The sequence below is a fragment of the Alexandromys fortis genome, unplaced genomic scaffold (genome assembly GCF_014885135.2).
Source record: "Alexandromys fortis isolate MF-2015 unplaced genomic scaffold, M_Fortis_MF-2015_v1.1 scaffold_109, whole genome shotgun sequence".
NCBI lineage: Eukaryota > Metazoa > Chordata > Mammalia > Rodentia > Cricetidae > Alexandromys > Alexandromys fortis.
Window position 1 is genome coordinate 808,638 of NW_026068005.1, and position 66,714 is coordinate 875,351.

General features: G+C 48.8%; 2 protein-coding genes across 2 annotated transcripts in view; one reads left to right on the plus strand and one right to left on the minus strand.

Annotated features, from left to right (window-relative positions):
- Tmem163 (transmembrane protein 163) overlaps window positions 1-22,971 on the plus strand; it is a 181,475-nt gene extending 158,504 nt beyond the window's left edge. The window contains exons 6-8 of the mRNA XM_050161476.1: window positions 12,353-12,464; window positions 18,704-18,845; window positions 22,179-22,971. Coding sequence (XP_050017433.1) covers window positions 12,353-12,464; window positions 18,704-18,845; window positions 22,179-22,239 — 315 coding nt within the window. The 3' untranslated portion in view covers window positions 22,240-22,971. The remainder of the gene's footprint in view (window positions 1-12,352; window positions 12,465-18,703; window positions 18,846-22,178) is intronic.
- Window positions 22,972-30,324: 7,353 nt separating this feature from the next.
- Window positions 30,325-54,812, minus strand: LOC126513227 (alpha-1,6-mannosylglycoprotein 6-beta-N-acetylglucosaminyltransferase A-like). Its single transcript, XM_050161489.1, has 6 exons — window positions 54,714-54,812; window positions 53,772-53,918; window positions 44,868-44,984; window positions 42,582-42,656; window positions 32,722-32,879; window positions 30,325-30,808 (listed from the first exon to the last, which is right to left on the minus strand). The coding sequence occupies exons 1-6, from the start codon at window positions 54,810-54,812 to the stop codon at window positions 30,610-30,612; spliced, it is 795 nt and encodes a 264-aa protein (XP_050017446.1). The 3' UTR covers window positions 30,325-30,609.
- Between the last annotated feature and the right edge of the window lie 11,902 nt (window positions 54,813-66,714).

The window sequence follows — 66,714 nt, forward strand, 5'->3', positions numbered from 1 at the left end:
TTACAACAAAGAGAAGGCTCAAGGGAGAGAGCCACAGACTCTGAATGGAGATGTAAATGATACACAGTCTTAGAGGCAGTGAGTGGACCCACGTTTCCTGACAACTGATCAGAGGCTCTCCCTGAGGACTGAGGGTTGCAAAGCCAGGCTCCACAGAGAGCTTCTAAAGATGGCTGTGTGAGAGACGCAGTCCGGAGACCCCAGCCCCACATAAGACTCAGTCAGTTCCAAGTCTAGGATCCTTCCCATTTTTAATGACGGGAAACAACCCCTACCCCGCCCCAGCAGCTTTGGAGATTTTTAACTTGATTAGCATCATGAAGACCCATCTTGTGGGAGTGCAGTAACAAAAAAGGAAAGATAGGTTCATTTCTTTCCTGGTGCCAGTGTTCTGCCCCCTCCTATCCAAGGCAGATCTGTGTATTTAAGGGTGCTGATGATGTGGTTTGAGCTCTTGCGTAGTGTGTGTCAGGTCCTGGGGTCCATCCCTGCAGCTCCCCCCCCCTCTGCTTCTCTCTCTGTTCCTATGGAGACATTCACAGATACACATAAAGAAATGAAACAAATCTTAGAGAACAAAGACAAGAGAAAACAAAGCAGAACAGTACTTCACTATTTCAACGAATCTTCCCTTGGGCAACTCTAACCTCTTGGAACTTGTTTTTCTAACTGACTAACTAATTAACCAACTTAGTTAATGCTTGTTTCTCTATGAGGTTTTCATTTGGAGAAAGGAACAAACATAATTTCAAAAGCCGTTTGGTGCCGTAGTATAGATAGTATAAATCCTCCCTTCGCTTCCCTACACACCCCTCGGCCGAGGGACCTTTCTGCATTTGGGACTGTTGTTTAGCCAGCGGTGAGGCTCATACTGAACGCTTGTTTTATTTCTTAAGCTCACACTAGAATGCCTGTTTATACGGTGCACACAGTAAGTCCCAGCACAGCAAAGCAGTGGAAAGGGAGTTCTTGTAGAAATGAGAGCCCTTACTGTGAACTTCTTGTGCTCGGTCCTCATGTCACGTGAGAAGTGCTGTTTAGAATATTCCGCCTATGGCCAAAATACAAGTATTTGCTCACAAAACCACACATCATGTAACCATGTTGTTGGGGGAACATTGGATATTTTTCTGGGATATAGGTTTGGGGACACTGGGTTGCCGGAGAGCCTGTGTCCCTCCCTGCTTCCCCTCTCCCTCAAAATGAGCTCTTTGACCTTTGACCATCTCAGATCAAAATGGTTGAAGACAGGCTCTTTCCCCTAAAGAATTTTCCAAGGAGAGACAAAAAGGAAACTGGAGTGGCTGTGGGAGCTAGACCTCCCCCCTGTGTGGTGTGTGTGTGTGTGTGTGTTTAGGGTCGTTAGAAGAAACCGCTGCTAAGAGCTGCAGGCCTCCACAGTCTTCCTCAGTGACGGCAGCTGTGTCCTGAGTTCTGCCCACCAGCTGTCTGTCTTTACCAACTCTGTCTTCATTAGCAATTCTCAAACACTACTAGCCCCAGTCTAGGTGTATTTTAATGACATTTATTTATTTATTTATTTATTTATTTATTTTTTGATTTTTCGAGACAGGGTTTCTCTGTGGCTTTGGAGCCTGTCCTGGAACTAGCTCTGTAGACCAGGCTGGTCTCGAACTCACAGAGATCCGCCTGCCTCTGCCTCCCGAGTGCTGGGATTTTAATGACTTTTAGGTAGTCCAGGCTGGCCTTGAACTCCTTAGGTAGATAAGGATAACCTCTTTCCCCTACTTCCCTATTGCCGAGATTACAGGCGTGTGCTACCATGCATGGCTGATGCTCTTCTGGGCACTGAACTCAGGACTCTGTTTGCCAGGCAAACACTCCATTAACCGAGCTACATCTCCAACCAGGTTTCAGCTGATACCCATGTCCCCAAAACAGCCTGTCCTCATGCTGATGTGTGAAGTAACTGTTACCACACTGCAGTAGAACTCTGGAACTTTTTTGGTTGTTATTTGTGGTGGTTATTTCCCATATCTTGGAGTTTACACCAAGAGAGAGAGGCCTTTGGGAACTTGGACTTGCTGCCTCCCAAGGAAAAGCTGAGTGCTTGTTGACTGAACAAAATCAGGTATGTCCAAGGCTGGTCTAGGTTAGGCCAGGACTGCGGTTAGGAAGATCAACAACCAATGGGATCTTGTCTTTCAGGGAATCAGGAAGGTTGCCAGGGAGCCCTTGGCAGACTCTTCAGTGTCTGTAGAGAAGCACAATAGACTGGCAAAGAAGGGTGTGTCTCAGACTGCTCCCCACATTCAAGGCTTTGACTGATCCATGGTGAATATGAGTGGGTTTGGGGGTCTGCACATTCGTTTTTCCTTTGGAATCTCAGCTGTTAGTATTTATTCAGTTGTTACTCATGAGTACATGAGCGTGTCTGAGTGAATGTGTACTGCGTGAGCACAATCCAGAAGAGGGTGTTGGATCCCCTGGAGCTGGAGTTCAGGTGGTTGGGAGCCATTCAGTGTGTGGGCTCAGAACTGAGCTCAGGGCCTCTGGATGAGCAACAAGCACTCTTAGCTGCTGAGTTAGCCAGCCAGCTCCAGCTAGGAGCATTTAATATTTTTTCTGTTTTGTCCTCTGATGTGGGAGTGTCATATATCAATCTGTTGATTTCATTGGTTAAGTAATAAACACACTGCTTGGCCTCATAGGTTAAAGCATTGGTGGGAGGAAAACAGAATAGAATTCTGGGCAGAAGAGGAAGTGAGGTCAGACTCTGCTCTGCTCCCGGACAGCATGGATGGAGGCTAGAATCTTCCCGGTAAGCGCACCTTGGGGTGCTTACACAGATGATTAGAAATGGGCTAGTCCAGGTGAGAGAATTAGCCTGTAAGGGCTAGAGTTCTTGGGCCAAGCAGTTCTTAAATGAATAAGTTTGTGTGTTGTTATTTCGGGCATGAGCTAGCCAAGCGGCCAGGGTGTTGGGGACGCAGCCCTGCCGCCGCTCATATTTCAACAGTCCTCAAATGACAAGGGCCGTGAAATGCTCACCTGTGGGAGGAGCTGGCCGAGGTAATTTGCATAGAGGCCCGTTTTCTGCTTCTCACTTTTCCTCTTCTGGGTCTCCTAGGTATGTGGTGGTTTTAGTTTCTGAGATTCTTGACGGTAACTCTTGGGGGACCAGCTCATTTGCAGGCTGCGAGGATGAATGTGTGGTGTGTGAGGCTCCCTCCAGTGGCCTAGACCTTGTCGTGAAATCTGCTGGCTGTGGCGCGGAATATGTACATATTGAGTGTCAATCACCCAGTGAACCCACTGCATTTGGTTGAAGACCCTAAAGACTGAGGCCAGGTCTCCCTGAGGAAAGAGGGGGTCATTCCGGCTATGGGCGTTAGCGTCTGTTCTGACCACCCTGCTGCTTGGCCTTGCGGGCTTCTAACTGCAGACTCACCAGAACCACCTCAGCTGATGCCTCTCAGTAGCTGTCTGCCGTTAGCTGACTTTCTCAGGCTGGACTCTGACCGAGACAGCCGCAATTACTATCCTGAAATATTCTCCTTAAATGTCTAAGATGACAGCTGGGGAGTGCCTCACTATGGTAGACCAAGGTGGACTGGAATATATAATTCTTCTGCCTCAACCTTTCAAAGGCTGAGATTATGGGTGTGGGCCACCAGGATGGGCTTATTACTTGTTTTTCTCCAACTTAGACACACACACCCCCTAAGTTGTTTTACAAGGTTCATTATTTAAAAAAAAACACTTAACCTCTTCCCTAGAGACAACATTTATAATTTTTAGACATCTCCACATCACTTTTATATTTTATTTTAGTTTTTATTATTAGAGTATACTTAAAAATATTAATTATGTGTCAGTATAATTGGTTTTCTTTGTTAGCTCACTCTAGAAACTTCCTCACAAACATGTTCAGAGGTGTGTCTCCCAGGTGATTCCAGAGCCCAGCAGGCCGACCATCAAGATTAACTGCCACAGGTTATGTATGTGATGGAATGTTTTTAGGAACCCCGAGAAGCCTCTTCATTTAAATGTCATGATCATCCGGGGAGGAGGGTGTAGCCAGGTAGTCACCAGCGAAGGAAAGCATGGGCCCAGCCAGGTGGTTCATCTCTGCAACCATGGCAACACCCAGATATTGGAATACTCGGTTTCAGAGATTTACATTCTCATATGAGAAAGCAGCAGTGTGTCTGATGCCTCATGGAGCAGAAGCCAGGATGCACCAGGGGGTGTCAGCCAGCCTCTCAGAAGGTCCTGCTGGACCCCTGGACAATCATAGTGCCTTTGCTGGCAAGGCTGTGGCTTCCTTCCATGGTTCCTATGACCCTCACATCCGTCTCAGCTCCGTGGACCCCAGGAAGCTGGCACCTACTCTGCTCACTACCTGGCAGACCCTCACCTGTCAGTCTGTCAGGGCTGGGGTGGCCCAGTCTGTTTCAAGCCCATAAATATCCCCAATGCTCCCTGTTTATCACACCACCCATCCAAACATCAGTGTTCGACATCCTGACTTCCGAATGGCCTGATGCTACCTTACAAATTCCCAAGCCTTCCAACGAGAACACGGGGTAATTTGTCAATATGATTTAATCACCAGCAGGGAGTGAGGCTTGTGCTTGGTGCTATTTCCCCACCTCTGAGGGGGGCGGGGGAGGGTGGTGACGAAAAGTTCTGAAGATGAGAGCGACTGTGTTAATTTCACCTGGGGCCGTAAATCGATTCTCATGCATTATTCAGCAGGCACTAGCATTGCCCTGGTGGCGCTCTGACAACATGCAGTGTCAGACTGGTTTGAAATCTGTCCTCATTAGGAAGGCAAAGGGCGCCTTTTTGCAGGCATAAGCAGGCGAGCCTCCAGAGTCCTTTCTTACCCCCTCATTGCCTATGAACAGGAAAGTGGGGGTCACCAGGGGAAGGCTGGATTGACTTTGCAGATCCGGCCTCTGTCTGACATTATCAGGGACAATGCATCGTGTCCTGGACTTGCAACTGTTACTGTCACCGCCCATAAAGAATAAACCACACACAGGAGGTGACAACTGGCACACACTATTGAAGAAATTTCATTTTGACACAAGGATTTCCTGTGAGCAATGGCATGAATACAAATGCTCTGAGATGCAGCTGTCTCGGGAAGATGGGAGTGGTGCCTGGGAGGGCAGAGAAACCCGGTCACATCGTGTTAGAAACTGCGGCAGGCAGGTGTAGGGTCCTGCAGACCATGGGACACCTGTGTCCCAGGATAGCTGCGAATGTGGCCCAACACAAAACTCAGATGACACATAGTGTTGCATGTTGGCCGTCCTTGACTATGTATGGAAACATGTGAAGAAGATGAGAATCATGGAGAAGATGCGATCAGATGTCCTTACTCTGTGCTGATGGGCGGGATATTGGGTGAGCGTGGCATGGTGAGAGAGGGTAAGTTCCATGTTGTACATCAGGTTGGAAGAGGTGGAGTTGCGTGGAGATATCCTGACGGCCAAGGTCATTAGACCGACTAAGAGCCTGTTGTCGCTCCTGCAGGAGGCAGTACAGTCAAGCCTCCACCTCTGCTCATTTCTCTCTGGCGTTTGCTTCTGGTCTCCTAAATAGGGAACAGCGTTAGATCCCATGAGGGTTAATCTTGGTTGTCAGATTGATTGTATCTGGAATTGATCTTTGGGCAGCACTGTGAGGGAGTCTCCAAGAAGAGTTAATAGAGACGGAAGGCCCTCTCTCGGAATGGGTGGTCACCTCCTTGCCTTCACTTGTTGCTGTTAGGTGCCTTTGTCCCATCGTCACTGCTGCCCCTGTCCTTCCCCACTATCAGAACTCAGCTTCTTCAGCTTCCCAAAGTAGACCGAAGACAGGCTGCTTTTAGGAGTCTTCCAGGCCTTCAACACCAGATCGGGACTGCTGGGGCATGGACTGAGCAGCTGCTGGGTTCTCAGTCTTACACGTGAATATCAGGTGCATATGGCCACTGCTGGCCTGGCCACTGCCAATTTAATTTATATACATGTGTGTATATGTATATATAGTGTAAATTATATACATGTGTGTATATACATATATGTATGTAATTTATATGTATATATATATGCATGTGTGTGTATATATAATCATTTCTCTTCCTCTGGAGAACCTACAGACCCTATGAGCTGTCCTCCTATTTGTTAGCTCCTTGTAGTAACAATTTTTCCACTGGGAACATAATGGAAAACTGCTTTACGCATGAGGAGCCTGGGTGGAATTACTAAAACAAAAAATAAAACAAAACAAAAATGAAAAAAAAAAAAACATTTTGTGGCAAGAGCTGAGACCAGTAGATTGAGTATCAGGACCACACAAGACAAGACACTGAAACCTGCAACCTCGTGCAGGAATCTCAAAACCACACTGATAAAAGAATTTAGAGCCAGGCAGTGGTGGCCCATACCTTTAGCCCCAGCACTCAGGAGGCAGAGGCAGGCGGATGTCTGTGAGTTCGAGGCCAGCCTGGTCTACAGGGCAAGTTCTAGGACAGCCAGGTTACACAAAGAAACCCTGTCTTGAAAAATCAAAAAGAAAAAGAAAAAATAATTCAGACTGAAACTTGCTTACTGTGTGGCCAACTGTATAAAATCCAAGATCAGGAGAAATTAATATATAGGCTTGAAATCATAAAGCAATTATAATTGCTCCCAGGGACTGAGTTGGGGACATGAGGGAACTCTCTGGGTGTTGTGGTGAGGTTTATTTGTATTTTACCACTGACACAATCAGATTCAATCTCCAAAATCTTTATATTAAAGTGTTTTATTATACTTTGATTTATTTAGTGCAGGGTGGGGTATGTGTGCCACAGAGAGAACATGGAGTTCAGGAATGTCTTGAGGGAGTCCTTTCCTCTTATGGGTCTGGAATTGAATTCGGAGAGGGTCAGACTTGACACCAAGTGCCTTTACTTGCAAGAGACCAAAACAGGGTGATCCCTGTGAGTTCCAAGCTAGCCTGGGCTACATAGTGAGTTCTTGGCCAACCTGAGCTATATTAGTGTAATTTCCAGAGCAGCCTGGCTACACCCTGAGACCCTGTATTGTTTACTTTTCTTGTTGTGACAACACGTGTTATAAGAAGCAGCTTAAGGAAGGAAGGGCTTTTTCTGGCTCACGGTTCAAGAGGAACGCAGACCACCACAGTAGTGAAGGCGTGGTGGCAGGAGTGGGAGGTGACTGGTCACAGTGTAGCTGCAGTCAGGAAGCAGAGTGAAGACAGAAAAGTAGGACCATGCCAGAAAACCTGAAGGCCGCCCCCTGGTGACCCATTTCCTCCAGCAAGGACTGGTGTCAAAGATTCCAACAATGTCCCAAACAGCACCACCAGCCAGGGACCAATATGCTCAAATGCACGACCCTATGGGGGGCTATTTCCACTTGACAGCAAAACCATCCGAAGATAAGAAGGATTGCATTCAGGACCACCTGGTTGAGGAGGTGTTGTTTTCAGAGAGAAGGGTGACGATGGAAGGGCATAAAGACACACCGAGCTTCCAGGCAGGCAGAGGAGCCTATACAAAGATGGGATAGGAACACACAGTATCCATACTGAGGGACCAGAAGGAGGTCAGCATGACTCCGGCAGAATTAAAATAGCAGGTGAAGGCCGAGGGGTCAGCTCCATCCGGTAGCTTTGGCTGGCCTGGGATCCTCTGATCTGTTGTGGAAATAGAGAATTCTATCTCATGGGGACTTTGATTTATCAGCCCACATGCTGTTAGCTGATGCAATGCTGGGGCCTGGCATCTCCCAGGAGAAAAACTCACTGGAGAACCTGGTCTGACTGGCAAGGTCCTTAACCTCGCACGCACACAATGACAGATGTCACACGTCAGCACTAGAATCCTCACCTAGCTCAGGTTTTACAGCTCCTCTCTAATTGCCTTTGAGTCTTAAAAAAAAAAAAGAGCTGTAATTTTCTCCACCTTCTAGTCTGGGCCAAAAAATCGAAGGGGTAGGTAGCTTTTGTTAGACTGTGAGGGAGAGCCAGTGGATGTGAACTTGGAGTACAGGTCTTAGCCAGTGGGTTGAGGTCACCCCCACCCCACCCCTGCTCTCCAAGCCTGTTTCCTTAGTGCAGCATGAAGTGGCTTCTCCCTAGGGCTGGGTCCAACTCTGCTGCTGTGTGAGGTCATGGATCCCTCTTCACCGCAGGAGGGAGGCTTTCTCCTCTGGTGTGGTCACATGTGGAACTCAGACTGTTTCCCTGATTCATTCTGCTAGGTGAGATGGGGTTAATCTTGACCTAGATTGGAGTGTAGGATTCAAAGCTTTGTATGGATGTGTCTGTGTGCATGTTTGTGTGTGTGCAGGTATATGTCTGTGGTGTGTGCCTTTGTGTGTATACAAGTAGAAGACGGAACAACTGTCTACCTTATTTTTTGAGGCAGAGTTTCTCACTGAACCTGTAACTCACCCATTAGGCTAGGTTGTTTGGCCCATGAGTCCTAGGGACCCACCTGTCTCTATCCACTTCCTTGGCACTGGGATTGTGAGGGCATGCCACAATGCCAGCTTTTTCATGCAGATTCTGAGGGTGGAAACCAGGTCCTCATGCTTGCAAGGGGAACACACCACAGACTGGGCTACCACCTAGCCGAAACATGCGTTCAGCATCTAGAATCTTCCAAGTTCTTGGATTCCTCCACCAGCTGTTGGTCCTGCCAAGCTAAGGTGTTGTTTTTCACAGTTTGGGACCAGTAAAATTGGAAAATTAGAGTCTGTCCATTATTAGCTCTTCACAAAGACATGCCACTCACGTGGACTGATCAACAGCCACTGTCACATGCAGTCTGAAAGACAAGAGGCATTTGAGGGCAGATGAGGTGGCTTCTTGTAAGATGTCCTTCAGCATGGGTCAGGCACTGCCCTAGTTTGGTTTCTGATGCTCTGATAAAACACCTTGACCAAAAGTAATTTAGGGGAGAAAGGGTCTCTTGGCTTGACATTCTGGGTCATATCACAGTCCACCACTGAGGGAAGTCAAGAGAAGAACTCAAGCAGGAATCATACATAGAAGAAGGCTCTCTTGGTTATCTTGCTTCTTTCTCTTCCCCGCCATCTCCATCTCTTTCTATTCCCTGTCTCCCTACCCATGAGCACACACACACACACACACACACACACACACACACACACTTTCTCAGTTGAGGTTCCCTCTTGTGGCTCTAGGTTGTATCAAGTTGAGAATAAATTGAGTACACACAGAGGCTAGAGAAACGGTTTGGTGGCTGATAGCATGGATGGCCCCCACAGGACGTGGGTTCAGTCCCCTTGCACCTGTGTAGTGACTTACAGCTACCTATAACTCCAGTTCCGGGGGATCCAATGCCTTCTCAGGCCTCTGCAGACACTAGGCACAGGCGTACATATGCAGAGAGCAAAACCAAACCAAACCAAAACCAAAACAGCAAACAGTTGAGGGGCACAGATACTATCTCAGACCATTTGGGCTACTGCCACAGAGTGCCATGGACTAGGGTTCCGTCTGCAAGCAATGCTTGCTTAGTACAGTCCTGGAGGTAGGGAAGGCAAGATGCCAGCCTTGTCTTCTTGCCTTGTCCCCACTCAAGGGGGTTTTCTGAGGTCTCTTTGTAAGAGGGCCACTACTCCTGTATGTGGTGGTAATACTGATTGTCACCATGGCAGTATCTACAACAGTGGTTCTCAACTTTCCTAACGCTATGGCCACTTAACACAGTTCCTCATGCCGTGGTGACCCCCAGCCATAAAATTTCCTAGCTACTTCATAATTATAATTTTTCTATTGTTATGAATCATAATGCAAATATCTGTTTTCTGATGGTCTTAGGTGACCCCTGTGAAAGGGTCATTCAGCCCCAAAGCAGTCATGCCCCACAGGCTGAGAAACACTGATATACACTCACATTAGAGAGAAGCCTCTAGGCACACCTGTGAGGGATTATTTAGATTTTTTTTTTTTTTTTTTGCCCTTCATGAGGGATTCTCATGACTAGACTCCTCTTTCTGAGGCAGACCGTTGATGGAGCCACTCATGTGCAGGTGACCACAGCTCCTGAGAGTGCTGTGTGGGTCCTGACTAGGGAGTCTCAGCCTGTGACCAAGCATCCTAGGTTGCTTACCAATAATGGAGATTTACTACTCATGCTTCTGGGATTGGAAATCCAAGGATCAAGGTACCGATTCTTTGGCATCTTGTGATGACTTGCTTCCTGGTTCAAAGATGGCTGACTTTTCTGTGTCCTCATGTGGACAAGAATTAGAGGTCACAGTTCCGTGAGATGGATTATTTGAAGATAATTATAAATCTGAAAATGTTTTAGCTCAGTGTTTCATGTTTGTAGATGTAGGTTTGTATGTGTATGCATTCATATGTGTGCAAGTGTACGTGGTGTGTGTGTGTGTGTGTGTGTGTATTGGTCTGGGCCTGTTGATTAGATCGATCCTTCTGGCCAGTGAGCCCCAGAGATCCAGCTGTCTCTGCCTCCCCAGGTCTGGGATTGCATTGTACCTGGCTTGTTTTTTGTTGGTTCTGAAGATCAAACTCAGACCATCCACTTGAGGGGATAACACTTCAAGCAACACCCCCCACCTGTGGACACTTCAGAGCCATGAAGAATCTGTGTGCAGAGGGTTCATGTTCCCCACGTGTCCCCGTATTATCATCTCACAACCCCAGTGTGTCCTCCCCACGATGGGCTCATAACGCTACAGACAAAGTCATGGATGCAGTTTTAATGTCCCAGTTTTTCCACTGATGCTTTTAGTCCCTGAACCTACCTCAAATGCCATGCTAGATTTAATTACCAAACCTCCCAGTGTTCAGTCGGTGACAGGTTCCAGATGTACCTTTGATATGTGGGAAATGAAGGTCAGGTGTTTTCTAAGCGATAATTTAGTTTAGGGTTGCTTGATAGTCTTCGCATTAAATGGAGGCCATGGTTTTGGGGTGAGTCACGGCAGAGGCACAGTCCCATCTCCTCATAGGATGTGTGGTATCACGACTCATGTTAGTCTCCATTACTCGTCCGGGCAGAGTCTGGTGAGTTAAAGCCCGCTAGTGCTACCATCCCCCATTTCTTTCATTTTTTATTACATTTTAAACTTAGAGTGTGTGCGCGCGCGTGCATGCACTTGAGTGTGCATGTATGTGCCACAGCATGGGTGGAAGACCACGGACAACTTGGGCAGCCAGTTCTCCTTTTACCACATGGGCCCCAGGGATTGAGCTCATGCCAGCAGGCCTGGCAGCAAGCATCCTCACCCACCAAGCCATCTCAGCTGCCTCCGTTTCCCTTCCCTGTGTTGGAACTGCTAGTCTTGAGGCTCTAAGTCCAGCCCAGGTTCCAGGAGAGCTGGTGATGCTGGGGTCGTTGGTCTTCCTAGGAGGACGAGTAGATAAGAATTTGTGAGCGCATACAGTTGGAGCTGCTGCTGTCAATGGTGGGCGATTGCGGGACGGGGGCGGAGATGCTTTCACGTTGTATAGAAACCCCAAGTCCAGAGAGATAATTTTTTTAAAAAAATTATTTAGTTTAGTTTCAGTCCTGGCAAGGCAAGCTGTCTCCTTTGTCCCTGCGTCTGTCACTAGGATAGCGATTTTATTAATAAACTGCTAAAGGGTGATCCTATTTCTCTCTAAATATCCACTCCCGTGTTGAATTTCTGCTGGCAGTTGCATTTTAATCCCGGAGAACCTGGAGGCTGTGTCTCAGGGGAGCAACGCGTGGGAGCTCAAAGGGGATCTCGAGGGGCCTGATGTCAGGACATAGCAATGAAGACGCCAGCCTTGAACATGTGACTCACCGTTTGCTTGCAAAAGTTAATGCCGCACCTACAGGAAGTGTGAAAATCACGTCAACAGTGGACTATTTTTAGGCACCATTTTTTCCCACCTTGAAGATTATCTTTGAAATCTCAATTGTGTGAATGAAAAAAAAAAACCACATAGGGTTTTAAGCATCTCTAGAGAGAAAGGATCCTGTGGCTAAACCAGTTTGTTCTGTGAGGAAGGGTTCTTGGGCAGTGACGTGGTCCCCAAATTCTCAGTTGCCTGCTTTGTGAATTCTCTAGAGAATACTACTTAGACATCATTCTTGGCATTATAACCAATCCTGTAACAATCAATGATTGCTGTGTGTTTTAGCAGAACTGCAGGCAGGGGGAATACATAATGGCTTTGTAAATATTAGTCTGGCTATTTTTAATAATCCTTTCTCAACTCCAGGCGCACAGGTGACCACCTGCAGTATACTGCCACCTGGCGGCAGCGTGTCTGACCCATCCTTTATACTTTACACAGTGCTGGTGGGAAAGATGATTGCGCTAGCGAGAGATGACTTGTCAAAATCTGGAATGCTCTCTTCTAGGATGACTTCCTGTTCAGTGTCTCCATTTTAAGTGGGATCCTCTGCAGCGTCCTGGCTGTGCTGAAGTTTATGCTGGGGAAGGTCTTGACAAGCAGAGCTCTCATCACAGATGGTGAGTCGTGCAGGCGTTTCTTGTCTGAGGGCTGAGCTCTGAGCCAGGGCAGGTGCCTCTGGATGCTGGTAGATGCTGGTCTTGCATGTGAACTCGACAACACGGGGAACCATTTACCACCAGCTCTATTTTCCAAACTTCTTACTTTGTGATTCTTGGAGCTCTCACGCCAAAGCAGGCGTCTACCACCCTAAGTTTAATCATATAAAACAGAGCAGGAATGACTGGGTTTCTTTTTTTGGTTTTTCCAGACAGGGTTTCTCTGTAGCTTTGGAGCCTGTCCTGGAACTAGCTCTTGTAGACCAGGCTGGTCTCGAACTCACAGAGATCCGCCCGCCTCTGCCTCCCGAGTGCTGGGATTAAAGGTGTGTGCCATCACCGCCCGGCACGACTGGGTTTCTTTTGTATGGAGCTCAGGCTGGCCTTGGACTTTCCTTTCTCCTATTTAGCCTCCCATGTATGGGGATTACAGATGTGTCCCACTAGGCCTGGCCCTTTATTGTCTTAAGGAAAGAACTAGAGCTAGGGACATAACCAGTTCATAGAGTGCTTGCCTAGCACGCACAAGCCTTGGGGGTTCAAGACTCAGTAGAGTATTGTCTGGGTATAGTGGTGCACACCTGCCATCCAGCACTAGAGACGTGGAGGTAGGAAGGCCATAAGTTCAAGGTTACCCTTGTCTTCATAGTAAGTTCAAGGCCAGCACAGGCTACATGAAACCTTGCCTCACAACGCAAACAAGACATCGGTCAAATTTATTTAAACTGAAGGATTGTAGGCTGAGACTGTTTTTCTCTGAGGATGTATTTGTGGCCCGGGTTCTTCAAGCAGAAGATAACAGAGCCTGGTGGGGCCTTGGTCTCTCTAAGCTGTGGATTCTGTGTCTCCCCAATCTGTGTTTCACCACCTGGTGCCTGGGGTGGGGGTGGGCCCCAGAGTAGTCAGAAGGGCCTGCTAGGCTCCTAGGATGGGGACAGCCCAGGCACTCCCACTATCATTTCCAAGGTAGACCTATCAGTCCCCAGGCTCTGCTGGCTTGCAGAGGCCTGGGGTCTGTATGCCTTCTGCTGCCCCCACCTCCGCTGCGATGAAGCCTGAAGCCTGAGCATGAACTCAGTGGTCAGAGCCACCCCCAGACCTGTCCATGATCACAAAGACCACCTATGGCTGTGACAAGACACCCCAACCAATCCAACTTAGGGGGAAAGAGTTTATTTGGCTCATACTCCCAGGGCTCATCCCATCATTTCAGGTAATCAGGAAAGGGATTTGAAGGAGTTCAACATATCCACAGTCAAGGGCAGAGAGAATGAACGTGTGCTTGCTTGTTAGTGATTGGCTAGCTTTTCCACTCAGCTACAGCCCGGTGCCCAAATCCAGAGGCCGGTGCTGCCCCCTTCAGGTGTTATTCCCACAGCAATTAAGTCAATAGGGACAATTCTCCAAACCCACAGGCCAACCTGACCTAGGCAATCCCTCATTGAGACTCTCTCGCCCCTTGATGCTTGACTGTGTCAAGTTGACAACGACCATCGTTAGAGTATGACCTCATCTCTCTGGACTGATGGGCCCCGCGCCTGTGTATGTGGTTTTCCTTTATCCTCAGAGCTGCTCCATACTCAGATCTGTGATTAGGCTTCCCTGAACTTGCGACTTCCCACCACTGTACTGAGTGTCCCGCTGTGTTGCACATACACGGAGAGGCCGAAGGACAGTCGTGGTCATTGTTCCTCAGTCACTGTCCTCCTTGGCTTGTGACTTGGTCTCTCATCAAGTAGACCAGACAAGCTGGTTAGTGAGCCCAGAATCCACCTCTCTCTCCCTCCCCAGAGCTGGGATTACACATGCATGCCACGATGCCTGGCTCTTTGGTTTGTTTTGTTTTACATCGATTCTGGGGAATAGAACTCAAGTCTCCATTTACAGGCCGAGCTATCTCCTCTGCTCCCTCTGAGCTTGATTTCCTACCTAAGCGGATGTGTCCATCATGCTCAAACTGGAAGGAAACTCCAAAGAAAAGTCAGTATGTGGAGCGAAAGTATTCGATCTCAAGCAGATGACTGCTGATTGGCTTCCTCCAGGAAAAGGGGTTCCTACCAGCTGGAAAAGGGCTCTGGAAGTTAGTGGGGGCAGATCCCAGGGAATGAATGTTCCCCGGACAGAAAGACAGAAACATGGCTATTTTATCAAATATTTAAGTAGTTGGGAGACATGACTAATGCATTCTGAAGGCCCTTCTGGGTGTCTTGAGTGGGGAGCAGAAGGGAGGGAAGTGGCCACTGAAGTGGGGACAGGGTTCTGGGGAGGCAAGGAGGTGGCCGCAAGAAATGGTTCGAGAGAATGACCCGCCATGAATAATGGCAGCAGACCCCTTCTTCTACAAGGGGGTGTCTCTGGCAGATGGAGCTATAGTAATTACAGCCATCTCCTCATTGTGCAGTCCAGAATCTGGGCTCCAGTTGTTCATTAGGTTTAGGGAGCTACCTGCAACCCTTTCTTCTCTCTTTGGAAGCAGAGTGGGGTCAGGATTGAGGATCCCTGGCTATTCTTATTGTTGGGGGTCCATTTTTTCAGTTATGAGAAGACAATATACTGCTCCATTCTGCCACCCTCAGTAGCCTGAGGCATTTTCTTAGACTTTTAGGGACTTTAGTCCCGGCCACTTGGGATTGATGGCTTTGATGCTGGAAAGAATTTCAGAAGTAGCTGCTGTAGTAAAGTGGACTTGGTTGGCTTATTAAAAATATTTTAATATAGGCTTCCAAGAAGGTGCTCAGAAGACAGTAGACACAGCCACACGAGGAGAGGGTGCCTCTCAGGGGAGAATATGGGAAGTAAGATGTACCCCAGTGTGGGTGTGAAGTCCTCAGGGCACAGCAAGTGATTAGCTGTCATAGCATTGGCCATTAGACCCTTCTGGTGTCTCTCAAGTTCCATTTCAAAGGTTGCTAAGAACTCTCTCTCTCTCTCTCTCTCTCTCTCTCTCTCTCTCTCTCTCCCTCCCTCCCTCCCTCCCTCCCTCCCTCTCTCTCTCTCTCTCTCTCTCTCTCTCTCTCTCTCTCTCTCGCGCGCGCGCACACACACACACACACACACACACACATTTTCCTTCTCTTTTCCAACCTTCTGGAGATCCCTTGGATGGGACAATATCTTGATAAGGGGAAGCTAGGAGCCATGAGGTGACACAGAGGGTTAGTACGTGCTCTTTCCCTGAAATGGGCTTTCTGGTGAGATTCCCAGAAAATTTTAGCCTTGTGACTAAGATGGGAGAGAAACCTTAAGTAGCTGTCAGTTACTAGGAGATTCTTGCTTGTCTGCTGGTGAGTGGACTTAGCTAGATGCCTGGGGAGGGGCTTCTTTCTCTTTTTGTCCTCCCTCCCCCGCTAAACTTTACCTACATTTCTATCTTGCCTCACTTTGGTGCATGCCCTGTGGCTGTTCCTCTGGTTGAGGCAGAGCCAAAAATCTTCTCTCCCAACAGAGACCAGAAGTGACATTCTAGACCCTTATCCTATGAGCTAGAAAGCCCCTGACTTGTTCCCATGATGTCAATGCATCCTGGACTGGAGCTCTGTGGGAGCTGGGCCCCGCTGGCTCAGCCGGCTGGGTCCTTGGTGTGTGTGTTGCATGGGGGACAAGTGTCTTGGCATTCAAGAAGCAGGTCTTCAGGGGAAAGTGACAGCAGCTAGTGGGGGGTGGAGGCAGGGGGTGGGGGAAACGGCCGGCATCTTCTTCGTGCACCTTGGAGGCTCTTGGTCCAGCTGGTTGGTTGCTGTAGACATCCAGTAAGCATGTAAACATGCCCTCAGACAGAAGCCAGGAATGTAGCTCTGTTAGTAGGAGTGCTCACCTGAATGAGTAGAGATCTGGATTCCATTCCCAGTACCTACTAAATCACCTACTAAACCGGGCATGGTGGTATAAGCCTGTAATCCCAGCGCTCAGGAGGAGGGCCGGAGGATGGGCAGTTCAGGCTCATTCTCGGTGAGTGTGAGGCCATTCTGGACTGCAAGACTAAAATAGCCCTGAGCACAAATGAGTAATCAAAGTAAGACAACTATGCAAGAGGCCACCTTGTGGAAGTTTCCAGTAAGGGCTGGCAGTCTGAAGGAATCAGGGAACCCCCTGAGAAGAGCGGCCAGATGTCTCATTCCTTTCCAACTTGAAAACACTTGGAACCTCTGTGAAAATCCTTATCAGACTGTTCGGCATGGAATTAAAGATTACACAGACCAATTAGTTACACAGATTCTAATCTAGTCGAGAAAGTCAGGTCAATGGCATCTCCAGTCAGCATGGCCCCCACTCTTCTGTGCTGTCAAGCCAGCCACAGGGTTTATTCTGTAGAACATCTCTGAGGTTAGAAGTGAGGACACAAACCTGGGTCTGGTGAGTGACTGCCAGAGACTGGTGTGTGTGTGTGTGGGCACTTGAGAACTTTCAGGACCCTGTGATCGCAGTCTTGGCAGCCGGGGCAGAAGCAGAGGCAGGGACAGGGACAGAGGCAGGGGCAGAGGCAGAGGCAGAGGCAGTGGCAAAGGCAGGAACAGGGGCAGGGACAGAGGCAGAAGCAAGAGCAGAAGCAGAGGCAGGGGCAGAGGTAGAGGCAAGCTAGGCAGCCCAGCTAGCTCCAGGTTCAGTGACTGTCTTGAAAAACAGGATAGAATGTGATATGAGAATGACTGCTGAGGGTGACCTCTTCTCTCTCTCTCTCTCTCTCTCTCTCTCTCTCTCTCACACACACACACACACACACACACACACACACACACACACGGGGCAGAGGGCTGTGAGACAGTCTGGAATCAGTCCCTAGTCCCTGTCTGTGAAAGAGAAGACACTAAGAGTCAGGCTATGTCACAAGCAGAGGACACCCCCCCCCCCCCCAAGCCTCAAGCTGAGTTGGCCTCAGCGGCTCACCAGGGAGGCTTTGGACAGCTGTCCGTGGTGCTGACTGATGTGGGCTGGATCAGTGGAACTATGTGGACATCTAGTGGCTGCCTGGGGAACTTCTTCTCCTCTCCTTTTATGAGCAGTGCAGCAAGGCTGTCCTCCCCGCAACACACACACTACAGGGACAGCTGAGGTCACACCACACACCCTCCTTTCCTCTCCCCAGTCTTGTGGCCAGTCACTAATTATTACAGCACCATCAGCACCCTGTTCTGGGATATGAGAGACGGCAAGGAATGGGACAGAACTTCTGCCTCCCAGCTTAGTTTTCTAGTGGGAGATGGCAAAATACAAACGTCAGAAATACCACGCTAGGGAGGAAAGAACCATGAGAGAAACAAACTGAGGACAAGGAGGCAGGTGGGGCAGTCTGTAGAGAGAAGGAGTGTGGGCACTGCGCCCCCTGCTGGGAGTGGAGGGAAGCAACAGGCATGGGAAGGCCCAAACAAGGAGCTCTTCCACTAAATTCAAGACCCCATGGAGGAGGTGGAATGGTTGGCAGTGGGGTGTGACTAGAAATAGAGGTGTCTTTCTGCTTTATATTTTTTGTTACCACACCCCACCCAAGTGTGTGTAGACACACATACATATTATTATGTGTGAGTGTTTGTGTGTGCCAGGGCATGCCTGTAGAGGTCAGAGGACAACATTAGGTGTTGGTTCTCACCTCTCACCTTGTTTGAGACAGTGTCTCTTGTTTGCCACTGGCCAGCGAGCTTCCAGGATGAGTCAGCTGTCACTGTGTCCCATCTTGCCACAGGAATGCTCACAGACTCACAGACCCATGCCAGTGTGTCTGGCTGGTCATCTCTGCTGGGGGTGCACACCATCTGAGCCACCTCCCTAGCCCGCGGAAATAAGTCTTTAAACTGTTGTTCAGACAGCCTGCAGCCTGAGAAGACAGTGGCTTCACAGCCCAGAGGTGTGCCTCCCATCTCATCTCCAGCGGGCAAGCTATACAGGGAGAGGAAGCAAAGGCAGCCAGGCATTCATTCCGTGGAGTCTCGCCCACTGGGCTCTGTTTCTCCTTCATCATTTTTCCTCTCTCTGTGTAGCGTGGAGGAAACCTCCCCACTAAGAGCCTTGGATTCCTCCTGAGCCAGCTGTTTGGATGGCATCCAGATTGGAGGTTAACTCAGAACAAACAATCCATTAGCAGTGTGTATGTGCAGGTTCCTTCTACAGAATGAAGCCTGTTATGTTCGTCTGTAGTCTGTAGACTTGATCGCCTAGATTGTGAAATGTCCACTTCACATTGGTATGTGATCTGTCTTCTTTTGCAGGGTTCAACTCCCTTGTCGGGGGAGTGATGGGCTTCTCCATCCTCCTGAGTGCCGAAGTGTTCAAACACAACGCCAAAGTCTGGTACCTGGATGGCAGCATCGGTGTCCTGATCGGCCTCACCATCTTTGCCTATGGGGTCAAGTACGGCTCTGCTTTTAATCTTTGATCACCCAGGGGGCGGGGATGCTCTGAAAACCCTTCTTTCCCCCATCCCTTTTCCAGCCAGGAGATGAAGGAAGGGTCTGATGTTTTATTCCTTTGTGCCTCGGGCATGAGTGCTGTGTTTGCTATTCCTGGGGAAATGTGAGCAAACATCTCCCCACCCCAAACAGGGCACCAGAATTGGACCGAAGTGCCGGTCCCATCCATGTCTCGCTTGGTGCAGGTTCTTGGGCTTATTCACAGGAGCACGGATGAGGAGCTACTTAGAGGCATGCAGGTTTTCTAGTTGACTTTCTAGTGCTGTGATCCACACCATGACCAAAAGCAGCTTGGGGAGGGAAGGGTTTATTTATTTATTTTTTAAGTTTTTCTTTTTCTTTCTTCCTTTTTTTTTTTTTTTTTTTCTTTTTGTATTTTTTCGAGACAGGGTTTCTCCGTAGCTTTTGGTTCCTGTCCTGGAACTAGCTCTTGTAGACCAGGCTGGCCTCGAACTCACAGAGATCTCTGCCTCTGCCTCCCGAGTGCTGGGATTAAAGGTGTGTGCCACCACTGCCCGGCTCTCTTTTTTTTTTTTTTTAAAAAAAAAGATTTATTTGTTAAGCATAAAATGTACTGCTGGCAAGGTGGTTGTGAGCCCCCATGTGGTTGCTGGGAATTGAACTTGGGACCTCTGGAAGAGCAGCCAGTGCTCTTACCCTCTGAGTCATCTCTCCAGCCCAGAAGGGTTTATTTAATCTTGTACTTCTGCATCACAGCAATCAATGGGGGCGATCAGGGCAGGGACTCAAAGCAGAAACCTGGAGGCAGGAGCTGAAGCAGAGGCCATGGGGGGTGCTGCTTACTGGCTTGCTCCAACATGGCTTTCTCAGCTTGCTTTCTTACAGAACCTAAGACAACCTGCCCAGGGTGGATGGCATGCCTACAAAGGGCCGGGCCATCCCATATTAATCATTAATCTAGAAAATACCCCTACACACTTCCCTACAGGTCAACCTGAGGGAGGCATTTTCTTAACTCAGTCTCCCTCTTCATGGATGACCCCAAATTGTGTCAAATTGACCAAGAAAATGAAACGCAGCACAGCTAACCAGCTCAGTGGGTGACCTTCAGCCAGTGCCACCAATGGAATGCCTCACCCTAGTGAGCTCCTCATAACTGCATATATGCAATAGCCTGCAGATAACATTCCTAGTCCATGTACTCCATTATATCCCATGAGGCCATGGAAGCAGCTGGGGTAGAATATGCGCAGCTGGGAGGAAGGTGTGGGGCAGGCTAGTGTGAAGGCTGGGATCTCAGGTGAGAGTCTGATGACCCATCCTGCCCCATCCTTCTCTAAGGGATGTCGACAGGCCAGCCCTTGAGGGTCGCCTGTGGGTCAGTGTCGCTGCCTTGAGTACAAAGGCGGTGGCTGTCATGCCCAGAGGACAGGGCTGCACAGCACTGACCTTTCTCACGAGATTGGAAAAGGCCTCATGGGATACAGCCTTCCCTGTTGGGTGGTCTTCTACGAGTGAAATGGGAACTCTTGGAAGAGAGAAGCCTTTTACACTTCAGACACTCATTTTCTTCTTCCTTGTTCTTTTTGTATTTATTTATTTATTATGTATACAATATTCTATCTCTGTGTGTGTCTGCAGGCCAGAAGAGGGCACCAGACCTCATTACAGATGGTTGTGAGCCACCATGTGGTTGCTGGGAACTGAACTCAGGACCTTTGGAAGAGCAGGCAATGCTCTTAACTGCTGAGCCATCTCTCCAGCCCCCTTCCTTCTTCTTTTATGCACTAAATGGCCCCCTTTCTTCCTCTACACTGTGGGTTCAGAATTATTATTACTATTATTATTGTTGTTTATTTTTAAGACAATATGTCAGGTAGTCCAGGCTGCCTCAGAGTCACTATGTAGCCAAGGATGGCTTTGAACTTCTGATCCTCTTGCCTTCATCTCCAGAATGCTATAATAAGGGTCTCCGTGATGCCCAGGTGAAGGTCATCTGAGCATCCTTCCTGTCACTTGATGCCATGTGTACTGCAGAGAATCAGAGGAGGCCAGGCAGAGGCAGCCCTAGGCTTAGCAAGGCTTTACAAAAGGGACCACTCCTGGGGCTGAAAAGATGGTTCCGTGGATAAAGGTGTTTGTAGCCAACACTGATGATCTGGGTTCAATCCCCAGGACCCATATGATTAAAGGTAGGAGAGAACTGACCTCCACAGTTGCCCTGTGGTGTGTGTGCAAATAATACACACACACACACACACACTAAAATGTAAAAAGAAAATTAAGATGGGTCTACTCCATGCAAAGGGTCACCCTGGATGGAGGCAAAGCCATCTTAGCATAGGGTCCACTTACTGAAAAAGTAGCCCAATGCCAGTCCCTGGATATGGCCTCTAAGGCTTGTCTTGTCCTTAGGGAGAATTGTTCCTGTCGAGGTGCTGTATTTTTTTTTAAAAGTTAACTGATTCCTGGCATCCACTAGGGTACTGTCCATATTTTGAGGACCTGACAAGTTCTTTTCCAAAGCAGCACCACTGTGTACATTCCCAGCAGCCATGTCTGAGGCGGTCCTTGCCAACACTTGTAACTATCTCTGGGTTTGAGGACTCAGGCATCAAAGTGAAAGAAGTGTCCCCAACACCTTACAGTGTGGACGAACTAACATGCCAGATGAACATGAAGGCCATATACTTTTGATCTGCAACTTCCAGAATAGATCCACTTGAAGAGCCGCAGAGTAGATCATTGATTGTTTGGGAAGAGATGTGGAAGACGAAGCAGGGGTGACCATTAGTGTGCACAGAGGATAAGAAGAATGTTCTGGAATTAAGACAGTGTAGATGAACACACAGCCTCACATGGGTGCAGGAAACCACTGAGCTGTCTGCTTTGAAAGGGACAGTGGCGTGGCATGCAGCAGAATTAATAACAGCTAGACTCGGGGGCGGAGGCAGCTCAGGTGGGGAAGCACAGCTATGTGAATTTGATCCCTGTGACCCACATTAAAAAGGAGAGCCAGCTGAGGTGGAGCAAGCCTGTAATTCCAGACAGGAAGAACATCGCCCAGCCACCCCGCCTAGCCTGTTTGGTGAGCTCCAGGTAAAGATGAGAGACCCTGCCGGGGAAAATCAAAGTGGACAAAAGGACAAGGTTATCTGACTTTCACAGCCCCCCCCCTCCCACGCCATGCATAAGCACACACCACCCACGCACCTGAACACACAGGAAAGGACACAGACGCACACATACACAACCTCCGTTTCCCCAAGCTCTCCTGGTATCGAGGTGACCCTGCCTGTCTTCGTTTCTGCAGGCTCCTCATCGACATGGTGCCCAGAGTGAGACAGACGCGTCACTACGAAATGTTTGAGTGAAGACGGCTGGAGGGGCGGCAGGGACGGCCCCGGGGAAGAGCGTCACCATGGCGACGAGAGGTTTCCACGAAGGCAGTTGGTGCCAATATTTAACTGCACATCCAGTTTCATTTGGGGAAGTTTTCGTTCATAGAGTCTGTCATCACGGGATGAGGTCGGCCTGGAGGCTGTGCCTGCCCTACATCCTCACCCTGTTGCCCACTGTCAAACACGTTAGGACGCTGCTGACCACGGGAAGGGCTGCCGCGCTTCCCAATCTTGAGCCGGAAGTGACGTGTTCTATTTCCTGGGGTCAAACAGTTCTTGAAAGCAGGCTTGGGTCTCTGCTTGATAAGAAGCCACCTGTGGCATTTACTGTCAGCCAAAACCAGATAGTAACTGACCGAGTCACCGCCAACCAGATAGTAGCTGACCGAGTCACCTCCCACACACGGCCAAGGCGCCTCCAGGGTCACACTCCTTTCTCCTTGCAGCAAATCCCCTCCTAACGTGAATCAACCCATTTCATACACTTTTACTAATCTTGACACTAAGCAGATTTGTTCAGAGGGAGGCCATTCTATTTTTTAAAGTATTTAGTGGCAGATGAATGAGCTTTGCATGGACAGGCTACGTAAGCACACAGCCCTTTATTCAACATCCAGATCCTGCCCATTCATGAAAACCCAGGAACCATTTTTGAGAGATGTGAAACTCTATACATTTATTTGTAATAAATAATTATAATCATTACCTGCATTCGCATATCTCTGTATGTTGTGCTAAGTGGTCCCGCTGCCTCACGGTCTGCGAGAAGTAGGTCCCTCGTCCAGAAGGGACGAGATATCCCCAGCTTACGGAACGTGAGGTGTAAGTGCTGCAGACATGTCCCCCATGCCACTGTGTTCTGTAGCTGCCACAGCCCTGCCCAGTGGAGCAGCCATGTCAGGCCAATAAAAACCTTTACAATTTGTATGGTATGGGGAGGTTGTGTGAGTGAGCTATTAGTGTTTGTGCCAACATGTAGGTAGTAAACATTGTGAGCAGGCTCTCTCTCATGCTCTCTCTCTCTGTGGAGTGTGTGTGTGTACGTGTGTGTGTGTGTGTGTGTGTGTGTGTGTGCCTTCCTCTATCACTCTTATTCCCCAGGAACCAGATCTCTCCCTGAATCTGGAGCTAGGCTGGTGTCTAGAAAGCCCCAGAGGTTCTCCTGGCTCAGCCTCCCCCAGTTCTAGGCTCACAGGCAGATGCGGTTATGCCCTGCTTGGATGTTGGAGATTTGAACACAGATCCTCATGTTTGCAAAGCAAGTGTTTCTAGCTGCTGAGCCATTCCCCAAGCTCTCGGAAACATTTCTGACCTAAGAACTTTGAATAGGTGACATGCAATTGTGGCCCCATCTGAATGAATTCCCCAGTGGACACCAAGGGGTCTCCCTCTTTGCTCGTTCCCCTAGAGTGTGCAAGCGTGCCTGGGGAATGCAGATTCCAGAAATGTGTCCACACCCTTCCTGGTAGTCAACAGACATGGAGTTCAGGGAGTTGAGCCTCACATGATGGTGAATTCCACGGTGTCTTTTTATTGTGAGAATTACCCAGGAGGGCCCCTAGTTTCAGAGAGTGCCTTGAGAATCCCAATCCTCCTGCCTCTGCTTCCTGAGTGCTGGGATTGCGGGTGTGCACCACGTCCTGAGTGCTAGAATTGCGGGTGTGCACCGCTAAGTCAGTTTGTATGCTGTTGGAATTCAAACCTGGGGCTTTGTGTGTGTCTTAGCCAGCTGTCCGCTGACTGAGAACCCCGGCAACGCTCCTGGCCCACGGATGCCCGGCTCCAGGCTGCTTCCTCTCTTTCAGGTGAATGGAGGCGCTCTGCCTTTTACCACCCCACTCGGACAAAGTTTTAAATGCACCCCGCAGTCAGAACTATTTCTGAAGGAAAAAAAAAAAAAGTCTAGCAGTTCATTTTCCAGTTCAGCTCCTTCAGTGAGAGTGGAAGACGGAAAGAATGCTTCCCATTCAGTATTGCGGTGGAAGTAAGGTTAGAGTATGTAGTGGGGAAGCCCTTCCCCTATTTGTGCGTGCGTGCGTGCGCGTGCACGCCAGACGTCAATTTCATGCACGGTACCACAGGATGCTGTCCATCTTGTTCTATGAGACAGCGTCTTTAACTGGCCTGGAACTTGCTGGTTTGCTAGGCTGACTGAGTAGCAAGCCCCAAGGATACACCTGTTTTTGCACCTCCAGAACTGGGATTACAAGTGTGTAGCACACTTGGCTTTTTTCGTGGCTTCTAGGGATCAAACTCCGGTTCTTGTGCATCCCTCCCAAGGGCTTCCCCACGCAGCCATTTATTTCCCTGGCCCCAGATCATAGGTTTTCTATGCATGCTAACCATGTTGTGTCTTCCAGAACTGGGGTTTCAAGCATGTGCCATCATGCCTGCCTTTTTAAAAAGTGGATTTTGAGGCTTGGAGCCAGGCTCTCACACGTGCATAGCAAGTGTTTTCTGAACCCAGCTATCATACACTCAGCTACCGAACTTCTCGGTCCCCATCTATCCGCTGCTTGACCTTTGACAGTGTGTTGGCACCAGGAGACACAGCTTTAGCGCCCCGCCCCAATCACTACCACCTGTCACACAAGAAAAGTTTATTGAAAAATAAAGCTCTCCCTAGTTTTTCTACAGCACAGGAAAACAAAGCAGTATTCGGTTTGCCTGGCACAGCAAGCAGGGGGCAGTGACACCTCACTGACAGCATCCTGTGGCTGAGCCCCAGGAGTGACAGTAGGAAATAGTGTACCGGGATCCATCTGGAGACACAGACACAAATGGCCATGACAGCAACTACAGTGGAAGGGACGTCACCGTGTCCTACGGCATTGTGGTTGCGTTATTTTCTTTAATACTTGGACAGGGTTCAAGGTGGGGAGAATGATGTGCCCCATGTCTGCTGTGTTCCAGCTTCCATGGGCTGCTGTGTTTGCTGTGCACCCACCACACCTGCGTGTGTCCCAGCTGCAACCCACATCTGCATGTGTGTCCCTGCTGCAGGGGTGGGGGTGGGGTGAAGGCAGCCTTGTGAGCCTCAAAACCTGGGGCAGAATGAAGCTCTGAAAAAGAAAAATTCAATCATTTCATCCCTTAAACGTAAAATCATTGACTGCCCGAGAAGAACTGGAAAAACACCCTGGATTCCAGGGAATTCTCCTCCCCCTTTTGTACCTGCAATCCACCCAGATGTGTGTTGGGCCAGGGAAGAGGCTAAATCCGCAAAACATAAACAGCAACGTGGTATTCAAGTCACCTCCGCGTCCAGTTGTGAAAGAAGTCAAAAATCCCTCATGTGGCTCATTTGGGGGTAGTGGTGGATTTTTTTGGGGGTGGGGGGTGGGGACCAGGTCATGGGATTACTCTTAGGGTGGGAATGAGGCAGAGATAACCAACCTGCTGGAAGCCACCCTGTCCAGCAGGGGGCAGCAAAGGGTTTCCCGGGAACTGTAAATTCAGTTCATTCTTTCCCTTAAACAAATTGGTTCTATTATCGCATTATAGAGGAATAAAAATTAAACTCTAATTCAAGGAGTGCAACTTGCGAGAGAACTTTTAATTTTGAGCTCAAAAAGTTCCCCAAAGAAACCCCTGGAATGTTCCAGAACATATTGGTGGATTCAACTTCCTTTAATAAATTCTTTCAGTCTTGTTTCACGGAGTGCTGAAGACTGACATATTTCCCAATCAGCACATTCAAGAAAAACGGTATAATTCCAGTGAGCAGAGTAGGCACAGAGCTGAAACATTTGGAACAACAAATTCCTATACCACTGATTGACTCAACAAGATTTTTGTGTAGCCATCATGTTTGAATCAACAGATAGGGGGTGAGCGCAGGTCTTTATTTCTCAAGTTTTATGATAAACTACTAATATCAATATTGAACATTAGCCAGGCTTCCTATGAGCCAGGCACTGTGCTATGGGATCCCCACAGAACCCTAAATGCTAGGAGAGCTAGATTAATTCTTATTTTCTGTATCCAAGACTATACAGCTAATTTGGTCTTTTGCTATATGTAAAAAAAAACAAAATCCAAACCAAAAAAACTTGACTTTGCACTTTCTGTCGAAGGCAACGAGAACGAAACGAACTCCTCAGCTCCAAGCCGCTGGCTTCCCAAACGACTCGAAATCTATTTCTGCCACCCGTCTACTCTAACGAAGACATACCCTGAAGCCACACAGGGACAGATGGGCTAAGAAGAAAGCCAACGGGGAAAGAAAGGAAAATAGTTTTAAATAAATAAAAGAGTCCAGGCTTGGAATAATAACACACGTAGCCGAGCCTGTCGTTAGCAAAATCCTTGGCTTTTCTTTTTCAGTCAAGAAGTTTGGGAGAGGGTGGCGGTGTCTAATCACACACAACCTAGGTGACCCACCCTGGTCTGAAGCATAACACACACTCACTTATAGACAACATACAGTTTCAGTGCAACCCAACTCGCTGATCGGTCATTACCATGAGCAGTCCTGCAGCAACACCCTCGGCCATTCACCAAGGGGGAGAAGAAAGGGGGGGTGGACACGGGTCACCTCCATCATGCTAACTAGTTGAAGTGTTTGGGGGTTACTCCTTCCACATAGACCACCTCAAAGCTAATCTCCTGCCTCAGCAACATGTCAGCCAGGGCCGGGGTGACAGAAATGAGGCCCTTCACTACCGTGGTCACTATGAGGTCCTGAGGATGCCAGCTAAGGGATTCCTGGCTCCCTCAGCCCTATTCTGGGGGTGTGTGTGTGTGTGTGTGTGTGTGTGTGTGTGTATACAGACACCCCACACTGGGAACATATACAAGCACACACATACACACTAAATGTTTCTGTCTTGTGCGCATACATACACTGGGAACATAACTAGCCACATGTGTGCACACATACTGTGGATATATGTAGTTATCCCAGGCTGGAACAATTTGCTGTCAGCCTTCAAATTCCAACCCCAAAGAGAAATGAAGACATGTCAGGAAGACATGAACCACCAAACACACACACACACACACCACCACCACCACCACAACAACAAAAAACAACAAAAAAGGCAAATATTTACAAACACTCACCAGGCACCTAAAACAAGTGATTCATCTCAGAAACAAAAGTCTAAAACAGACAAAGCAAAAACTTCACAACATTTCCTTTTGGAGAGGAAATCAGAGCGCATACAGAAATGCCCGAGCTGCGGACTAGGGTCCAAGCACTGGCCCTCTCAGGAGTTCTCGCTCTGCCAAGGCCATCACCCTCTGAAGAGAAGCATTCTCTCTCTTAGTGAGTTACAGAAAGGTTTTCCCCTAGATGAAGAGCCTAACATTACACAGGGGAAAGAACTCCAAAGACCGGTCAAGATCTGACGGCAGTGCCAGAAAACACAAGTCCTGATTTCAGGTTTCTCCCCTGCGGAAGGTTCGATCACACACAGGCCGAGGTTTCTCCAGGATCATCAATGCTTTGTCAGTGCGATGGGCTCCCGGCCAAGGCTGTGAGTTCCTTCTTTGCTGATGTCCACACCCGACAGGCAGAATACCCCCCCCCCCACACACACACACTGTCAGGTTCTCCTGGAGGATCACTTGGCCACACCTTGCTAACTCTGGGCCCTGGGAGCTGGTATATATTAAGGGGACACCCCACCTGTTGATAATGCCCTTCACAACTAGAGTGCAGCTGGTTAGCCTCAAGAGCTGGAGCCCACCAGGGAAAGTGAGGCTTGCTTCTGGCTAAAACCGGAAGAAGAATTTATTCCATGGGAGAAAGAATGTGACTTGGGTTCTGAGCTGGAGAGCAATAGGAAGGTGGAGAGAGCCTGAGCTCAGGCCCAGGCAGCTTCTGCAGGTGGGGGCAAGGCTACCTACCCTCTCCAAGATCCTTTACAGCCATCTACAGCATGGGGAGCATTTCAGCGTGGGCCACCCCCTGCTGGCTGAATGTCAGCACTGTCACCCATAGCGTGGTGGACTCAAGTGGAGAGGCCTAGGAATCGCTGGTCTGCAAACTAGCAGATTCCCACAGATCTGGTGTGCAGCCAAGAGGATGGCTCTCAGGGAAAGCCCTTCCTCACAAGGAGACGGCCGGGTTTCTTCCATCCTGCAGCGGGAAACCACTTTTGCAAGGCTTAATAGACAGGTTTCATAGCTAGGCTTTTAAACTTTCGCCTGTCTGGTGGCTCAACCTGGGCAGAGATGATTCTAGCCAGGTCTTGGAGAACCCATCAGTCTTAGGATAGGATCCCCTGGCATTCCCCCTCCCCACTCCACTTCTTTCTCTAGGACTGAAGCTCAGCCCCTTAGTTGCCTATCTCAGGGCCTAAGGGGGGGGGGGAGGCTGGGCCTAAGGAAAAAACAAAAAGGCTGGAGATGTAGTTGGTGTGACATTTGCACCCAGGTAGACATTAAGAGCCAGGCAGATCAGATTTCCCAGACCTCAAAGTCCCATGCCCCACCGCTCCCCACCTTGGTCAAGTCACCACAAAGCTGAATCCTCCTTCCTGCTGCTTCTGGACAGCTCAGCTAGTTTTGAGCCTTGCTAGGTAGGCTTCTCAGTTAGGCAGAGGCTCCACCTGACCACTAGGAGGCACTAGGTAGCACGAGCAGGCCAGGAAGTCTACTCCAACAGGACAAGGCTAAGAGCGAGAGGTAGAAGAGGGTTGGTTCATTTGCCAGCATGAGAAGTGTGGGAGGTACATTCACAAATGTACAGAGCACAGAAGCAACGCTTCAGCAGGGACGGACACGCACAAAAGGGCTCCGGGTGTGAAGGGCGGGGATCCCAGCATGTATGACTAGGCCAGCCCGCTGCCCAAACTCCTTGGAATAGTGCTTCAAGTAAAACCCACCTCCAGTCTCGGGCCCTCTGTAAGCCATGTCCACTGGGGAGCAGCCAGGAAAATACCTAGTGTTCATTCCAAACTGTCCTCACATCCCCAGAAACCATCAAGGTCCTGGGAAGCCATCTTCCCTGGAATTCAGCAATAGGGGACATTGATGGGGACACAGTACGAACTCCTCATGCCGCTACCTCATTCTAACCCAAACTTTAGCTGTTCTGAGGCTGGAGACCTCCCACGCCACACACACAAACACACACACACACACGCACACGCACACGCACACACACACACACAAAGTTCAAGGGCAGCTCTTGGGGTCTTCAGTTTCCACCTTCCTCCTTAGAGCGAGGCAGGGCCAGTTTACCACAAAGAAGAATTACACAATCCCGTGTTTCTGCAACAGAGGAATTCTAACCAGAAATTAGGGCCAAGCTGTGAAGGTGGGTGGGAAGGGGACACACAGGAAAGCAGCCTCTCTTGTTCACAGCCCAGCCTGTCTTTGGCACTTGGCAGAGCCCTCAGGACACACAGGCACAAGTCCCCACCAAGGCTATCTGCCTTTTAGCTGCCACCTGCCAAGCAACACACAGGATCATCAGCTCTAGGACACTGCTCTGACAGGGGCTGGCTGTGTTTGCAAAGCAAAAACAAAAACAAAAACAAACAAAACAAAACAACAACAACAAAAAAACAACTGTTTTCTGAGACAGGATCTCTCGTAGCCTAGGCTGGCCTTGACTTTGTTAAGTAGACAAGGCTAACCTTGAATGTTTGATCCTCCAGCCTCCACTCTTTACCTGTGATTACAGGTGTTCACCTGGTTTTATGTAGTGCAGGGGATGGATCCCAGGGCTCCATGCATGCTAAGCAAGCACTCCGCAAACCGAGTCACATCCCTACTCACAATGATAATTTTCTTTTCTGTGCTGCCACCTGCTGTCAGGAGCCAGGCTCCCACGGCTGCCACCCAGCACGCCACCAGCCCCTCTGCATCCTGCGTGAGGCCAGCAGAACAAGAAGATCCTGAAGATGGGTGATTAACAGTGTGGGGACAAAAAGGAAACTGGTCAACCCCTTTCCTCCCTCCCTCCCAACCCAACCCCCACCCTCCCAAATAAATAAATTAATGGGTTTAGGAATGTCCCCAAATTTCTTTCCAATAGGCTCAATTCCTCTTCCTGTTCTGTTTTCAGTTGGATGCGTCTCCAGACTTTTAGCCTTCCTTTTTAAAAAAAAAAATAATAATAATAACCCCGGAGCAGCTGCCTGGACACTTTCCGGGACAGAGAGGACATTCGTTGCACCAGGGAGAAGCCAGGACCCTGGTCCGACCTCTGTTCTCTTGCGGTTTTGGTGTAAACTCCTGGGATGCACTGACTGCAAGCTGGAGAAGTACCAAATCCAAGCCCTGGACCAAAGAGTTTGGGCTCCGGTCAGAGTCCCTGAATGACTTTGGCCCCCCTGGCCCTGCCCAGCAGAGCCACCTCTGCCATCTGAATGAACCGGGGTGGCTATGCTATAAGCAGTCTTTGCAGAGGGCCACTTGGCCCTTGATGAAGTCCCGGCAGGGGCAGATCCTCTGGTGTGTGGGGTGGGCCCCGGCACAACTGAAGAGCAGGAGATCCCCTTGGAACACACAGTGCTTGCTCTTGGGATGGAAGGATGGCACCAGGATGTCCTTATACAGTTCTGAGCTTTGGCAGGTCACCCTATACCTAAGGGGAAGAGAAAGGTACATGAGACAGAGGGGCTGGGGCAGGACCTGTCCACCCCACATTGCTGGATTGTCCGCTTTGTGATGTTGGGGCATATCCCATTGCCCTGCTTCAGAGACGGTATCCTCCGCCTGACTCTGAAGTTCTCCACATCTAGGGAGCTCAGCCATGCAAAGAAAAGCACGCGTGCAGGGGACCAGCTCTGAGGCTGGGCGTTTTCTGTCATGGAGAAAAGCTGAGAGCAGCCTGCACACTTGAACAGGGGATGAGCATGCTGTGCTTTGGGACTCTGTGCAGCTGCTGGAAAAACAATGGAGAAGAAATGTGTGTCCCATCCCATCCAACGTCTGGGAGGAGGCAGGAAGAGCAGGGTGAGAGGTGGGGTGAACGTGGTGGGTGAAAGCCAAACGGGGCTGGAGAAGATGGTTCAAGCCACCAAAGTGAGGGCTGTGCAAGCATGAGGACCGGAGTTCCATGCCTAGGACCCAAGATAAACAGAAAAAGCCAGTCGGGCGGCATGCACTGGTAATCCCAGGGCTGGAGGCCACTGGGACTTTGATAATTAATTAGCCAGCCTAGCCCACTTGGTGAGCCCCAGGAAAACGGGAGACCCTGTCCCCAGAAGCAAGGCGGATGGCGCCTGAGGAATGGTAGCTGAGGTCTTCATACGCATATGGATATTAGTGTACCTACACAAACATATGTACACACACACAAACACACATACACACCCCCTAGATCTATACACCGATGTGCAAGCAATGGCCACTTCTGAGAAGACCAGGACAAAGCAACGTACTATTGAACTAGTTTTAGATGTACACTTAATATTTAGCTGGGAATGGTGGCTTATACTGGCAATCCCAGTTGAGTACAGGGTCAAACTGGGCTACATAGTGACTTCTAGGCCAGCATCTGCTACAGAGTGAGACACTGTCTCAAAGCAAAGCAAACCCCAAGGAAGAGATCGCAAGGTGGTTCACGGTGGTCTATTATCCTAGCATTTGGGAAGTGCAAGCAGTAGGGCCAGCAGTTCATGGTCATCACCAGTTGCACAGAGAGCTCAAGGCCAGCCTGGGCTACATGTGACCCTGTCTTAAAATAAGTAGAAGAAAGGGGGAGAGGAGAAAGAGGAAAGTGAGAATAAAGAGGAGGCAGAGGAGGAAAGAATGTCTACTTTCACTCCTAACTGAGCTCTACACAGTTAGGACCCTTACTCTGGGTTGGCCAATTGGGGTACCCTTTGAAGAACCTGGGAGCCTACGTTTGTCACTTGTGGTGTTGTGATGACAAAAAAAGACTGACCAGAGTCACTTAAAGTTTCAAGTCTGGCTCAGATGCTTTGCTAGTTGTGCCAGAGCCAAGAAGTAATTCAGTGCACCCAAGAATATTCTTGTCCTGCAGGTAAGAGAACAGAAGTGGCAGACAGCCAATCCCAGACCCACGAGAAGCTGGGTGTGGCGGTGTGGCCTGTAACCTCAGCCCTTCTACTTCCAGATGGGAGGCAGACACAGGACATTGCCTGGGAGCTCACAGGCCAGCACTGGAGAAAACCAAGAGCCTGTTTCAAACAAGGTGGAAGGTGGGGAACAGCTGCGGTTGTACTCTGACCTCCACATGCAAGTCATTGTCCATGCAGACCCACAATGACATACATAAATGCATGCATGTCCACATACATCATAGAAACAGACATCATGCACACACATATCACACAAATCCAGGTCATACACATATCATATGTGTACGTGTGAGTGTGAGAGTTGAGCTCTTTCTGGGCTGCAGGCTGCTCCCCCTTTTGTCTCCCTGAAGCCCACAGTTGGGAGAGCAAATCCAGGCACCTCTCGACCGGACTCTAAGGCAGAAGCACAGAGACGGCAGGCCCTGGGTCCTCCCACCGCTGAGGAACTTACTTCAGCAAGTCCTTTTCCTTGTTGAGGTGCTGGAAGAAGGACGGCTCACAGATGAGCTGGTTCTCCTGGCACACTTGCTTGCAGGACTGCCCGGGCTCAGCCAGCTTCACCTGCAAGGCGCTCAGGGGCGGCCACATCACCTGGCCATGGCAGAAGTCCTAGAAATGACAGGGACACCATCATCAGCTAGGGGACCAAGGACACAATGGGACAGCTTCAGTCTCCCAACCAACCACAGGAGGCACCACGCTCAGAAATGATAAAAAGGACACAACCTTGGGACAGGTTTCCAGGCCAAGGATGTGGCTCAGTAGGAAGAATGGCTTTCCAGCTTCATGAAGCTCTGGTTCTATCCCCTGCACTAGATAAACCAGGATACATACATAGCTGTAATCCTGCTCTTGGGAGGCAGAGGTGAGAGGATTTTTAGCTACAAAATGAGTTTGAGAACAGCCTGGGCTAGAGGCACACTTCCTCATTCTCTATGAGGACCATCTTTGGGACCATTCCCACTAGCTCTGACTCCTCCTTTTGGATTTTCCAAATACTACACACAGTTCGTGCCTACACTAAGCCATGGGTAGCACAGTCCTGTGGGTCTGGATGCTGTTACTAAGGGAACAGCATGACTGTGCAGACTCACAGTACGTTAAATGGAAGTGCAGTCTATACTAATGGCCACTGTTCTTTGCCATTATAGTGTGTAGAAAGCTTGCATATGACAGCTGCCCATCCATCAGAATAGCTGTCAGACAGAACCAACAGTCGAGAGACGCACCAGGATCTGGAAAAGCTTACAGTGTGTTCTTGCTGGCTAACGTAAGCATCTTTACTTAGGTGCTCAGGAGTGAATGGGTACCTCTCACAGCCCTTAAAGACTGTAATGGAGAGAGTTTTGATCCAGCATACACGGAGTTTCCTAGGTGACTAGACAGCAGGGGAGGAGTACCAGCTATCATACTTGTCTCCTTGCTGTGACAAAATGCCTGCCAAAAGTGACTTCAGGGAGAAAGAGCTTGTTCTGGCTCACCTGATGGGACAGTCATCACGGTCAGGAAGCAGAGCGAGAAGAGCGCTGGTGCTCGGCTTGCCTCCTCCCTTTTACCCAGGTTATGGGACAGGGCCACCTATATTCAGAATGGCTCTTCCCTCTTCAGCAAGCTCTTTCTGGAAACACCCAGAGGTCTGTTTCCATGTGATTGTCAGTCCAGACAAGTTCACAAGTAGATAACAACAGGCAATCCACAAGGACCCCTAGACCAGAATGTACCCGAACCAGAGGCAAGTGAGAATTTCTCGGCCTCTTAAATTTGGTGACTAGAGTTTGACTTTTAATATCCTTAAAGGGCCATGAACTGAAAGCTTTGTCTCCAGTGAGGCACTCCTGGGAGATGTTGGAGTCTTTGGGAGGCTTAGAGCCTTCAGGACATTGTGAGCTTGCCTCTGAAGGGATGTTGGAGTCCCTTCCCCTTCTTCCCAGTCATGAGCTAGGCATGTTTTTGCTGTTGTTATTTGTTTGTTTAGATTGATCTTATTTTTAGTGCACGTATGCATATGTGTGTGTGTTTGTGTGTGTTGTGTGCCAGCGCGTGCATGTGTGTGTGCATGTGGGGTCCACAAGAAGGTAGTGGATTCACTGGAGCTGTAGTTAGATACAGGCAGTTATAAGCAGCCTCTTGTGGGTTTGGGGAACTGAACTCGGATCTTCTGCAAAAGCAGCAGGTATTCTTAGCCACCACGTCTTCACTGAGTCCCTAGCTGAGCAGTTTTGCTTTGGGACATGCTTGGCTATGATGTACTGCTTCACGACAAACCCACGGCAATGAGGCCCAGTCACGGATAGAACCCTAAACTGCACTGACAGAAAGCGTCCCAGTTCTGAGTTCATCATCTTAGGTGTGTACAATGGCTACGGAGGGCTCAGTAGCAAACCTAACTTACAGCAGCCTGGGGAGATGCGAAGCCTACCAAGGCTAAATGTTCAGGTTCTGGCTTTTACGACTTTGGTCTCTTCTCCTCGGACGGTCCCTGGGCTGGTGTTTCAGAACGTCAGAGTTTCCTTTCTCATTCATTCTTACCCTCCTACAAAGCTAAATCTGAAGCTAGCAGACCAGATGGGCCAGATCTGAAGCCTGAGCCCAGGACACTGGCTCTGGGCACAGGCCCCGGTCCAGCTCCGGGCTCATCTGTACTGTGGAGGATCTAGTAGAAGAAGAACGTGGCTCAGGGGAGATGGCAAAGGGCAGGCACGCACTGATGCCCTTTAAGTTCCCTGGGAGAGTGGCTTCTCCTAGGGCAGCCTATGGACAAGGCCAGGCAGGCATACGGGGAAGTTGGGCTTCACGGATGAACCGTCACCCTGCATCTGTTCTGGAGCAGGGCAGGAGTCGTTGCAAGGCTCATACAGTGGGAGCTACCCTTGAGGCTGCGTGGTGGAGCTGAGGTGACAGCGGCTGTCTTCCCCAGGGCCCTCCCACACACATGCCTCGCTCAAGTCTGCACTAAACAAAAAGGCCCCCAGGTACTTGCTCCTGCCCATTATGATGGCTTGGCGTAGTTTTAGGAGTCTGTTCTAGGGACCACAAGATCCAAGAATAGAAAAAAAAATAGCATCAAAGCCTTAAACTTAGGAACTATCTAGACAGTTTGAAGGTAACAATTGATCAGAGGGAGGCCATGTTGTCAGAGAAAGCATGGCAGAGGAGGGCTGGCCCCCAGCGGGGGACTTCACAGATGTCTTGCAAGCCCCCTCCACCTGACCCATATAAGAAATGGGAACAGTGACCCTTGCCCTTCTTTCCTGTGTAGTTCTGAGGATGAAAGGGAGGCAAGGTAAGACGGAGGCTGAGAATAACAAGTGCTGGGCACTGCAGCGGGGTGGAGTCACTGGGTCACACCCACAGTTTATCTATGACAGCACCTCTTGGTTCAGTTGCTTGCAGGGCACAGCAGGAATGCAAGTGTGGGGCCCCAGCCTCCTCTCAGCCACGGTGCAATGGCCAGTGGGTGATGGGGAAGCTGCCTCTTGCTGTCACCAACTGCTCCTTCGTTGACACATTCCTCCATTCTACAGATCCTTGCTAAGAGACAGGAACAGGAAGGCGTGCGCCTGGCCCTAGAGGGGCAGTGCAGTCTAGTAGTAAAAGGTTGGCACTTGCAAAGCCTTGAGAACATCGAACCAGATGCCTATGGACATGGTGAAGGCCACCTGGAGGCTGGGCAGGGATGGCTCTATGGGGAGGGGAAGAGTGGCGGTGGCAGCAATCAGAGGTGGCTTCCAGGAGATGTGGCCTTCTAGGCTGGGTTCTGTAGGCTATACGGGAGCTAGCAGCTTACGGCCAACATGGCATTCTGCAGCTAATTGGTGCGCAGTAAAGAGCTACTGAATGGGACTGCCTGATTTCGGCTTCCTGGAGGCTTGGACAGGAGTAAAGTAGAAAAAGAGGCTATTCCAACCCAATGAGGCATCTCTGCAGCCAGGAGGAGGACGAAACAGCCGCCGCCAATCTGGTTAACAAGCTCACTGGGGGCACGCGCCATCTGCAGCTCCTCTCTCTTCCTGCCATCTTCCTCCCGCCATTGACGCACCTGTCTCTCAGCGTGTTTGGCTATTCTGAAATCGTCATGCAGAGACTAGAGATCAAGAATTCACCAACCGAGCTGTGAGTCAAAGCAATGCCTTCTCTCTCTTTCTGTCTTTGCACGCCCCACTTCTACACATGTGTACAAGTATGTGAAGGGCTGAGGCCAACGTCTGGTGCTGTTCTTCAGCTGAGACTTGGTCTTCTGCTTCAGTGGGACCCTTCAAGAAGGCTGGACTGTGTGTCCAGCAAACCCCAGGGGTCCTTCCATCTCCATCTCCCCAGATCTGGAATTACAGGTGCACATCACCAACCCTGCTTTTCCCTCTATGCTGGGGATGGAATTCAGGCCCTCACGCCTATGTGGCCAGCACCAGACTGACGGAGACATCTCCCCATCTCCCCCAACATGACTGAGTCCAAGCACTGTGAAGGAGATACTGGTGCTGGCCCTGTACAGGAGGCTCAGCAGGAGCCTGGAGGAAGAGTGCTTCACCCAGTGCCCATCAGGAAGTCGGGGCCTGTCCTTATGAGGGAAGCACTAGGTGGGGTTGGCTTGATCCCTCTTCTGCTATGGATGAATCAGGTGGGAGGGCCGGGGGCTTGGTGTTAAGCAGAGGCTTCTGAACAAAAAGGCCAGTGACAAATGCCAAGTGTGGTGTGTGACAGGGTCTTTTCCATTCTATCCAGACTTGGACTAATTTCCCCCGACCCCACTTGCCTCTCCTCCCTCCCTCCCTCCCTAACTCCCTTCCTTTCTTTTTTTGAGACAAGGTCTCCTCCCTCCATAGCCTAGGCTGGTCTTGAACTTGAAGTAATGGAGTAATCCACCTGCCTCAGTCTCTTGAGTGCTTTGGCCAAAGCCTGTAGAGAACATTTCCAAGTCTTGGTTGATGGAGCTGTTTGGGACTTTTAGGGGGTGCAGCTTTCCTAGAGGAAGTGGGTCACCTGAGGTAGACTTTGAGGTTTTATAATCTGGCCTTGCCTCCTGTTCACTCCTTTCTGCTCCCCGACTGTGGATGCCGTGCGGCCAGTCATACTACACTCTTGCAACTATAGACTGATCCCTGACGGCCGTGTTTCTTGTCGGGCCTTTGGTCACAACAATGAGATGCTGGCACAGTGCTCACAGATGCCGATCAGTAGAGCTGACACCCGGGCTGCACAGGAATCCGCTACATCGAACACTTGACCACCAGAGTATATGCAGGAGAAGTGGAAACCCAGGTCCAGGCCAAGATGGCAGTGAAGTCCCTCCCAGCACTCCCTGCTGCACTCAGAAGTGGGGACAATAAATCTACCAATCGGGAGTGGACAGACACGTGGTAACCTGCTCCCTTCAGCAGTGAAAGACCTAAGTTAGCACTCCTAGAGGCTTCCGACTTTTTCCTATTGGGGTTTTGTTTTGTAAATCGATTATGCAGACCTTGAGTGTGAACTCTGTAGGTATTGATGTGTTACGATGACAACAGGTTTTGTTAAAGAATTAGGTCGGTCCCTGCTGCCCGTCTTGTAAAAAAGTAACTGAATTGTAGGGGGCGGGCTTTTTTATTTTGTGTGTGTAGACTTGTCACAGTGCACAGGGGTCACAGGTTCTCTCCTTTTATCACGTGAGTTGTGAGAACTGAACTCAGGTAGTGTACTGGCTGGTTTTATGTCGACTTAATACAAGCTAGAGTCATCTGATAGGAAGGAACTGCAATTGAGAAAATGTCTCCCTAAGATCTGTCTTAATTAGTGATCAATGGGGGGAGGACCACGTCATGGTGGGTGGTGCCACCCCTGGGGTGGTGGTCCTGGGTTCTGTAAGAAAGCAGGCTGAAAAAGCAATGGGGAACAAGCCAGCATGGAGAACCCCTCCACGACCTCTGCATCAGCTCCTACATCCAGGTTCTTGCGGCATCGGCACTGTTTCAGAGAAGACATAGTAGGCGGTCTGAACCAGGCTATGAACTCAGGCTGGCCCTGCTTACTAGTGCCGACACAGCAGGGAGCAGGGTCACCAGCAACTTTCACTGTTAGCCAATGTCCTCCCCTTCACTTCTCTGTAAGCCTTTTCCTGTCACCACCCTGCTGGCCCAACCCCAGTCCTCTCCAGAGTCACCCAAGGTCTTATCTTTGTTTCTGGAACACTCCCCAGGGAATTCAAGAGAATCTGGGAGCTTGAGCTGATTCTGCTGCTGCGGTGGGAGTGGGGCTGGCTGTGCAGTGGGGTTGGCTGTACCTGCCTGCATCCTCATAATGCTTTGCATGTGACCAGACAGTTCTTACCAAGCACATCTTGGTGGGGTGGGCTGAGCTGGTACAGAGCCTGCCACATGTACACAAAGCCCTGGATTCCATCCTAGCAATGCATAAATGGGGCATGGTGTAACACACCTGCAACCCCAGCATTTGTGAAAACACAGGAGAACCAGGAATTCAAGGTCATTCTTGTCCACATAACAAGTTCAAGGCCAGCCTGGGATGCATGAGATGCTGTCTCAAACCAATTAACAATGTAATTGTGACTGACCACCCTGTATATGCATTTAAACATTTTTTAAAGTTAGTTTTATTTTGTGCATATTTAATTGTCATGTGTGGAAGTCTCTCATCTCCTTCCATCAGCCGGATCAACTCAGGTTGCTAAGGTTGGAAGCAAGAGTCTCCTCACCAAATGAACCGCTGTTCTGGCCACACTCTGTATATTAGATCTTTATAGGAAGCAGAAAATGAGTTTCCCTTCTCTCTCTGCTTCGTTTCCCCTGGAGGTAAATCGGTGACTTCCCCAAACAATGCAGAATGGGAACCTTCACAAGCCTGGACACACTCGGAGGGGGAAGAGTCACAACTCATCTTCTATCACTGGGGACTCTCGGGCTAACTCCCTATCAGGTGGAGTCACTCCCCTTCCGAGTGCTCATTTCAAAGACAATGACAACATTTCAAAGCCAAAACAATGGTTTCAGTGCAGTGGGGCAGGCCAGGGATGGAGAAGAGCAAGGATCTTCCTCCCATGGGAAGAGGGCTTGCACCCCAGCAGGCTGGGTGTGAGGTAGGCTCCCAGCAGTGACTCCTAACTGTACCCTGAAACCTGGGGTGATTTTAAAGACTGTCAGTTTAGCCTCATCTGGTTCCTGCAGCTGTGGGGAACTGTGTGTGTGGTGGGGGGAAATCTTGAAAGGGTCCTGGGATAAAGGTGCCCATGTTCCATGTAGCCCACATGGTGGACTCTGGAAGCTGAGCCCCGACTAATAAAGGCTCCAGTGTGGGGGCCTTCTCCTCCAAGCCCCAGGCTCCCCGCCCCCGCCAGGAGCACACTCTCTGTGTCCTCCACCCTCTCTCCGTCCTTGCTGCTCTTTGAAGATACTCTGCAAACTCTAAAAATATAATGAACGCTCCAAGCTCTAAGATCCAAGGCCTGCAGCTAAAAGGAGACTTGATCTGATCCAAAGGGGTCTTGGATTTTATCGTGCACCCAGGAAACATTTGGGGTCTGAAAGAGTTTCTGAGATAAACTAAAAATAGCCCCCGTCATTGCTCATTTATGAGGAATTCAGAGGATGTCTTATAAGAAATGCCCAGAGATGGTTCACTTAGTGGAGTACCTGCCTCACAAGCATGAGAATCTGAGTGTGGTCACCAGAACCCACTTAAAAAAGTATAATCCTAGCACTGGGGAAGCCAAGCTATGGGACACCTGCATCACAGGGCTTTACACCAAATCTTCAACAAATCCTGGCTGTGCTCAGTTCCCACCATGCAGTTAATCCCGACACCTCCTGAGCCTTACTGTGTGGATCGAGAGAGAATATAGATCCCGCCCCATGATGGTCAATATTGTCAACTTGGCAGGATCTAGACTCACCTAGAAGACAAACCTCTGGGCATGTCTGTGAGAGAGGACTGGGTAAACTGAGGTAGGAAAACCCACTCTACATGTGAGCACCAGCATCCTATGGGCTGGCATCCTGGACTGAGACCAGTACATCTGCTTCTGACCATGGATGGAATGTGACCAGCTGCTTCATACTTCTGCCGCCACATCTACCGGACCCCGCCATGACAAACCATACCCTTGAGCTGTGAGCCAAAATAAAACCTTCCTCCATTAGAAACTGCTCTCATCGGGGATTTTGTCGCCGGAACGAGAAGAACCACTAACACACCCTGTATCTTAGCAAGATGAAAAAGTCAGGGGTGGAAGCCTGCAACCGTGCAGAGGACCAAACCCATCCTCCCCTCCCTGCCCTGCACCCGTGATGAAGCTAAATTAGCCATGACAGGAGAGCAGCACCGAAAACTAAAGCAGAACATCGCAACAGTCTGCCGCAATCAACACGATGAGGACAGTTTCTTCCTCTTGCAAAACATTTTCTCGTACCGAACAGCTATTTCCCACGTCGTACTCTGGGATCCTGATTAATATGGAAACCATCCCTTGGAAAGGGAACCCGTGGCTGGGGAGGTGGCGCACGCATGGGTGAGTGCGCACTGGTACAGACGGTGCCAGCGCTCGCTATGACAGTTTGGTTCTCTCTGTGTCCTGTGATGAATGGGACAATGACAAGCGCTGGGCTCCCCGTGTGCATCATTACATCACGAGACACCACATAGAGCACAGCATGGTAAACAATGCAGGTTAACCTTACTCTCAGCACTTCCTGGGTACTGCTCATGCAATGCTCTCAGGAGCATTTTTCTTTGTACTTCTTTTCTAAGGCACATAGAGCATAAGTAACAAATATTCAATTCCTAGAAACAAAAACTCATGGTACCAGGAGTTGGAACCAGGAGGCTTTCAGTTGCTAAAACGTTTGTTGTGCAAGCACGAGGACCCAAGTTCAAGGGAAAAGCCGGACTTGGCAGTCAGTGCTGACAATCCCAGCAGCAGGGATATGGACACATACGGATCAGAACCTAAAGAATGACACCCGAGGTGGTCCTTTGCCTTCTGCACGTATGTGTGCACATGCCGTGTGCACCTGCACATATAAGCATGCACGCATGCTTGCATATATGAGCGCGCACACTTGCAAATGTGCACAAGCACCTGTACACACACATGCATGTCAACTCACCCATCTCAGGTTCCCTGCCTCATCCTCCACAGCCCAACTGATGAGATGCTCTGCTCCAAAGACCATGTCCCAGAGGCCCAGCTTCCCCTTCGAAAGGCCTCTGGGCTGGTAGCCTACATTTATGTTTCTCCCCTTCTCTTCCTATTTTCAGCTCAACTGCTCTTATCCCCATTATACAAAGATTCCTTGTTCACCCTTAAACATTGTTTTGCCCTATAAAGAGGACCCCCTGTGTCTGGACTGGGCAAGAAGTTCAGATTCCCTTATCCACAGGGGTCTGGCTTTTGTCTATTTCTGGGTCCATGTTGCTTCTGAAGTCCAAGAAATTAAAACATCATAAAGGATTGCAATGGCAGTTGCCCCCTCCACCTCCGAGAGCACATGCCTGGGTTTCACAGGATTCTTTTGAAGGAGACCCAGTTCAAAAACCACTCAAGAGTCCTAACATGTTTAGAGTTGATGCATTTATACTCTTAAGGAAAGGCTTCAAAAATGTAGATTTGATCCCTGCACATATGAGTATTCATGTGTGTATAGATGCACACATGTGTGAACATGGAGGTCAGAGGGCAAGGTCAGAGGCCATTACTCATGCTCTGCTTGTTTTTAAGACGGTCTCTCACTGGTCTGAAGCATCTAAACTCCGATAGGCTGGCTGGCCAGCGAACCCCAGGGGTTTGTCTGTCTCCACTCCCCTTGCACTGCGATTATAATTATAATTCATGCATGGCTTTTTAAATGTAGTTTCTGGGAATCAATTCAGATCCTCACACTTGTAAGGCAAGCGCTTCACTGACTAGGCTATCTTTCCAGACCCTAATCCTTGCTTTTATTTTAAGGGGGGGATTAGGGATGAGGAGTTAGAAATCAAGGGTGGACAGAGAGCCGCTTGTCTGTTCTTCACCCTTCTTGAGTGCTCATGATGTTCTGAAACTCAGGGACAGGCTGGTCAGGGAGGACCCCGTCTTGACCACTCAAACGCCTTATTGCCTTATTCTAAGTGTCCGTATGACCTTTCATTGTCAATACTCCAAGGAAGACTGGCTTCCTGGGGAGACCGTGAATGACAGTGAAACATTAAAAATGACAATAAGTCATCATGGAGCCGCCGGACGTTTTCCAAAGCAGGCAAATAGCCAGAGAAGGGCTCCAGGTGAGAGCTGGGAAAGAGGAAGTGGAACACAGAAAGGACAGACAGACTTCTGATGGGCCTTACCTGCTTTTCTATGAACGCATTGATTCTCTGAAGCATCCCTTCACACGTGAACTCATACGGCATATACGGCTCAATCTGCAGAAACAACAGGGCACCGTGAAAGGCGGCACGGGACACGAGGCACTTACTGACTCTCCACTGACTCACACAGATGCCCACCCCTGAGTGGGAGCCCCGGCAGGTGTTAGAGCTGCACACCTAGAACTGGACAGACAGTGCTCAGGCCTTGCTGTGTTCTTCTTTAGACCCTGAATAATCTACCTTCCCTACATGGCAGGAACCTGATGTGTGAAAGAGCGGCAAGGAGGAAAACCTGTCTCTGTTAAGCTGAGGTGAGGTACATGGTGGGAAACTGCCTGGTTAGTGCAAAGTACACAGCAGGCCTTCAAAAGGGTGGACATTATCACGTGCTAGCAAGTAGACAGTGGAGAGTGCAGACAATGGCTGAGGGTCTCCAGCCTCTCAGGGCTAGGCAGATTGCACTGAGGGCGGGCAGTTTAGCCAACATCTGCAGAATGAACACGTGCTCACTGCTCTGGGGAAGGCAGAGAGAAATGACTGGTCTGTAGTAGACGAGGTGAGAATGTATCTGAAGAACTCCTGCTGCAAAAGCAAGGGGAACTCAGCTAGTGGCCCCGGGAGGGCTGAGATTTTTTTTTTTTTTTTCTTTGAGACAAGGTCTTATATAGCATAGGTTGGTGACCTTACTGTGTAGGCGAGTGACCTTGAACTCTGATCCTCTCATCTCCACCCCTTGGGTACAGGAATCAGACACGTGCTACCATTTCTGGGTTACTTGGTACTGGGGATGGATCCCAGCACTTTGTGCATGCTAGACATCTGTTCTTTCAACTGAGCTGCATCCCTAAGCCAGAGTGTGAACTAAGACACGAAAAGACACAGCTCAGGACTGGGAGCTGGTAGACAAGGTACAGCGGGATGTGCAGCATCACAAAAGCTTGTGGTTTCTACACAGGGCTTACACCATCTGGGGAGGAGGACAGGAAACCCCAGGAAAGTCATGGGGTAAGGAAAACATTCTGATGGCCGCTGAGACATCTGAGGGGGAGACAGGAGGGGTGGCACTGGGCTACACTGCACAAGGACAGCAGTGTCTCCAGGCCACACGCAAGGGAAGTGGAGACCTCATGTGAGAGGAGTCACTAGCAGTCTGTCTAGATGGAGCCCAACAGCGTTGTTGGTGACAGGACAAAGAACCACCTTCAGGAGCTTCTTCTTGAGCTGGCCCTTACCCATCTGCTCACAGCACACATAGACCAACAGGTAATAACCAAGGGAAAGGTGCTAGAGAGGAGAAGCACAGGGCGGGCTGTGCCTCAGAGCTTCCACAGCAGTCCCGGGCATACTAAAGTCCTCCAGGAGGTAGACTTCCCACGGAGTGGTCAGCCTCATCTAGGGTGGAGGTAGACATTTCTTACCTTTCTAGAACAGCTTATAGGGGGCCCTGCATATAACAGGTGCTTGATCAGTTCCTACTGGATTGATCAGAAAGATCTAGAATGGTCATGTCAAAAAGATTCTACCTAATGCTCAGGTAGAAAAGATAAACAGCAAACACTGTAGAAAACTACAGGGCTGGGGAGATGGCTCGGCTGCTTCCTGTGTAGACCTGAGGACTGAGTTCAGATCTGCAGCACGCATGTTAAAACCGGGTGGGAGGGGGCATGCCTATAATCTTGGTGCTGGGGGTGGAGACAGGCGGATCCCTGGGGCTTACTGGCCAGCCTGCAAGGCCAAATCAATGAGCTTTAGGCTTAGTGAAACACCATGCCTCAAGAAAAAAAAGGAAGTGGAGTGTCAAAAGACACATGTGTAAGCCCCCATGTCCATAGGAACATGTGCAAACACACATATACAACCTACCACCACCAACAACAACAACAAAACAAAATAATTTTATAAACTTTACCGTTTGTATAAGGCAACAAAAGCAGCCTAATTTTGCAAATCTCTCCAAGGACATGCTTAGATCATATGAGTAAGTATGAGTCAAGCCACGCCCTTCATGCCTAGAACCCAGGAACCCAGAAGGGCCATCAGCAGGGTCAATAAGACCCAAACCCACATCTGCCACCAGCTGTTTCGAGTCTCACAGAGCCTCCTTGAGATCCTCAGGCCAGATGCTATGGCTAGACTATGGTCTGAGTCCAATTCAGGAGGCAAGCTCTGCTTACTGAAAGCAAGAGACTGTAACATTCTGCACGAGTTCTAGGTTACGGGTCTAACGAAGGCAGGGAGAAAATAAAACCAAAGCAAAGCAGCAACCTTCTGGTTTAAGATGGCTTTCACAGCATCCTCTACTTCTTCTCGATTGCTGAGATCCACGGTCCAGACGTGTGGGCGGCCGATGAAGACTTCTGCGTACGGGTGCTGAGACGTCAGCTGAAAGACAGAGGACATGCTGCATCTTAGTTTCACATCCGCAGGACTGCTCAGATAAAGCTCCGGGCTAGACAAAAGGCTGTCTTCACGAGTCGAGCTGAACTCAGACAGGAGATAAGGTGTTTCCGTTTTTCCTGTAGCAATCAAAACCTTCTAACCCACAAACAGGCAGATAAAAAAAATAGTGATGGGTGGAACTTTTGAAGCTCACTGGAAATAAAACAATGTCATAGAAAAGAGGCTCCTACAGGTGGTGCTGGGTTGAATTCGGGTCTGTGTACAGGAGGGGTGCTCTGTCACTAAGCAAGGGCCTGTAGCCTCTGTGGTTCCAACCTCCAGACAGAAGGAGTCTGTAAGGGGGTTAGATCTTGCTGATTAAGGTGGGATAAGCCCCCCAAATGTGGACAGCACCGTTCTATGGGTCAAGGCGGTAGACTGAATAAAAAGGAGAAAGTGAGCTGAGCACAGCGTCCATCTTTCTGCTTTCTGACCGTGGATGCCACGTGGCCAGCTGCAGCATGCTCCTGCCGCCATGCCTTCCCCGCCATGATGGACTGTACCCTCAAACTGTGAGCCAACGCATCTCTTCCTACGCTGCTGTTTGTTAGTTCATGTGTCTCACAAACGAGAAAAGCAGCTAACGCTCCTCTGTAGTTATCCTGGGCTCTTAAGGACTACTTGTTCTCAGCCAAAATTACCTCCATAAATTTAGTGTCTATTCTCTGGGCTAGGATGGACAGGTATTCACAGAAAATCACAATAAGGACCAAAGCACTCCACACACACACCAAAAGAAAGACCAAAGCCATAGCCAGGGATGCCTGTGATTTCATTAATTGGCGGGTAGACATAGGAACCACAAATCTGCGGCCAGCCTGGGACTACACAGTTAAACCCAGTAACAGACAAACCTGCCGCTGGAAAAGCACACAGGCACGAGGAACAGTGCACACAGGGGTGATGGCGGGAGAAACTGTGCCACTGGAGAACTCAGGAATTTTCAGATGGTTTCAGAGATAATCACAGCAACACCAGAACATGAGGTTCACTGACTTTAAAATGTACAGGTGTGTGTGCATCTATGTGTGTATGTGCACATGTGCAGACAGTTACAGAAACCAGAAACGGTTGTGAGAGCCGCTGGAGCCACAGTTACGGGCAGTCAGTTACGAGCTGCTTGACCCGGGTGTCAGGAAGAAGAGCAGTATGTGTTCCTAACCACTGAGCCATCTCTCCGGCCCCAGAAAACAAAATTTGTAAAGGCAGTTTAGAAACAGAAGAGGAAGGAGTGAGTCTCCTTCCTAATGGTTTTAAGAGTCAAGTAGCTAGGACAGCTGAGACGCTCTGTAGGAAGGGGCACTTGGGGTCTGGACCGATGATGGCTCAAGTTTCATCCTCACACGGCAGGAGAGGACTGATCACACAAGTTGTTCCCTAACCTCCACAAGTGTAGTGTGGATATGGACTCTCCCTTCTACTGTGGATATGGACTCTCCTCCTACTGTGGACATGGACTCTCCTCCTTAAAGAATAAAAATTAAAAAAAAAAAAGCGTGGCTAAAGGAGGCTGGGGAGTTGGTAGAGTGCCTGGCTTCCTCCTGGGGTCTTCTACCTCTTTAAGGCAGTGGGTAAACAAGAACCTTTGACACATTTGTGGAAACATTTCAGGTGAGAACCAGGGACACATGGCAATGGCATCATGACATTGTACACAAGGAGGACCTGCCATCCCCCAAGGAACTTGTATTTTCTTGTTTGTTTGGTTATCATTTATTTGCTGTCTGTTAAGACTGAACATAGGGCCCCTGAATACATTAAGCATGTTCTTTACCACCTAGGTCACCAGCCCGGAAAGCTTTCATATGCCTTGCTGGGATTTCATGTGAATTCAGGGAAGAGAATTCTTAGAGGCCATCTGTGTGCAAGTTGAATTGACCAGGACTGTAATATTAGTGTACATTATATATAGCAAGAAATGCCTTTTCTCTTTAAGACAAAATCTTTTTTTTAATTAATTTATTTATTAAAGATTTCTGTCTCTTCCCCACCGCCGCCTCCCCTTTCCCTCCCCCTCCCCCAACCAAGTCCCCCTCCCTCGTCAGCCCAAAGAGCAATCAGGGTTCTCTGCCCTGTGGGAAGTCCAAGGACCACCCACCTCCATCCAGGTCTAGTAAGGTGAGCATCCAAACTGCCTAGGCTCCCACAAAGCCAATATGTGCAGTTCTGGCTGCAGCTTCTGACTCATTAGGTAAATGAAGATGACCTTGACCTTCTGATCTTCCTACCTCTACCTCTAGAGTGTGGGATTGATGACAGCCTGGTTTGTACAGTGCTGGGAAGGGGCCCAGGCCTCTTGCATGCTGGGCAGGCACTCCTGTGCCTTCTACTGGTTTATTCGAGACTTCATCCATCAGCAGTCACCATTTCAGGAAAATGTCACAGCAACATCAGCATTCCCCTGGTACTACCCTCCAGTAAAACATGCTTCCATGGCTAGATGCCACATTACCCACAGCTCTATAAACGTGTGTGATGTGCACACGGATTATACTCAGCTCCCTTTTCATAATGGCAAACATAAGAAAATAAGGTTGGCAGTGTACAGATGAATATTTTATACCTTTAAATACAACTATTCACTTGTAAGGTGGAACCAGACATCCCATCTTCCATAATTCCTGGTACATAATACTGAACGAAATAATAAGTATATTATTTTCCTAGAAATAGTTTTTTTACATATTTCTTTTATATATATTATAAATGTAAAAAATTATCTACAAAGGCAAGTTCTATTACTTGCAAATCTCATTTCTGGAGAGGAAATACGTTCTATTTATTCTTTATTTATTAATTTACTAACTTGTTCCCTCAGTCACTCATTTACTGAATGTAACAGTGTGGGCAATGTATGTGCAGGAGCATGCCCTTGTGTGTGTGTGCCAAGGCCAGGGGAAGACACTGGGTGCCTGGCTGTGCCACTCCACTCTCTGCCTTATTCATGTGAGACATGTCTCATACTGAACCTGTGCTCACTGATTTTAGCTAGGCTGGGAGGCCAGCAAGCCCCAGGGATCTCTGTTCCCCACCACCCAGCACAGCTGGTGCAGGAGCTGGAGGCAATGCTCGGCTTGTGTGTTGGTGCTCAGGACCCAAAGCTGGAGATAGTACCTGTTCAGCAAGGGCTCTCACCCACTGCCCAATCTCTGCAGCTGGGAAATGCATCTTAACCTGTTCATTACAGGAGCTGCTATTGCTGATGCTAGTGCTATGGCTTTGGCTTCTGAGGCCAGCCCGCCTCTCTTTCTTGTTTTTCCCTTTCTCTCTATTTCCACAAGTACATAGACACTTAGAGAACTACAAAGCTAATTAGCACCTGCCATCTCTTTGCCACTGCCCTTGGAACCTCATCACACCAGCCTCTGCCAGTCCAGTTTGGGGCAGGAAGCTAGGAGCACAAGCCTCTGGGAAAGTCTCCAGGAAATCTGAAGACCTTGCAGTCCTGAGGCTGCAGCCTTTCTTGGCTTCTATGCAAGCTCCCTCTCCTGTCACAGCCACCCCCCCAACCCCCACCTCGTTTCTCAGGCTCTGTGGTCAGTGCTGAGGAGTTTGCAGGCCCAGAGTCATGGAAACCTTATTTGCTAATTAAAAAAAACCACCTCTGTATAAAATATTTTGATTCGATACCAATCCACAAGGTCTTTGGTTGGGTCAGGCATTGAGCTGATCCCCAATCCATATATTATTTATTAGGCTTCCTATATATCACAAGGATCCCAAGGTTCTTGGAGTCTACATAATTAGAAAACAGCAAAGCCAAGTTCAAATCTAGACCCTTGAGCAACTGAACGGCTTTATGGGGACGTGCTTGTGTGTATATGAGTGTGCACATGAGTGTGGAGGTCAGAAGTCAATCTTGGGTGTCCTTCCTGAATCAACCTGGGCCGGTTGGCCAAAAAGCCCAGGGATCTGCTTGTTGCTGCCTCTAGCACTGGAATTACAGGATCACATTACCACACCCAGCTTTTTACCTCTCTTCTGAGGCCGGAATCAAGTCCTCCAAGCCTTTTACATCAACCGAGCTGTCTCCCCAGTTCCAGTTCAGGGTCTTTGAGCAAACCACCAAACTGAGAACACCACCAAATTCTTAAGAAAAAAAAATGAACAAAGCCTCAAAACCACTCTTAAAATTTACACATATATGTATATGTATATCTCTCCATCGTAGGGCTGCGTTTCTGCCATGTTAGACCTTTTGAGAGGATGGGCAGACTGTCAGATCATTTCCGCTTTGTGGCCTAGAGGACAAGCTAATTAGTCCTTCTACTGCAAACATTTCTACTACCAGCAATGTCACCACTGAGTCATCTCTTTCAAGGCCCCTGCTTATTGACAAGACTGCTCCAGGCGCTCAGCAAACACACAATGCAGATGCCAAGCCATTACTGTTTGATTCGTTTGCATTTGCTGAGGGTTACTTAATTTTACGAGTGAGGCCTTTTTGATTCATTAAGCCCTCTCAGAACTCTGTGTTCCTCCTTGTTAAGTTATTGAGGACTGCTGATCTCAGCCCTTTGAGTGTATATCTGTCAGTAGGTTTACTGAGCATCCTCCGGACAAGCAGCATCATGGGAAATATGAGAGGTGACTTCAGAACCTCTGTAGAGCCTGCAAGGAGATTCTACGCTCCCTTTACAGGAACCTATTAATATGTTCCCCAATATAAAGATAAAAATCTAATTTATATTAAAGTACAAAGAAGCAGCTCCCCTCCTCAAAGCAATCTGGAGTCTTTCTTCCCTGCTCTGAACAGACAATGCACTCTGAAAATTTGGTCTGATGCAAAAATAAAAACAAAGCTAAACTCAAATTTGGAGATCTCAGTTTTTCCCCTTTCCTTCAAGTGAAGGCAAAGAGAAATAAAGACAACTGACCTTAATCAGTGTTTGTGTGGGAAGGGTCATTCAACAGAAAGTGTCTAAGGGACACAGAGGCAGTATGTGACTTTGGGTTAAAACTTTTCCATTTGCTGAGGCAAGAGAGATCATTTCTAAGGGTGTGTGTATGTGTGTGTGTGTGTGTGTGTGTGTGAGAGAGAGAGAGAGAGAGAGAGAGAGAGAGAGAGAGCGCTTTCTTGCTTATTCTTCACCATTTCTTTTGGAGACAGAATTTCTCAATGAACCTGGAGCTTGCCAATTCCTTGGCCAGTAAAATCAAGGGATTCTGTCTGCCTTCCCAGGCTGGTAGCATATGCCACCATGCTTGAATTACTAGGTCCATCCGTCTGTCTATCAGTTGTGTTGTGTCAGTACCTGCATATATATATGTGTGTGTGTATTGGGTACATGCTTGGTACCCAAAGAGGCTAGAGAGGGCATGAATCCCCTAGAACCGGAGTTTATGAGCCACTAGATGTAGGCGCTGGGAACTGACTCCAGTCTTCTGCCAGAGCAGCAAGTGCTTTAACCACTGAGCATCTCCCCAGTTCCTTCTAGATCCGTGGTTTCCAGCATTCCTAATGCTACTCATGCGGGGGAGACCCCCAACCATAAGACGATTTCATTGCTACTTCATAACTGTAATTTTGCTATTGTTACAAATCAGAATGTAAATATCTGATAAGCAGGGTATGCAACCCTTGGGGGTCGAGACTCATAGGCTGAAAACCGCTGTTCTAGAGGTCGATGTAGAACTCTGTAGACTTGTTGGCAGCTCTTTCCCAGTTAGAAGCATTTTTGGTTAAGGAGATGTGCGGGCTTTTGAGAGCTGTGAAAGCAAGGCACATGGCTCTTTTTGCCACGAGATCAAGGTCACCACTCCCTCTCAAGAGTTGTTAGATGTCCTTCTCCTGCATGAGGCTGACAAACCTTGGCTCTCCATTGTTCACCCACTCTAGAAGTTCTCTCCTTTCTATTTAAAGCCCACCCCAATCCCTCTCCGCTAACACTGAAATTCCGCCTTTCTACAACTCCAAGGTAACTCCCCTCTTTCATCCACGTAGCTTTTATTTCGGTCTCGTGTATTTCAGGTTGGCCTTGAACTTGCTATATAGCTGATACTGACTTTGAACTTCTTACTCTCCTGCCTCTGCTTCCAAAGTGAAGGTGTTACAGGTGTGAGCCACCACACCTATTTCTTGCAGTGCTGGGGATGAAACCCAAGGCTTCTGAGCCAGGCAAGTGCTCTACCAACCAGGCCACATCCCCACTCCGACTCTGGCTATCTCTCTACATTGTATGATGGTGCCGTTGCCTTCTCAAGCTCCCACATCAGATATGAAACTACTAGAAAATGGAGAACTCTCTGCCAAACTCCCCCAGGATGGCAGCAAGTACCATAGGCTATTGCGTGGATAGGCTCAGCTTCTGTCCACTCCCTTTGGCACCTTGGCCTCCTGTGGGAACACTGGGCTTATGGAGTTGTCTGGATAAGGCCACATGCGGAACCACTGATGACAGGACTCCATACTCTCTCTCATGGTGTCATTTAAGAACGGACAGAATATTCCCTTGTGGGTGCTTCAAGGTCTCTTCTCTCATTACACGACAGAGGATGAGTGTCCTCCCCAACTTCAGCACAATCACACAGATGATGGCAAGTGGCAGAGGACAAGGGACACTTCCTCAATATTGACTGATGTGAGCACTGTCATGTGACGTCATTCCCTGGGCATGGGGTAAGATGTGTTCGGGAGTGTCCTCTTTGTGGATGTGTGTGCGTGCATGTGTGTGCGTGCGTGTGTGAGCGTGTGTGCATGTGTGCATATATACATGTGTGTGCATGCATGCCCATGTGGAAACCAAAGATCAATCTCAGATTATTACTCCTGAGCCATCCCTCTATTTCTTTGGAACAGGGTCTCTTCCTAGCCTGGGACAAATTGGACAAGCTTGGTTGTCTGGCTAGCAAGCCCCAGGGATCCCCTGTCTCCTTCCCCACAGTTCTAGGATTACAGGTGAGTGCTACTGTGCCTAGGTATGTTTGTTTGCTTTGTATTCAAACATGTGTTCTAGGGTCTGAACACAGGTCGTCCTGCTTGTGTGGCAAGCACATTACCCACTGAAGCTATTTCCACAGCTTCAACCTTTAAAGGTTTTACATACCAAGAGAAATAACCTACAAATAAAATAAGAGAAAATATTTGCAAATTATGTCTGTTAAAGGGTTAATATCCTAAATATCTAAGGAACTTCTACCGCTCAAAAGCAAAAAAAAAAAAAAAAAAAAAATCAACAAACCCCCATTTAAAAATAGGTAAAGTATTGGGCAGTGGTGGTACATGCCTGTAATCCCAGCACTTGGGAGGCAGAGGCAGGTGAATCTCTGTGAGTTGGAGGCCAGCCTGGTCTACAGAGCGAGTTCCAGGACAGCCAACACTACACAGAGAGACCTTGTCTCTAAAAGCAAAAACAAACAAAAAAGGACACTGTATCTAAATAGTCACTTCATAAAGACTCCAACGGGGAGAAACGTATTTGACGTACTTCTTGGAAGACAAGTCGAGGAAGTGTCCCAAAGGGTTAAAAAAGCAACAGAACTGAAAATGAATGTTCTAGAAACAGCAGCTGCTGTGTCACACTAGGCCTTTCCAGCCCTAACTCTCCAGCCAAAGGCCCCGAGGGATTCAGCGTTAATGTCCCCATGCATGAGCAGCCAGGGGAGCCACTAACTGCCCAGAAATAACACAGAAGCCAATCTCATGGTTTCCTGCACACACCTGTGTCTGCCCAGATACAGAATCATCCCCACCTTTGGCACACTGATCACCCACACGGAGCTGTAATGACTTCTGTTTATGGCCCCGAATGAACCCCAGCGATGCTCTGTGGTGATTCATCACCCCACTGCAGGTTTCAAGAGCATCTGCAAACGCAAATGCGCCAAGGCTCCTGTGAGAGGCTCTCGCTATGCGGGGATGGCTTGACAGCCTGCTGAGGGTGGGCTGAAATCTCAGGAATATCCCCCCCCCCTCTGTGTGTGTGTGTGTGTGTAAATGCTCGCTCAAACCTATAGAGGTCACAGGCCAAGCTTGGCTGTTGTTCAGGCACTATCTACCTTGTTTTCTCAAGACATAGTCTTTCATCAGTTTGGGACTCGCCAAGAAAACTAGGTTGGCTGGCCAGCGAAGCCCAGGGACTCACTTGTCTCTGCTTCCTCGGTTCTGGGGTTCTAGGAGCCTGCTACCATGCCTAGCTCTTTACAGAGTTCTGGGGATTTAACGTGCAGGGCAAGCGCTTTATTCACTAGTCCATCTCCCCCACTCTGCGGCTGACGTTCTCTGTGAAGAGTCACTGCACTGGCCAGCGTTTCTTCTTTACCATCGCCACATGCAATGGAGGGGCCAGTGAGTGTTCCCAGGGGCCTCCTCCTACCAGCTGTCAGCCGTGATGAGAAGACTAGAAAGAACACCCACCATGGTCACTGAAAAGCGAGTTGGGGTAGGGGCTGGAAAGTTGGCTCAGCAGACAGGAGCCTGCTGTACAAAGGCGGTGTGCGCATGGGTCCTCAGCACAGGGTGGGCATAGCAGCCAGCTTTTAATCACAGAGCCTAAGAGGTGGAGGCAGGGGACCCCAGGCAAGCTGGAGCACTCACATCAGTGAGCTCTGAGTTCACTGAAAGACTCTGCCTCAGTGAATATAGTGGCGAGTGATGGAGGAAGACCCCACACTACACCCTCTGGCCTCTACAAACATGCCTGCACATGCACATGCGCACATACATGCCACCCACCCACACACACATAAACACAAAAGCATAGAAGAAAGAGGAACGCTTCTGATGCTCACCTCTCTCAGGGTCGGCTTGCCAATGAAGAAGTCTGTGTTTTTGCTGCTCTTGGGAGGGTTGAACTTGGGGTTCAGGAAAGCACAGCCATTTGCGATGGCCTCCAGGGGAGCTGGACCCTCATAGGGGAATCCCAGCCCAACAAACAGCTGTAAGACAGGAAAACACATCACATGAACATGGCATCACAACTGCCTCCCAGGTCCAACGGTCAGTTTCTGTGGGTGCCTCTGACATACTGCGAGGGGCTTAGCTCTCGAGGTTGGTGACTTGGGACAGAAAGAAGGGGCTTATAGCAGGATCTGCAGAGCTGCAGGTACAGCAAAGGAAATGCAAGGCCCTGTGGAGTGGCTTGCCTTATTCCCTGCTCCCTTGCTGATATGAAAGTAAAGAAGAGGTGGGACTCTGGGGAAGAGACAGTGGGAGTATGAAACAAAACCAGCAATAAACACAAGATCCAACAATTGTCCTTCTGTCCCTTAGCAGGAGGCATAACTGCAAAAACACTTGCTTAACTAAACAGAAGTTTTCTTCACTCAGGCAGGGAACAAGGGGCCCTTTCAGGGACTCTGGGACCCAGGGACAGAAAGGTCACTTGATTACAGTTCAAATGGAACTGCTTTGGAACTTGGGAGGTCAGTAAACACAGGTTTTATGACAGTTTTCACTGGGGACACCACCAGCTGGCAGGTTATGTTTTACGCTCTGTGGGAGCAGAAGTCGCAAAGGCTGCGATTTCCCACTTCCCTCCCCGGCTGGCAAACCATGACTTTCCCGAGACGGACAGTAGATGGCAGCAGAAACAAGCTAAAGGTCCTTAGCGAGCCCACAACGGCAGGGAGTCACTGGGATTGACACCACAGGTCAGTGACACAGACTCTGTGTATACCAGGTGCTGTGCATGGCTGCTGCCAGATGTATCTAATCCTGGTTCTCTCTCTCACGTGCAGACGCCAAGTCTGAAAGAGCTCCAGAGGCACACAGCCCGTGCCTGGTGGGAGTGGGGTAGGGTGGAGGATGTTGGGGTTCCTTGTGCATCGCATTCAGGAATACCCAGGCTCTTTCCCCCAAGAAATGTAACTATCCAGGCAGTAATGAAGATATTCTAAAGATGACAGGCATTAGAGCCCCTCCCTTTGGCCATCAGATATTGAAACAATGAGTCCCATGGAACTGGAATTTAGTCTCAAGCAGAAAGAAGGGAAAGGCAGGAGCCTGATGTCAGTCAGGGAAGAACTTGTCTCCAGGGAAGAGATTTCACCCAGTCTGACAACTCATCAGACGGCACTGCAGGGCAGACTGGAGCTGAGAGAAGGATGTATCAGTGATGGACTGAATCACACCTGGACCAGGACCGATTAGTGATGAAATCTCCTGTCCTCTGTTTAACCTAAGCCCCGTGCCGGGACCCAAAGATGATGTGGGAGTCACGAGATCCCTTTATTTGTTCTCTCCCCAGTGCGGTCACAAGTAATTCCCCTTTCTCTGCACTCCACTATCCCTGGTCCCTCTAACTGACCCATTGAGGAAAAATGGCTGCACCTACTTGGCATGTCGGGGCTGCCAAGGCCCAGATCTGACCCTAACAATCCACTAACAGCTGGGGACACAGGATAGCATCAGGCAGCCCCTCTCTTTTCAACTTTGAGAAGAAAATGCCAGCAGATACGGACAGGGTCTTGGCAGGTTTAACCAAAGCTGCTGAAGTCCACAGTATTTCTTGACCTCTGAAAATGAGGGTCTGCCAAGAAGTGCTGATGCCCTCCTCCACTCTACATCATCAAAAACAGCTTTGGAAGAAATGGAGGCAGCAAACGCCTATCCATTTAAACAGAGAATCTTTGGGAGAGGGGTTATCTCCTTTAGATCCACCCATCTGCACCTTCTATTAAAGGATTAGAGGCCATTGCTTGATGGACTTGAATGTGACCTAAACTTAATTATATCTGAATAATCATTTGCACCAACAATTGAGCACTACTGGCACCAGAGCATCTCAGTACACAGAAACACGGGGGGAGGGGAGGCTGAGGAGAGGGCTCAGTGCTTGCAGTACAAGCATCAGAACCTGAATTTAGATCCCCAAAGCACACACGAAACTGGATGCTGTAGCACACTTTGTAATCCCAGGCTCCTACAGTGAGACTGGAGGCAGAGGAGGGAGACCCCTTTGATCCTGAAGGCCAGCTAGTTGGGATTATGCAATGGTGAACAATAGTGACCTATCTCAAACAAGGTTGGAGGTAAGGATGGATAGCTGAGGTTTCTGTCTGACTTCTACATGCAGACTGTGGCATTCATGTACCTGTACTCATAGATATGAACACACACGTGTGTACACACACACCATATACACACACAGGTGAAATAAGGCACACTTGGGCCTGATTCTCCCAAGCCTCGCTCACTAACTTCCCAGGATCATTATACCACAAGCAAACACGACATCATTTCTTTCTTTTTCTTGTTTTCCTTCTTCGTGACTGTTTCTCTGTGTCTTCCTGGCTGTCTTGGAATTCCCTGTGTAGACCAGGCTGGCCTCAAACTCACAGAGATCCATCTGCCTTTGCCTCCTGAGTGCTGGGATTACAGGTGTGTGCCACCACTGCCTGGCTACCTCACTATTTCTTGGCAACAAGTTTTCTTGTCACACCAATTAAGATGACAGGAACTGATGCATGCCTTTGAAACACTGAAGTAACAGTTTTCTGTCAGCTGCCAGTAAGGAGTTTTTCTCTTGCTTCCTGTGTACTCAATACCTGCGAGGGCACAGTGAGGCACATTGTATGAAGGGCACAGAGCACAGCTAAGGGTTGGATGGCAATAATCCAGGTAGAGAAAACTCGCCAAAGGCTTCTGCCTACTAACAGTCTTGACACACACCTCATCTGTACCAACTTGCTTTCTCTACTGATCCGCCACTGTGTCTATATGTGGTCCTCCCTCCCCTCCCACCCTCCCTGACTCCCCTCTCTTCTTTCTTTCTGAGGATTTCATATTATTTCCACTCCATCCTTCTAGAATTCTTTACCACAGAAGGGAGAAACACACGACAAGAAGGCATTCAAGGACCGGGGAGAGGACCTAGTGGGTAACAGCACTTGCCCTGTGAGTAAGAGGACCTGAGTCTGAACCCTCAGATAAGAATCTGGGTGAGGTCACACATCCCTGCAACCCCAGCTGTGTACGATGGAGAAAGATGCTGAGGCTGGATGGCCCCAGCCTAGCTCCAGGTTCAGTGAGAGACCCCGTCTCAAGGAGATAAGGCCACGTGTGACAGTGCAGGACACCCGCTGTCCTCCTCCAGCCTCAGCACAAACTCACATGGGTGTATACGCCTGTAAACATATGTGTGCACATACACACACACAGACACTCGTGCGAAAATTGGGCAAAAGAAAACATTCGGTGCTAAGGCTTAACTCTTCCAGGGAAAACTGGCCATGTTGTATGGGCTCAAGTCTGCCCTTCAGAAGACCAACGTCTAATAAGGACACTCTAGAGGGTGGACATCTCCATGGCTCCAGCTCCAATGGTGAATGTTTCTAAACTGAAAGATCTCCCTATCTGAATTAACATGACGAGGAAGAACAGACAAAGGAGCACACATTTTATTCATGAAAGGACTGGGACACCCTGACACGGTCACCGAGGTATTTCTCCTCTGTTTTGAAAGGGAAAAGAATTGTCTTAAGTCCTAACTAAGTTAGTTAACGAAGATTCCTCTAGCCATTCCCGGGCTTGGTCAGCATCACTCTCTTCTATGATGTAAGTATGTGGTTATGTGCACATGCATGCACATGCATGTGGGGGCCAGGGGCCAACCCTGGATGTCTCCCTCAGCTGCTCTCGCCATCACTTTCTCTCATCTTCGGCGAGGCTGGCTGGCCAGTGAGCCCCGGGGATCCAAAGGCCTCCATTCCCCCAGTGCTGGGATTGGAAGTGAAGACCACTACAACCAGTGTTTTAGATGTGGACTTTGGGTGATCAAACTCAGGTTCTTATGCCATTAATTACTTTATTATGTAGTGGTGGCTAAACCCAGAGACTCATATATACTGGGGAGTGCTATATCACAGAGCTACACCCCAACCCCTGTTCTGGTCACTTTTAATGGGGGAAGACCAAGAATAATAAGATACTGGACCCACATACACTCGGCACGTACTTCTCTGATCTTTATTAATGAGCCAGTGTGGGAGGCTCAGGAAGGAGTCTGGGCAATGAATTAACTTCAGCTCGCTGATAAAATAGATTGCTGGTCAAGATGGCCAGGGCAATGAGACGATTAACAGCACAGGTTGCGCAGTCAGAAAGACAGGGATTCAAATTCTGATGCTAACGGTTCCTCATCCGGTAACCACGGCAACTGTCCGTGTGAGCTCATTCGTAGTCTACTCTCACTGGTTCTAGAAGCTCACCTAAGAACACACAAGCACTCTGTCTCCTTAGGAGCGAAAATGGGGCCACCAGTGATGCTTCCGGCATGGCGTTTGCTGTGAGGACTGAAGGAAATATTTGATAGAAATATTTAATATTCTCAGGCTTGGTGCCTAGTAAACATCTGAAAAATCGTTGTTCAAGTTCAAATCCAGTTGTAAATTCACACAGCTGGACATTATTGCTGGTTCTTTTTTCATACAGTTGGAGATGAAGGGCCTGGGGGCTGTTTGTGGGTTATGACAACTTCAATCCTTTCATGTGTTTTTATGACCTCCCTCCCTCCCTCCCTCCCTCCCTCCCCCCCCCCCCCCCCCCCCCCCCCCCCCCCCCCCCCCCCCCCCCCCCCCCCCCCCCCCCCCCCCCCCCCCCCCCCCCCCCCCCCCCCCCTCCCTCCCTCCCTCCCTCCCTCCCTCCCTCTCTCCCTCCCTCCCTCTCTTCCTTCCCTTCCCTTCTGCCTGTCTCTGCCTCCTAAGTGCTGGGATTGAAGATGGGTACCACTATGTCCAACAAGTTTTCAGTATTCCATCCGTTGCTAAACTACCAGAAGAGAGAATCATACAGAGCATAGTGACTTCCAGGTACAAAGGCCAGTCCTACAAACCATATGCTACCGCCAGGCCTCCCCTGTTTGTTCTTGACACAGTAGCGGGGCAGCAATCTATTTCTAGGAATAGGTATTCCCTTTATCTCTTTAAAGAAGAATATGTACAATGGTTGAGTGTGCTGGTCAGTTTTGTCACCTGGACACATCCTAGAATTCCCTGGGAAGGGAGTCTCAGCGAGGGATCCTCTAGATCAGACTGCCTCCTGGCTATGTCTGCTGGGGGCTGTCTTGATGGCCTTAATTGATGTGGGAAGAACTAGCCCAGAAGTAAGTGCCATCGTTTCCTAGGTTTGGATGTGGAGTGTGTAAGGATAGAGAAAGTTAGCTGAGAACTAGGCATGGACGCATTCATTTTCTCTTTGCTCTTGGACGTCACATTTCTTACTTTTCTGTTGCTCTGACAGAATAGCCTGACCACAAGCAAGCTAAGGAAGAAAAGGGTTATTTGTCTTAGAGTCCCAGGAAGGGGGACAGTCTATCATGACAGGGAGGCTTGACGACAGGAGTGTGAGGATAGCCTGGCAGGCAGGAAGCAGGCTGATCCATTCCTTTTCAAGTGTGTACAGGAGACAGACATATTGGCAGGCAGGCAGGCAGGCAGGCACGCACACACACACACACACACACACACACAGAGACAGAGACAGAGACAAAGAGAGAGAGAGAGAGAGAGAGAGAGAGAGAGAGAGAGAGAGAGAGAGAGAGAATCGGGAAGTGGGGCCAGTGACTAGTGAGGTACTTCCTTCAGTGAGGTTCCATCTCCTAGAGGTCCGCTACTTCCCAACAGGACCAAGTGTCAGACACAGGCGGGCACTTATGGGGCTACTTTGTATTTAAAGTTCAATGGCTACAGTGTGACCAGCTGCTTCACCTTCCTTGACTTCTCGGCAGTGATGAATGGTAGCCTGGAACTGAAAGCCAAGGCAGCCCTTTCTCCCTTTCTCAAGGGCCCCTGTTAGCCCTCTGTATTTTATTACAGCAATGGGAAGAAATTAGAAGACCAGGAAGTGGAGAAAACAATTTCTTTATCCTGAAAGGTGATAGTTTCACTTGGCTTCAAGCGTCCCTCTTCGGACACTGAAGGACAGAAACAGTGGCCTTCCTCATCGTGGCTCTGCACTCTCGGTCCACAAAGCCTCTAATCTGAACTGCTTTGGCTGTCTAGGGAAGAGCTGTGATGGCCAAGTAACCACAGAACTTAGCACACCTGTTTCAGCATTACCAACTGGCCAAACTGGCAACCAAACTGGCACTTTTTGGAGACTGGGTTCCTGGGGCGGACTCCTGACTTCTCCCAGCAACCTTAGCGCCTGGTCAGAGATGAAACAAGCCAGACCACAAACACCAGCTCCCAACTTGAAAGTGTCCGCATTTTGTCATTTGAAAGCCAAATCAAATGCATTACAATTAATGTGTCAGTTCACTGACCTAGAGGTGGGAAGTGAGCAGTTTTAGATGATCTCGATCAACTGACCTATGTTCTAGCTCAGGAGCAATTTGGATTTCTGACTTTCAGATTTGGTGTAGTCAACTTGGATGCAAAAGCCAGACACTGGGAAGAGGCCTGTGGAAACATGGACGCTCCCCTGACTACTGAGCTACCTGGATCTGGTTTTAGGACTGAATGAACCTTATCCCCAAGTGACAGCTCTGTCACCTTGTCACAACTAAAACTACTTGGGACAGTCTCAGTGAGGGATTGTCTAGATTGGGTCGGCCTGTGAGATTATCTTGATGATGTTAACTACTGTAAAGAGCCATCCACTCTGGACTGCATCACTCCCTGGGCAGGAGTGTGTGTGTGTGTGTGTGTGTGTGTGTGTGTAGAAAGAGAGCTGAGCACAAGCAAGTACTCACTTCTTCCTTGTTCTTTGCTCAACTATGGATGTAACTGCTTCTAGTTCCTACTGCCTTGGCTTCCCCACAATGGTGGACCATAACCTAAAATTATGAGCCAATTAAACCTTTTTCTTCCTTAGGTTTCTTCTGTTGGGTATTCCTTTACCACAGCGAAAAGGAACGAAACTAAGATACTTGGTTGGGGAGAAAGCTTGAGGCCAGCCTGAGCCCCACGAGAGTCCGCTTATAGGTAAATCTCTTTGCTAAGATAAGATGTTTAGGAAGTGCCAGGTGATGTCTGAATTAGGTTAGTCTGTGGGGATGCCAGAGGGAGATTGTCTTAATAAATTAATTAATATGGGAAGACCCAGCCCACTGTGAGCAGTACCATTCCCTAGGCAGGAGTCCTGAAGTGGAGAGATTGAGCTGAACACAGTAAGCAAGCAACTGGACAGGACACATTCATTTCTGCCTATTCTTGACTTGTGGAGATGCTCTAACCAGCTGCTTCAGTCTCCCGCTGCTCTATTTCCCTGCAAGAACAGATCATATCCTGGACTTGTCAGCTGAAATAAACCCATTTTGTCAGGATATTTTGTCATGTCAACAGAAATGAAACCCAGCTGAACCCAGTGGGAAAACCCAAAGTTAGCTGGGATTTTGGGGACTTTCAGCTGTATGTTTGGGACTGCAGTTAGGCACAAAGGCGAGACTGTTGGAGCACATAATCTACACTGGTCATACCCGTTTAGGCATCTAGAGATAAATTAGTGAAGAACGAGGATCATTCTGGGTCACCCAAGTCATGGAGGAAGGAACGGTGGGGTGCCTGGAAGGGGAAGGTATGCACAGCAACTTCCCCTGCTAGGCTACAGTTAGAACTTGTCCTTGACTACAGAAAGGAAAGAACTTAATGAGGCTAGAGAGTAGAGCCCCAGACACCCTTCCACCGGAGAGTGGAACGTGAATCCTCTACGCATTATGGCCCATTAATAAGAACCACCCAAGAGAAGACGGGAAAGGAACTAAAGTTAAAGCTAGGGAGGTAGGCTGGAGATGTTGTTCAGTTGGCAGAGTGCTTGCCTAATGTGCACAAGGCCCCAGGCTTGATCCCCACCGCCGCATAAACTGGCTGTGAGGTGCTTACCAGTAATCACTACATTCAGGAGGCAAGGCAGGAGGTCAGAAGTTCAAGCTCAGCCTTGCCTACGTGATAAGTCTGAGCTCGGCCTGGCTACTTGAGACCCTGCCTCAACCAACCAACCAACCAACCAACCAACCAACCAACCAACAAGCAAACAAATGGAACCTAGGAAAATGAAGGAAAAAAAACCCACATTAATGGAGCTGGGGATTTACCACCCTAGCGGGTCATGAGGCTCTGGCTCCACCGGGTTTTCTAGAGTCTGCCAGACTAAGTGGCCTGCCTCTGGTCTTCAGATAAATAATTCATTCATCAAAATTCAGATAATCCTTTGTTCATCTAAATTTACAGCTCTGTTAGAAGAGGCTTCTAGATTACAGCAACTTCCCCAAGACTGTAAGCCCCAATTTTCATGTTATAGCAACACTTTCTGAAGCTGAGGCCCCAAGCAGCATGCTCAGACAAAGTTCTACTGAGCAAAGGGTGCTGTGGGCTAGACGCAGAGCTTCAAAGACAGGCTGGGGATGCAGCTTAGTGGCAGCATGCTTGCCCCAGCATGTACAAGCACTGAGTTCAACGTGCAACACCGAGGAGCCAAGAACAAAGCAATACCAAACCCAAAGATGGCTCCTTAACAAAAATAACGAGCCCAAAAGTGACCGAACACCAGCCACGTCTTTGCATCTCAGGAGATCTTGGGGGAGAGGAGAGCAGGCTTTCTTCCATCTCTAGCTGAGCCTGAGGAGAAGCTAATCATTTTACAGACATGTCTCATTGGCAGCTCCCGTTCTTCACCTCCAACATGGATGGGAATAAATTGCTTTAAGATTGCTCAGAGGCACAGAAGGAGTTAGAAGTGGAAAAGGATATGAACGCAGAGCCAGAGTGGTCTGTGTCAACTTTCTGAACTCCAGATTCATTCAGCTCAGGTGCATACTGCTGGGCTCGCAATGGAAGGGGAGCCTCGGCCACACACTGCCTCGTGTTCCTCATATGTCCGACAATCTGAGTCATAATTCCACACGGAGTGCTTTAATGTATTCTCTAAGGTTTATTTGTATTTTAAATTACGTGTGTGTGTGTGTGTGTGTGTGTTTACACATGCATGGAAGTGCCCACTAAGGCCAGGGTTATCAGATCCTCTGGAGCTGAAATTACAGGTAGGAGTGAGCAGTTCAATGCAGGTGCTGGGAACAGAACTTGGGGCCTCTGGAAAGGCTGCACATGCTCGTAACTGGGGAGCCATCTCTCCAGCCCTATATATTCTTTTCTTATCAGAGAAACAGGTGCTACATAATTCCATATAGGGCATCATCATAAGGCATGAGTTTTAAATTAATTACTTTGAAAGTTCATGTATATGTGTACCTGTTTATCTCTGTACCACATGCTTGCAGTACTTACTGAGGACACAAGAGGGCGTCTGATCCTCTGGAAGGGGCGTTAGAGGAGGCTGTGCCTGATATAGGTGCTGAGAACTGAACCCTGGTCCTCTTAAGAGTAGGATGTGTATGGGCCCAGGTGGTATATGCTTTAATCCCAGCACTCAAATGGCAGAGGCAGGTGGATCTCTGTGAGTTCCAGGGCAGCCAGGGCTTCACAGAGAAACCCTGTCTCCAAAAAAGCAAAGACAAAAACAAAACAGAAAAGAGCAGTATGTGCTCTTAACCACTGAGCCATCTCTCTAGTCCCAACATCTGCTTTTTTCTTTTTAAAGATACATATATAATATGTATGCGCCTCTTGGCTGTTTGGCCTACTCCAACATCATAGCTGGATCTTGGAGACGTTTTTTCTGTGTTCCCCCCAGACAGACTGGACCTCAGTTGTGGCCTATTGCTCATTCTCTGACAAGGTGAATGGACGGTAGGCAAATGAGGGTGCTTTTAAACTATGCAGGGCTGAGGAGACATTCCCGAGGTCGGGGTAACAGAAGCGTGTGAGACAGTAATGACACACTGTGAGACAAGCTCTGCCACGGTGTTATTTGAAAGGAACTTGAACTTTCAGAAGGATCTCACCGAAGAAAAGTAAAATGAGGCAAACGGCAGAAAATAGCAAGGCTGCCATGAAAGGGCCCGGGCATCTTGATGACTCGAGAATGTCAAACTCAGAGAGAAAATGACAGGAAGAGAACAGGGAAACTGGGGGGAGCCTCACTCCTAGAGCCATGAGCATCATTAGATGATAGGTGACCTTTAGGAAATTAAAGTCCTTAGGAAAAGAAACCTGGTGTTTGGCCAAAGGGTTAAAAGATTTATCAAAATATTTTATCTCTAGAATCACCCTTGAAATAACTTGGAAGCAAAAAGAATCAAGTGTGTTTACAGACGGAGAAACAGACAAAGCCCAGAGAGCCATCCTTTTAACTGGTGGACAGCCACAAACTTTCAGATGACTTGCACAATCATGTGTATGAGATGTGTGTGTGTGTGTGTGTGTGTGTGTGGAGGTGTGTGTGCATGCATCTCACGGCATGTAAGTGGGGGTCAGAAGACAGCTCTGGGGAGTTAGTTCTCTTCTTTTCCTTTTCACTTTTTTGTAGGTTCTGGAAATCAAACTCAGGGCCTCAGGTGTAAGCAGCAAGTACCTCTACCTGTCGAGCCATATTGCTGCCTCCTGCGCACCCATCTTTTAAAAATTTCTGTGTAGCCCAGCATGGTGGCATATGCCTCTAATCTCCACACTCAAGAGCTAGAGGCAAGTGGGTCTTTGTGAATCTGAGGCCAATCTAGTTTACACAATGAATTCCAGGACAGTCAGGGGTATGTAGTGAGACCTAGTCTCAAAACAAACAAAAAAAAGCAAGTAAAGAAAATTGATGGAGGAAGGTCATTGGTTAATTAAATAAAGAAACTGCTTGCCCTGATAGGTTAAAACATAGGTGGGAGGAGTAAACAGAACAGGATGCTGGGAGGAAGAGGAAGTGAGCTCAGACATCACACAGCTCATCACAGAGCAGGACACGAAGCTCCAACCCAGGAAGGACGTAGGCTAGAATCTTCCCGGTAAGCGCACCTTGGGGTGCTTACCCACATTATTAGAAATGGGCTAGTCCAGGTGCGAGAGTTAGCCTAGAAGGGGCTAGATATAATGGGCCAAGCAGTACTTAAATGAATACAGTTTGTGTGTTGTTATTTTGGGCATAAGCTAGCAGGCGGCCGGGGTGCTGGGGACGCAGCCCCGCCGCACCTGTTTCAACAGAAAATAAAAATCTTTGTGTGCAGGTATGCAAGTATGGAGGTCAGAGGACAATCTTAGAGGTCACATGACCCCCCCCCCAATGTTGTTTGAGACAAAATCACGTGCTCACTGTAAACCAGGCTGGCTGACCTGTTAGCTTCTGGGAGTTCTGTTCCTGCCTCTCATTTTGCCATAGAAGTACTGGAATTACAGATGTGTGCTCCCACATCCGACCTTAGGTGGGTCTGGGGATCCAAACTCTGGTCTTCATGTTTTTGGGTTGAGCACTTTACCCTATGAGTTATGCCTCTCCCACTTTACTACGTGTTCCTAAGCAGGGGTGTTTGTGAAGACTCTACGCCAAAGGCCCAGCAGAGCTTGAATTCTCAATTTGTAAGCTTGAAGGAGTCAGAGGCTCCTCCATGACTTGATCTCAGTTTAACTGTGGGAAGTCAGGATACCTGGAACCCACAGCCGTGTCTGCTTTCTTTACCTCAAAGCTATTGCCAGATGCGCCTCCTAAAACTGAGATCCTGATCTAGGGAAACAGGTTGATTAGTGAAGTGCTCACGATCCAGCCTGAATTCAGTACCCAGAACCCACATAAGATAAGTGGGGCACAGTAGTTAGTAGTGATGCTTGTCACCCTAACGCTGGGGAGGCAGAGACAGGAGGAACTCTCATGTTGACTGTCCAGCTGGCCTAGCCTATTTGGTGAGCTCAGGGCCAGTGAGAAACTCTATCTAAAAAACCAAAAGCAAACATAACCAAAAATCCCAAAGGTGTGGGGTGGAGAGTTAACTCAGCAGTTGGAAAGTTCCTCCTGCTCTTGTAGGACCTGGGCCAATTCCTAGCACCCACATTGTGGCTCACATGACTCCTCTGACCTCAGGGTCCTGCATGTACATGGTGCACATACATACACTCAGGCACACATACATACATGTAAAATAAGTAAATAAATAAATAGCCCCACCAGGTAAACAGTACCTGAGAAATGATATCCAAATTTGACCTCTGGCTTCTACATGGAAGCATATAAATATGCACACACATACATACACTCATGTATAAACATGTACTCGTACCTATATATGTAAATAAATAAATGCATAATCCTCAGTGGTTTTCCAACCACCTATGCCATAGGGTCTGAACTCTGCACCAAACCGTAACAGCCAGACCCCACCTCCTTAACAAAAGTCATATTCTAACATCAAATATAGGAAGAATGGATTTAATTCTCTCCTGAATATGTCACTGGCACCTTGGTCCCATGAATCTGTTTCCTTATGGTCCAAAAGCCAGATAGTTCTACACTCCAGTCATCCCACTGGACTCCATACCCCCTATAATGCTCCTTGAGTTAGTGGGCCAGGGAAGGGGTAGGAGGAGAGCAGGCCAGGGACCTGGTTCCCTGAGCAGCAGTGACTGGGAGGGGGGCCTGACAGCTGTGACCTCTGCTACCCTATCACAAGGCAGGGCCTGACCTTTCCACTCACAGCTGCTGGCTTGATGCCCAGCACAAGAAAAGTCTCCCATAAACAGGGGTTTTTAAAATTTATTTCTTGGGGTTCTGGAGATAGAACCCAAAGCCTTGCACACATCAGATAAATGCTACCACTAAGCTCTAGTGAACTTGGTTTAACTTTCAATTGCAAAATGCATATTTTAAACAGAATCAAGGAATGGATTTATAGCAACCAACCACAATGTATAATTTATTATTATT

Excerpts from the sequence above, each read along its gene's own strand:
- LOC126513227 (XM_050161489.1), bottom strand. The coding sequence starts at position 54,812 with ATGCGATGCACAAGGAACCCCAACATCCTCCACCCTACCCCACTCCCA. Across the intron at positions 42,657-44,867 it reads AAGCCATCTTAAACCAGAAG|ATTGAGCCGTATATGCCGTA; the intron begins GTTGCTGCTTTG and ends TTGTTTCTGCAG. Across the intron at positions 32,880-42,581 it reads ATGCGTTCATAGAAAAGCAG|GACTTCTGCCATGGCCAGGT; the intron begins GTAAGGCCCATC and ends TGTCATTTCTAG.